The sequence below is a fragment of the Callithrix jacchus genome, chromosome 1 (genome assembly GCF_049354715.1).
Source record: "Callithrix jacchus isolate 240 chromosome 1, calJac240_pri, whole genome shotgun sequence".
NCBI lineage: Eukaryota > Metazoa > Chordata > Mammalia > Primates > Cebidae > Callithrix > Callithrix jacchus.
In genome coordinates, this window is record NC_133502.1 from 210,001,094 (window position 1) to 210,072,429 (window position 71,336).

At 52.3% G+C, this 71,336-nt stretch overlaps 1 protein-coding gene across 4 annotated transcripts; it reads right to left on the reverse strand.

Moving 5' to 3' along the window:
• Positions 1–24,815: 24,815 nt before the first annotated feature.
• PDGFB (platelet derived growth factor subunit B) lies at positions 24,816–46,366 on the reverse strand. Of its 4 annotated transcripts, none has more exons than XM_035271997.3 (7): positions 45,307–46,366; positions 36,784–36,880; positions 34,450–34,539; positions 32,654–32,859; positions 31,216–31,360; positions 26,787–26,937; positions 24,816–26,260 (listed from the first exon to the last, which is right to left on the reverse strand). In XM_035271997.3, the coding sequence occupies exons 1-6, from the start codon at positions 45,367–45,369 to the stop codon at positions 26,813–26,815; spliced, it is 726 nt and encodes a 241-aa protein (XP_035127888.3). In that variant the 5' UTR covers positions 45,370–46,366; the 3' UTR covers positions 24,816–26,260; positions 26,787–26,812. The 4 variants fall into 4 exon arrangements, with proteins under 4 accessions (XP_035127888.3, XP_008977678.4, XP_078197293.1 ...); XM_008979430.6 differs by having other exon boundaries at positions 24,816–26,410; XM_078341167.1 differs by lacking the exon at positions 45,307–46,366 and adding an exon at positions 44,660–44,716 and having other exon boundaries at positions 24,816–26,410.
• Between the last annotated feature and the right edge of the window lie 24,970 nt (positions 46,367–71,336).

Sequence of the window (71,336 nt, forward strand, 5' to 3'; positions counted from 1 at the left end):
CTAGCCTGGGCAGCATAACTAAACCCTCTCTCTACAAAAAAACACGAAGGAATTAGCCACGTGTGGTGGCACCAGCCTGTGATCCCAGCCAGCTACTTGGGAGGCTGAGGTGGGAGGATCACCTGAGCCTGGGAGGCAGAAGTTGTAGTGAGCCAAGATTGCCCCACTGCACTCCAGCCTGGGCAACAGTGAGACCCATTTAAAAAAGAAAATAAAAGAGAGAGAGAGAGAGAGAGAAAGACAAAAGAAAGGAAGGAAAGAAAAAAGGGAGGGAGGGAAGGAGGGAAAGAAAGAAAATAAAAGAAAAAACAAAGATTATTGCTTGAGCTCAGAAGTTCGAGACCAGCCTGGGCAATATAGTGAGACTCGTCTCTACAAAAAATTTAAAAATATACCTGCCCAGCAGCTCTGAACGAAACAATGAAGCTCCCAGCACAGCACCTGAGCTCTGTTAAAGGACAGACTGTCTCCTCAAGCAGCTCCCTGACCCCCGTAGATCCAAAGAGGCACGTCATAAAGGAGAGCTCTGATTGACATCTGGCGGGTGCTCTTCTGGGACAAAGATAACAGAAGAAGAAACTGGCAACAACCCTTGCTGTTCTGCAGTCTCTGAGGGTGATTCCCAAGCAAGCAGGGTCTGGAGTGAACCTCCAGCAGCCCTGCAGCAAGGGCCCTGACAGAAGGAAAACTAAAAAACAGACAGAAACGGCTTCAATGTCAACAAAAAGGACGTCCACTCAGAGACCCCATCTGAAAGTCACCAATTACAAAGACCACAGGTAGAAAATTCCATGAAGATGGGAAGAAACCAGTGCAAAAAAGATGAAAACACCAAAAACCAGAACACCTCTCCTCCTCCAAGGGATCACAACTCCTCATCAGCAAGGGAACAAAGCTGGATGGAGAATGAGTCTGATGAATTGACAGAAGCAGGCTTCAGAAGGTGGGTAATAACAAACTTCTCTGAGCTAAAAGAACACATTCTAACCCAATGCAAAGAAACTAAGAAAAAAGGTTAGACGAAATGCTAACTAGAATAAACAGCTTAGAGAAGAATATAAATGACTTGATGAGCTGAAGAACACAATATGAGAATTTCACGAAGCATACACAAGTTTCAGTAGCTGAATCAACCAAGTGGAAGAGAGGATAACTGAGATTGAAGGTCAACTCAATGAAATAAAACAAGAAGGTAAGATTAGAGAAAAAAAAGTGAAAAGAAATGAAGAAATCCTCCAAGAAATATGGGATTATGTGAAAAGACCTAATCTACATTTGATAGGTGTACCAGAATGTGACAGAGAGAACGAATCCAAGCTGTAAAACACTCTTCAGGATATTATCCAGGAGAACTTCCCCAACCCAGCAAGGCAGGCAACATTCAAGTCCAGGAAATACAGAGAACATCACAAAGATATTCCTCAAGAAGAGCAACCCCAAGGCACATAATCGTCAGATTCACCAGTGTTGAAATGACAGAAAAAAATGCTAAGGGAAGCCAGAGAGAAAGGTCAGGTTATCCACAAAGGGAAGCCCATCAGACTTAGAGCAGATCTCTCTGCAGAAACTCTACAAGCCAGAAGAGAGTGGGAGCCAATTTCAACATCCTTAAAGAAAAGAACTTTCAACCTAGATTTTCATATCCAGCCAAACTAAGCTTCATAATCAAAGGAGAAATAAAATTCTTTATGGACAAGCAAATGCTGAGAGATTTTGTCATCACCAGGCCTGGCTTACAAGAGCTCCTGAAAGAACCTCTAAACATGCAAAGGAACAGTCAGTCTTAGCCACTCCAAAAACGTACCAAATGGTAAAGACCATCAATACAATGAAGAAACTGCATCAACTAACAGGCAAAACAATCAGCTAGCATCAAAATGGCAGGATCAAATTCACACATAACAATATTAACCTTAAATGTAAATGGACTGAATGCCTTAATCAAAAGACACAGGCTGGCAAATTGGATTAAAAGTCAAGACCCATCAGCGTGCTGTATTCAGGAAACCCATCTCATGTACAAGGACACACATACGCTCAAAATAAAGGGATGGAGGAAGATTTACAAAGCAAATGGAGAGCAAAAAAAATCAGGAGTTGCAATCCCAGTCTCTGATAAAGTGGACTTAAAACCAACAAAGCTCAAAAGAGACAAAGAAGGGCATTACATAATGGTTAAAGGATCAATGCAACAAGAAGAGCTAACAATCCTAAATATATATGCACCCAATACAGGAGCACCCAGGTACATAAAGCAAGTTCTTAATGGCCTACAAAGAGACTTAGACTCCCACACAATAATAGTGGGAGACTTTAACACTCCACTGTCAATATTAGATCAACAAGAGAGAAAATTAACAAGGATATCCAGGACTTGAACTCAGATCTGGACCAGGTGGACCTAATAGACATCTACAGAACTCTCTACCCAAAATCCTCATAATATATGTTCTTCTCAGCACCACATCGCACTTACTCTAAAATTGACCACATAATTGGAAGTAAGTCACTCCTCAGCAAATGCAAAAGAACAGAAATCATAACAAACAGTCTCTCAGACCATAGTGCAATCAAATTAGAACTCAGGATTAAGAAACTCAGAACCACACAACTTCATGGAAACTGAGCAACTGGCTCCTGAATGTTGACTGGATAAACAATGAAATGAAGGTAGAAATAAAGATGTTCTTCAAAACCAATGAGAATAAAGACACAACATACCAGAATCTCTGGGACACATTTAAAGCAGTGTCTAGAGGAAAATGTATAGCAATAAATACCCACACGAGAAGCAAGGGAAGATCTAAAATCAACACTCTATAGTCAAAATTGAAAGAGCTAGAGGAACAAGATTTAAAAAACTCAGAAGCTAGCAGAAGGCAAGAAATAACTAAGATCAGGGCAGAACTGAAGGAGATAGACACAAAAAATTCTTCAAAAAATCAATAAATCCAGGAGCTGGTTTTTTGAAAAAATCAACAAAATAGACAGACCGCTAGCCAGTTTAATAAAAAAGGAAAGAAAATAATCAAATAGATGCAATAAAAAACGATAAAGGGGATATTATCCCAGATTCCACAGAAATTCAAACCATCATCAGAGACTACTACAAACAACTCTACAGCCATAAACCAGTAAACCTGGAAGAAATGGATAAATTCCTGGGCACTTGCACCCTCCCAAGACTAAACCAGGAAGAAGTTGAAACCAACTCTGAATAGACCAATAACAAGGGCTGAAGTTGAGGCAGCAATGAATAGCCTACCAACCAAAAAAAGCCCAGGTCCAGAATGGGTTCACAGCCGAATTCTACCAGACATACAAAGAGGAGCTGGTACCATTCCTTCTGAAACGATTCCAAACAATACAAAAAGAGGGAATCCTTCCCAGATCATTTTATGAGACCAACATCATCCTGATACCAAAACCCGGCAGAGACTCAACAAAAAAAGAAAACTTCAGACCAATATCCATGATGAACATAGATGCAAAAATCTTCAATAAAATACTGGCAAACTGATTGCAACAGCACATCAAAAAGCTTATCCATCACCATCAAGTTGGCTTCATCCTGGGGATGTAAGTCTGGTTGAACATACGCAAGTTTATAAACATAATCCACTACATAAACAGAACCAAAGACAAAAACCACATGATTATCTCAATAGATGCAGAGAAGAATTTTGCCTTCAACAAAATTCAATACCCCTTTATGCTAAAAACTCTCAATAAACAAGGTATTGATGGAATGTATCTCAGAATAATAAAAGCTGTTTACAACAAACCCACAGCCAATATCATACTGAATGGGCAAAAACTGGAAGCATTCTCTTTGAAATCTGGCACCAGGCAAGGATGCCCTCTCTCACCACTCCTATTCAATATAGTATTGGAAGTTCTAGCCAGAGCAATCAGGTAAGAAAAAAAAAAATAAAGGGTATTCGATTAGGAAAGGAGGAAGTCAAATTGTCTCTATTTGCAGATGACATGATTGTATATTTAGAAGATCCCATCATCTCAGCCCAAAATCTCCTTAAGCTGATAAGCAACTTCAGCAAAGTCTCAGGATACAAAATCAATGTGCAGAAATCACAAGCATTCCTATACACCAATAACAGACTGAAAGAGAGCCAAATCAAGAATGAACTGCCACTCACAATTGCTACAAAGAGAATAAAATACCTCGGAATATAACTAACAAGGGATGTAAAGGACCTCTTCAAGGAGAAAACCACTGCTCAAGGAAATAAGAGAGGACACAAACAGATGGAGAAACATTCCATGCTTACGGTTGGGAAGAATCAATATTGTGAAAATGGCCATACTGCCCAAAGTAATTTATAGATTCAACACTATCCCCATCAAGCTACCAATGACTTTCTTCGCAGAGCTGGAAAAAGCCACCTTAAACTTCATATGGAACCAACAGAGAGCCCACATAGCCAAGACAATCCTAAGCAAAAAGAACAACGCTGGAGGCATCACACTACCTGACTTCAAACTATATAGACGAATGGAACAGAACAGAGGCCTCGAGGTAATGCCACACATCTACAACCATCTGATCTTTGACAAACCTGACAAAAACAAGCAATGAGGATAAGATTCTCTGTTTCATAAATGGTTTTGGGAAAACTGGCTAGCCATGTGCAGAAAGCAGAAACTGGACCCCTTCCTGACACCTTACACTAAAATTAACTCAAGGTATATTAAAGACTTAAACATAAGACCTAACACCATAAAAACCCTAGAAGAAAGCCTAGGCAAAACCATTCAGGACATAGGCGTAGGCAAAGACTTCATGACCAAAACACCAAAAGCATTGGCAACAAAAGCCAAAATAGACAAATGGGTTCTAATCAAACTCCAGAGTTTCTGTACAAAAAAAGAAACAATCATTAGAGTGAACCCGCGACCAACAGAATGGCAAAAAATTTTTGCAGTTTACCCATCTGACAAAGAGCTAATATCAGAATCTACTAAGAACTAAAACACATTTACAAGAAAAAAAAACCCATTCAAAAGCGGGCAAAGGATATGAACAGACACTTTTCAAAAGAAGACATACATGAGGCCAACAAACATATAAAAAAATGCTATCATCACTGGTCATTAGAGAAATGCAAATCAAAACTACATTGAGATACCATCTCACGCCAGTTAGAATGGCGATCATTAAAAAATCTGGAGACAACAGATGCTGGAGAGGATTTGGAGAAGTAGGAACACTTTTACACTGTTGGTGGGAGTGTAAATTAGTTCAACCATTGTGGAAGACAGTGTGGCGATTCCTCAAGGACCTAGAAATAGAAATTCCATTTGACCCAGCAATCCCATTACTGGGTATATACCCAAAGGGTTATAAGTCATTCTATCATAGAGAAACATGCACACGTATGTTCATTGTGGCACAGTTTACAATAGCAAAGACCTGGAACCAACCCAAATGCCCATTAATGATAGACTGGACAAAGAAAATGTGGCACATATACACCATGGAATATGATGCAGCCATAAAAAATGATGAGTTTGTGTCCTTTGTAGGGACATGGATGAATCTGGAAACCATCATTCTCAGCAAACTGACACAAGAACAGAAAATCAAACACCGCATGTTCTCACTCATAGGCGGGTGTTGAACAATGAGAACACATGGACACAGGGAGGGGAGCATCACACACTGGGGTCTGTTGTGGGGGTTGGGGAGAGGCAGCAGGGGGTGGGGAGGTTGGGGAGGGATAACATGGGGAGAAATGCCAGATATAGGTGACGGGGGGATGAAGGCAGCAAACCACCTTGCCGTGTAAGTACCTATGCAACAACCCTGTATGATCTGCACATGTGCCCCAGAACCTAAAGTGCAATTAAAAGAAAAAATGAGGTGGGAGGATCTCTTGAGTCCAGGAGGTCAAGACTGCAGTGAGCTGGGATCGTAATGCTGCACTCCTACCTGGGTGACAGAGCAAGACCCTGCCTCAAAAAAAAAAAAAAAGAAGAAGAAGATATATCATGCAAATATTAATCAAAAGAAACCATAAGTTACTATATTAATATCAGATAAAGTAGACTTCAAAGCAAAGAGAATTACCAGTGGCAGAGAGAAAGAAACATGATATAATGATATAAAGTCAAACCACCAAGAAGACAGTAATAGTCACATATGCACCAAACAATAGGACTGAAAAATATGTGAAGCAACAACTGACAGACCTAAAAAGAGAAATCGACAAATCCTCAATTACAGTTGATGGCTTCATCAGCCTCTCTTAAAGGGAGGTGTACAAATCTTAACCTCCCTCTAAGTCATTTTACTCTCTCTACTCTCCATTTACAACACAATTGTCTTCAACATTGCCTCTACATATATTTGAGAGCCATGTCAGAGTTATAGTGTTTTGTTGTTGTTGTTTGTTTGTTTGTTTTTTGAGATGGAGTTTTGCTCTGTTGCCCAGGCTGGAGTGCAGTGACCTCAGCTCACTGCAACCTCCACCTCCTGGGTTCAAGAGATTTTTCTGTCTCAGCCTCCCGAGTAGCTGGGATTACAGGCACCTACCACCACGCCCAGCTAATTTTTGTGTTTTCAGTAGAGATGGGGTTTCACTATGTTGGCCAGGCTGGTCTTAAACTCCTGACCTCAGGTGATCCCGCCCACCTCGGCCTCCCAAAGTGCTAGCTAGGATTACAGGCATGAGCCACTGTGCCCGGCCAGAGAGTGTTGTAATTTTTGCTTGAAGTAGCAATCATGAGAAGAAAAGTCTCCTTTATTTACCCAAACTTTTCATGTCCTTTCTTCCATATGTTCCAAGATTACTTCTTTTGTCATTTACTTCCTGTTTAGAGAACGCCTTCCTTTAGTTTCTTTAGAGTCAATTTACTGATGACAAATTCTCTTAGTTTTTCTTTATCCAGCAATGTCTTGATCTTCCCCTTATTGTTGAACAATGAGACATAAAATCAGCAAGAACATAGTACAGCTCATCAACCAACAGGAGCTGATCAACGTTTATAGAACACTCCACCCAACAATGGGAGAATATGCATTGTTTTCAAATGTCTTTGGAATGCATATCAAGATAGACTTGGACCATAAAACTCAGTAAATTTCAAATAATTGACATCACACAGACTGTGTCCTTTAGCCACAATGAAATTAAGGAATCGGCAACAAAAAGATAACAGAAAAATCTCCTAACACCTGGAAATTAAACAAAACAGTTCTAAATAATCCACAGATCAAAGAGGAATTTTCAAAGGAAATCCAAAAATACATGGAACTGAATGAAACTGAAAATACAACATGGCAAAATGTTTAGAACACAACTAAAGCAGTGCCGATAGGAAAATATGACACTAAATGCATTTATTATAAACGAGGAACAGTATTCCATTTTAAAATCCTAGAAGAAGAACAAAATAACTCAAAACAAGTGAAGAAAGGAACTGAGATAAGAACAGAAATTAAAGCAGAAAAATAATAGAGAAAATAAGTGAAACGGAGGGTTTGTTCTTTGAAAAGATTAATAAGATTCACAAGCCTCTAGCAACATTGACAAAGAAAAAGAGAAAGAAGACACAGATTACCAATATTAGGAATGAAACACGGAATATCCCTATAGATCCTCATCAAGAGGATAACAAAAATACTATGAACAGCTGGGAACAGTAACTCACGCCTGTAAGCCCAGGACTTTGGGAGGCTGAGGCCGCAGATCACGAGGCGAGGAGTTTAAGACCAGCCTGACCAATATGGTGAAATCCCAACCCTACTAAAATTACAAAAATTAGCCAGGCGTGCTGGCACGAGCCTGTAATCCCAGCTGCTTGGGAGGCTGAGGCAGGAGAATTGCTTGAACCCCGGAGGCAGCGGTTGCAATGAGCCGAGATAGTACCACTGCACTTCAGCCTAGGTGACAAAGCAAGATTCCATCTCAAAAAAAAAAAAAAAGAAGGAAAGAAAGAAAGAAAATACTATGACTAACTCTACATACATAAATTTGACAACTTAGATGAAATGTACCACCTTTTTAGACAGATACAATTACAATTCACCCAATATGAAACAGATAATTTAAATAGCCCTATACTAGGAAGGAATTTGAGTTTGTAATATTTTATTTTATATTATACTATTTTTTAAAGACAGTGTCCTCTTTATGTTGCCCAGGCTGGAGTACAGTGGTTATCTGCAAGTGCCATCACAGCACAGTGCAGTCTTGAACTCTTGGCCTCAAACCATCCTCTCACTTCAGCTCCCCAAGTAGCTGCGACTATAGGCCTATGCCACCATGTCCAGCTACTTTGAATTTTAAAACTCCCAAAAGAAGTCTCCAGGTGGTCAGGCATGGTGGCTAACACTTGTAATCCCAGCACTTTGGGAGGCTGAGGTGGGTGGATCACCTGAGGCCAGGAGTTCAAGACCAGCCTGGCCAACATGGCAAAATCCCATCTCTACTAAAAATAGAAAGCATTAACCAGGCGTAGTAGCAGGCACCTGTTATCCCAGCTACTTGTGAGGCTAAGGCAAGAGAATTGCTTGAACCCGGGAGGCGGAGGTTGCAGTGAGCCAAGATTGCACTATTGCACTCCAGCCTGGGTAACAACAGTGAAACTCTGTCTCAAAAAAAAAAAAATCTCCAGGCTCAGATGGTTTGATCAGAGAACACTGCCAAACATTTAATGAAACAATGAAACAATTAATACCAATTCCACACAAAATTGAACACTCATGATTAAAAAAAAAAAAAAACTCTTGAAAAAAAATAGGAATAGAAAGGGAACCTCCCTGGCTAACTTGATGAAGAGTATAAGACACCTACAGCTAACATTAAACTCAGTGATGAAAGACTAAATAAATGCTTCTCACACTTTTATTCAATATACTGCTGGAAGTTCTAGTCTGTGCAATATGGCAAGAAAAAGAAATGAGAGACATGCAGACCAAAAAGGCAGAAATAAAACTGTCCTTATTTATAAAAGACATGACTGTATACATAGAAAATCCCAGGGAGTCTACAAACAAGTTCCTAAGTCTAATGAGTAAGTTCAGCAAGGTAGCAGGATATAAGATAAATATACAAAAACCAACTATATTTGTATATATTACTAGCAATGAACACGTGGTCACCAAAATTACGAATACCATTTACAGTGGCTCGAAAAGATGAACTGCTTAGGTAGAAATCTTATCAAAAACGTAGACCAGTTTTGCATACTGAAAACTACGCAGTACTGATGAAAGAAATCCAAGACAAATAAATGGAGAGACACACCACATTAACACATTTTCCAAAACACAGTAAAGACGTTAATTCTTCCCAAGTTGCCATACAGATTTAATGTGCTTCCTATAAAAATTCCAGCAAGAAGTTTTTGTAGATATAGACAAGCATATTTCAAGATTTATATGGAAAAACAAAGGAACAAGAATCATTGGAACAAATTTAAAAAAGAAGAACAAAGTGGGAGGAATCAGCCTTTTGATTTATTATATATGATATAGATAAGACTGATTATGTAATATATTTACAATAATCATGCTGTGGTATTGGCAGAGGGAGAAACACATAGGTCTCAGAATAGACGACTCAGAAAAGACACCGCAAAAATATGCCTGGCTGATTTTTTGTTTTTACAATAGTATAAATCAATTCAATGGCGGAAAGACAGAGGTTTTAACCAAGAGTGTTGAAGCAACTGGACATCCATAGGCCAAAAAAAAAAAAAGAACCTCAAACTAAGTCTTACACCTTACACAAAACAAACTCAAAATGGATCATGATCTTAAATGTAAAATGTAAAAATATAAAACTTTTAGGAGGAAATATTTGAAACCTGGGGCTAGGCATACTGTTATCACACTTGACATCAAAACTATGATCCATAAAAAGAAAGACTGATAAAATGACTTCATCAAAATTTTTAACCTTCTCTCTGTGAAAGACCCTGCTAAAAGTATGAAAAGACAAAATACAGACTGGGAGAAAATATTTACAAGCCACTGTCTGACAGAGAACTTAGAACATATAAAGAACTCTCAGACCTGACAGTAAGAAAAAGAAAAAAAATCCAGTTAGAAAATGGAAAAAAGACATGAAGAGACATTTCACCAAAGTGAGCACACAGATGCCAGATGAGCTCATGAAAATATGTTCAACATCATTACCCATTAGTGAAATGCAAATTAAAACCACAATGAGATATCATTACGAACCTATCAGAATGGCTGAAATAAAAAACAGAGACGTCACCAAATGTTGGCAAACCAGATCACTTATACATTGCTGGTGGGAGTGTAAAATGCCACTCTGGAAAACAGTTTGGCAATTTCTTTGAAAACTGAACATGCAGGAATCATGCATACAACCCAGCAATTGCTCTCCTGGGCATTTATCCCGGGGAAATGAAAACTTATGTTCACACAAAAACCTGTACGGGAATGCTTAAAGCAGCTTTAGTCATAATCGCTGAAAACTGGAAGCAACCCAGATGTCCTTCAACAAATGAAGAGTTAAACAAACCGGAACGTTCACGCGATGGAAAACTACTCAGCAATAAAAAGGAATGGACTGTTGATACATGCGACACCCGGATGACCCTCCAGAGAACTACGCTGAGTGAGAAAAGCCAATCCCAAAACGTTACATGCTGTATGCTTCCATTTACGTAACATTCTTTTTATTTTATTTTATTTATTTTGAGACAGTCTCGCTCTGTCACCCAGGCTGGAGTGCAGTGGCGCAATCTCGGCTTGCTGCAACTTCTGCCTCCCGGGAGCAAGTGGTTCTCCTGCCTCAGCCTCCTGAGTAGCTGGGATTACAGGCACCCACCGCCACGCCAGCTGGGATTACAGGCACCCACCGCCACGCCAGCTGGGATTACAGGCACCCACCGCCACGCCAGCTGGGATTACAGGCACCCACCGCCACGCCAGCTGGGATTACAGGCACCCACCGCCACGCCAGCTGGGATTACAGGCACCCACCGCCACGCCAGCTGGGATTACAGGCACCCACCGCCACGCCAGCTGGGATTACAGGCACCCACCGCCACGCCAGCTGGGATTACAGGCACCCACCGCCACGCCAGCTGGGATTACAGGCACCCACCGCCACGCCAGCTGGGATTACAGGCACCCACCGCCATGCCAGCTGGGATTACAGGCACCCATCGCCACGCCAGCTGGGATTACAGGCACCCACCGCCACGCCAGCTGGGATTACAGGCACCCACCGCCACGCCAGGCTAGTTTTTGTATTTTTAGGAGAGACAGAGTTTCGCCACGTTGGCCAGACTGGTCTCAAACTCCCGACCTCAAGTGATCTGCCCACCTTGGCCTCCCAAAGTGCTGGGATTACAGGTGTGAGCCACCACGCCTGGCCTATATAACATTCTTGAAATGACACAATTACAGAAATGGAGGACAGAGCGGTGGGTTTTGAGATGCTGAGGTGGGGCAAAGATTGGAGAGAAGTGAAGTGGGCGTGGCCATAAAAGGGTGACTGGAGGGATCCTCGTGGTGATGGAAATATTCCGGATCTTGACTGTATCGATGTTAATCTGGTTGTGACATTTTATGATACGTTTGCAAGATGTTATTTACCATTGCAGGAAACTGGGTGAAGGATACACAAGATCACTCTGTGTTATTTCCTACAACTGCATGTGAATCCACAATTATCTCAAAATAAAAATTTAATTTTTAAAAATTTCCTAAGTCCGGGCATGGTGGCTCATGCCTGTAACCCCAGCACTTTGGGAGGCCAAGGTGGGTGGATCACGAGGTCAGGAGTTCGAGACCAGCCTGGCCAATCTGGTGAAACCTCATCTCTATTAAAAATAAATAAATAAATAAATAAATAATAAAAATGTATTGATGACAATAAAAGATCTGATATTCTGTATCCACAACTACAATTTAAATTGAAATCTGGCCAGGCACGGTGGCTCACGCCTGTAATCCCAGACTTTGGGAGGCCAAGGCGGGTGGATCAACTGGGGTCAGGAGTTCGAAACCAGCCTGGCCAACATGATGAAACCCTGCCTTTACTAAAAATACAAAATTTAGCTGGGCATGGTGGTGGCTAAATTTTGTATTTTTGTAAAATCCCAGCTTCTTGGGAGGCTGAGGCAGGAGAATCATTTGAACCCGGAAGATGGAGGTTGCAGTGAGCCAAGATCTTGCCATTGCATTCCAGCCTAGACAACAAGAGTGAGATTCGTCTCAAAAATAATAATTAATTAAAAATAAATAAATAAATAAATTGAAATCTAAATCCTGGGCGTGGTGGCTCACACCTGTAATTCCAGCACTTTGGGAGGTGAGGAGGATGAATTGAGGCCAGGAGTTCGAGACCAGCCGTAACCAACATGGTGAAATGCTGTCTCTACTAAAAATACAAATATTATCCTGTAGTCCCAGCTACTTGGGAGGCTGAGGCAGGAGAATCGCTTGAACACAGGAGGCAGAGGTTATAGTCAGTTGAGATTATGGTACTGCACTACAGCCTGGGTGACAGAGTGAGACTCTGTCTCAAAAAAAAAAAAATTGAAATACGGAAATGTGGTTAAAAGAGTATCTCTCTTTTTTTGAGGCAGCGTCTCCCTCTGTCACCCAGGCTGGAGTGCAGCGGCTCCAATCACAGCTCACTGCAGCCTTGAACTCCTGTGCTCAGGCATTCCCTTGAGCTTCCCAGCGTCCCGGCAGTCTTTGCTGTAGGCAGCTTGAAGGATACTCATGGCACAGAAGATTAAACAATGCCTTTCCATTTTAACAAACATCTGCAGTCAAAATAAACAATCTTCAACCAGAATCACCTTCTTCCCCTCCCTTCAGGCTCTACTCCATGAAAGCCATGAGGATGCCCAGCCTCCAGGGACTGAGCTACTGCCGAGAGCGTCCAGATGCAGCCACGGAGCCAGGAATCACTGCCATCATATTGGAGGAAACTCAGAAAATGGGAACTGGAGCCAGATGCTAAAGGCAGTCAAATGTTTGAAATGCTGAAAAGGGGCCAGGTGTGGTGGCTCATGCCTGTAATCCCAGCACTTTGGGAGGCTGAGGTGGGCAGATCACTTGAGGTCAGGAGTTCGAGACCAGCCTGGCCAACATGGTGAAACTCGTCTCTACTAAAAATACAAAAATTAGCCTGGCATGGTGGTGCACGCATGCCTGTAATCCCAGATACTCGGTAGGCTGAGGCAGCAGAATGGCTTGAACCCGGGGAGTGGAGGTTGCAGTGAGCCAAGATCGTGCCATTGCATCCAGCCTGGGTGACAGAATGAGACTCTGTCTCAAAAAAAAAAAAAAGAAAGAAAAAAGAAAAAAGAAATGCTGAAAGGAAGAACTGTTGATAACAGAAAATATAAACTGGTTAGTCTGACATCAAGTCCTGGCCAACTTCCAGGATGGAGGAGGAAACAGATGGTCTGAGAGGACCAGGGTGGGTACCTAAGTCACTAGGAGCTCACATGGGTTCTCTAAGACACAGTCGTGGGGGCTGAACATTAGGGTCTGTACAGGGCCGCCTGGCTGGGAGATACAGGGAAAAGCCAGGAACCCTGGGTGTCAATGTTGCTACAGCGTTTGAACATCACTCTAGGACATTCTTGTGCTCAGAAAAAAAAATTAGGGCTTACCAGCAGCCTAGCTTGGTGGAGGGAGGTGTAACTGATTGAATACACAAGACCAAATTGTGCAGTTGGTTTGAAAACCATTAGGATGCGCCACGTGTTGATCCAGGTGGGACCGCACAGATGCTCTCCGTGGGCTCTTACTGTAAAACCCCTGCCCAATGTCCCCGCTTCCTCAAAGCCCCCTCCTCATGGGAGTCCTCCTCTGTTCCGAACCCTAGACTCCATTCTCCTTACCTGTTCTGAGGGGCTGGGAGGGAGGTGGACTGGGCCTGACCCGAGACTCCTGCGGAGATGGGGCTTGGAGAGTGCAGTCAGTCTGGGAACTGGAAGCTTCTCCCTAGCGGTGCCCAGCTGCTTCCCAGGCCATAGACAGGTGGCCCGGAGCAGCACTGGGACAGGCCACAGGCGGCCCCCACGCCCCTGTTTCCGCCTTGAATAGCAGAAGCATTCCTACATCTGTCATGGGAAGACAGCCAGCTCCGCCTTCACCCAGGAAACCAAACATCCCCCTGCACCCAGCCTTCTGCCCACAGAGTAACAGGGCGCATGGGGCATCCCAACCCACCCCAGGGCCAAAGGGCAGGTGTGTGGGAGAAGCCCCCCAAGACCTCAGACCTCAGCTTCTGCTGCAGACACCTGCTCCCTTCCTACACACACACACACACACACACACACACACACGAAATACTGCCAGCAAAACACAGACACACTCACAGGTCCAGAAGCTCCCAGCCACACCCACACAGTTGTGCACACACGGACACACACACCCACCACTTGCTACAGACCCACAGAGAAGGGGGTGCAAAAGTGCACACACACAGTGTTCTTCCCCCAAAGCTGAGTTCCCAGAGAACAGAGATCCTGGCTCACTAGTGCCAGCCAACAGGTCTATAGCAAGTGCCCTTTGGCACCCACCACCTTTGGACCTCCGTATGAGGGGTGTATCCTCCATCCACTTCCGTTGCCCTCTTCCACTGCTAGGCTGTGAGTTTCCATGGACAGGGTCCTTGCCTAGGGCACAGCCGCATCCCCAGCACAAACACTAGTCCTCTGCCAAAGCCTTCACAGCCCACAGAGTAATTTCACACTCCGTGGCTCCTTTTTAATCCTCACGACAGTCTTTGGGGACAGGTGTATCTGCTTTTTTTTTTTTTTTTTTTTTTGAGGGAGTCTCGCTCTGTTGCCCAGATCTGGAGTTCAGTGGTACAATCTATGCTCCCTGCAACCTCCGCCTCTTGGGTTCAAGTGATTCTCCTGCCTCAGCCTCCCAAGTAGCTGGGATTACAAGCATAAGCCATCACACCTGGCTAATTTTCGTATTTTTAATAGCGACAGGGTTTTACCATGTTGACCAGGCTGGTCTTGAACTCCTGGCCTCAAATGATCCACCCACCTCAGAAAGTGCTGGGATTACAGGCATGTGCCACCGCACCTAGCCTGGCTCATGGTGAATTTGTTTGCATTAATTTTGATTTCTCAAAATATTACACGAGGCCAGGCGCGGTGGCTCACGCCTGTAATCCCAGCAATTTGGAAGGCCGAGGTGGGTGGATTGCTTGAGGTTGGGAGTCCCAGACCAGTATGGCCAACATGGCAAAACTTCATTTCTCCTAAAAATACAAAAGTTAGCCGGGCGCGGTGGTGTGTACCTGTGGTCCCAGCTACTCAGGTGGCTGAGGCAGGAGAATCACTTGAACCTGGGAGTCGAAGGTTCCAGTGAGCTGAGATTGCACTCCAGCCTGGGTGACACAGCGAGACTCTGCCTCAAAAAGTACATCCATATTGCATGAAATGATGATTTATTTTGGTCACCAAGAATTTTTGGTGTCCCTTTAACATTAGCCCTGTCCCCACAAGACATGCTCCATCACCCAACATGTACTGAGTGTCCATGGCGTGCCCGCAACTGAGCAAGGGTCTGGGAATCCAATCATAGGTAAAACAGCTACACATGTCCTCATCCTTAAATTTACCAAAGAGATCATAAGTGAGAAGGGACAGCTATCTGGGCAGGCAGCCCCATCCTGTGCTCTTCCAGAATAGGTGGAAGAAACACGATACAGAATGAAATAGACATTCCACTTCTGTTTCGTTGTTTTGACCACACACCGTCTGAACCGTACCTCATAGACCGTGGACCCAGGGACCACCTTCGTGCATAGAAACTAAAAATCTCCACTACGCCGTTTCTCAGACACAGCTGAAGTCTGTGAGGCTCGCCAAAGAGGCGTGCCAACTCGAGACTGAACAACAAAATCGTGCTGCGAAAAAGCAGAGCATGTCTCTGGCTGAGCCATGGAACAATGGTGCCCAGTGCTGGGTATGCGGCTGGGAGGGTCCAGTCACAGGGGCTGCGGTGTCGAACAGGTGTTCAGAGGACTGACCTCAGGCTGTATCAGGGAGGATTGATCCTGTTCGCATACCACAAACCCAGGTCTCCAGCCCGCTCAGCAAGGCGTGAGTCACCCGGGATTCTTTGAATATCCCTTTCAATATCCATTCTTTGAACATCCTTTTCTTCTTAAGTTAACAGGAGCTGGTTTCTGTTGCCTGCAACTAAGAACCTTGCCTTATATAGAAGTTGGTGTCAGGAGTGGTTACGGGCGGTGGATGTCGGAGGAAGCTCAGAGAAGCTGGAATGGGTTATCTGGACTGCTTGGGGCGGAAGTCAGTAAAAACTCGGCGCATTATAAGGGCTCAGATCTGGAAACCGCGGCATGCAGGGGAAGCAGGATGTCAGATTTGCCACCTGGAGTCACCTGGAAAGAAGACCCCGTTGAAAACAAAGCTTCATTGAGAATTCATTGCCTCAGAAAAGAATGAAAGGAATGAGGAATTAGACTGAATGGGCTGTGACAGCACTGGACTGTTAGAGGTGCAGAAGCCTGTCTCCTAAATTCCTGAATTCTTGGCTCAAGACCCAGATCAAACACTGAGGACTTCTGGGCCAGGTGCAGTACCTCATGCCTGTAATCCCAGCACTTTGGGAGGCCGAGGCAGGAGGATCAGTTTTGCTCAGGAGTTTGAGACCAGCCTGGGCAGCATAGCGAGACCCCGTTTCTACCAAGTAAAGACCCCGTTTGTACTTTTTTCTACTAAAAGAAAAATCAGCCGGGCATGATGTGTGCATCTGTAGTCCTAGCTACTTGGGAGGCTGATGCAGGAGAATGGTTGAGCCCAGGAAATTGAGGCTGCAGTGAGCAGTGATCACACCACGGCACTCCAGCCTGGGTGACAGAGCAAGACCCTGTTTTAAAAAAAATAAAATAAAATAAAAATAATAAGGGTAGAGAGAAAGCAAAGGACTTCTATGACCACAGTAAAAATGTTTCCCAATTCTTGCTGTCATAAGGTTGAGGTGGCGGAAACTGAAACTCGAAACTAGCCCACAGAATGGCGAATTACATCATGAGTGATGTCTCAGCTTCACCAGCTCTAGGGAGGATCCTTGCTGATTGGAACACCCTGAAACCCCACTCCCCACTGAGTCCCCTTGCCAGCTGAGCAGCCCCTCCTCACTGCCTGATGCGGTTGGTCCTGCCAGAGCAGGGACCTTGTAATGACTCTCATGTGGCCCCCATCCTCAGTGTCTTCAGCTGAAGTCAGGTGGCAGGAGGCCCTGAGGGGCAGGATTAAAGAGCAATCTCAGCCAAAACCTGTGCAGATTCTCATCTTGAGACATCTGGGCAAGACGTGTGAGTGGATTCTGAGGACGCACACCCAGGAGGAGAGAATGCAACTTTGGATGGGGCTGAATTCATCCACACGGCTCCACCAACAGGGGGTCCTGCATGCAGGTGCCAACTTCATCAGCTGGGGGGCGGCCCTGATTGTTTCTACAGCCGGCTTGTCAGTGGGCAGATGAGGTAACGGCCAATGCAGAGGTGACACCCCTACCTGGAGATGACAGAGACGCCAAGGCATGACAGAGCCAGAGGGGTGGATTGAGAATGGATGGCCTTTCGTCCTTAACCATGATGCCTGAGAGCCCAATGTACTGGCCCTATACCCATTCATCAAACCACATTGAAGAGGGCCCAATGCCCATTGAAATGTCTTAGTTTCCAGGGAAGGTGTCTGGCCAGTGGCTCACCTCTGGATTCTTGGAGTGGAAACCAAGACCTAGGATGGCTTCTGCCCAGAGGTGGCAGTGACTGCCAGGGATGGTGGGGCACATCACTGTAACAGGCACAGGGCCAGGCACGGTGGCTCATGCCTGTAATCCCAGAACTTTGGGAGGCCAAGGTGGGTGGCCTTGAACTCCACCTGAGGTCAGGAGTTCAAGACCGGCCTGACCAACATGGTGAAACCTGTCTCAACTAAAAATACAAAACATTAGCTGGGTGTGGTGCCGGGCACCTGTAATCCCAGCTACTTCAGGAGGCTGAGGCAGGCGATCGCTTGAACCCAGGAGGCTGAGGTTGCAGTGAGCTAAGATCTCATCATTGCACTCCAGCCTGGGAAACAAAAGCAAAACTATGTCTTAAAAAAATCAAACAGGCACAGGACCAAGTTGCTGCCCCAACAGCCTGACCAACAGGGATGGGTGGAGCTAAAAGATCACAAGTTCCCCAGGACAAAAATGGATCAGAACCCACAAGGACCTGTGGCTTTTACAACCAGAAAAGTCTGGGTTTGGTACACAGGGGTTTGACTTGAGACCCCCTCCCGCAGTGTCCCCTGGGCAGGGTCACGCAGTTCCTCCCCCAGTCCCAGACCTCAATGAAGGAGGGCCTGACATTACATCTGGAATCCATGCTGTGAACCTCCCCACAAGGGCACTGTGGACTTGGTCGTTTACCACATTTACAGGAGAAATAACTGTACCGAAGTCAGTGGAGGGGGTGAACCTCCCTGTCTCTTCATCTGTAACAGGAGGGCTGTAAGTGAACCAGGAGGTAGGACTCAACTCCAGAGGCAGATCTCAGATGCCAGACCCGATTGAGGACTAGCTACAGGGAAGAGGCAAAAGCGCCTCTCCGTAAGACATGCCCACCAGTGTGCCTTGTCACTTTACCATTGCCATGGCAACAGCCAGACATTACCACCCCTTCCATGGCAACGACCCATGACCTGGAAGTTACTGCCCTTTTTCTAGAAATGACTGCATAATTTGCCCTTAATTTGCCTATGATTAAAAAGAGGTATAAATACGACTGCATAACTGCCCCCGAACTGCTACCCCCAGCACACTGATTGTGGGGCAGCCCTGCTCTGCAGGAGCAGACATGGAGCTGTAACACTGCCACTTCAATAGAGATGTTTTCTTCCCCCACCAGCTCACTCTCGAATTCTTTCCTGAGCAAAGGCAAGAACCTTCCTGGTGTGAGCCCTAATCTGGGGCTCATTTGCCCCGCATCACAAGTATCAGCAGGTTAATTGAGTAGAACAATGGGACAGCGCCTATGGACAGGTAGACAGATGTATGTATCTATGTATGTATGGATGGATGAATGAATGGATGGATGGACAGGTAGACCGATGTATGTATGTATGGATGGATGGATAAATGTATGGATGGGTGAATGGGCAGATGGATGGATGGATGGATGGACAGGTATATGGATGTATGGACAGGTAGACAGATGTATGTATCTATGTATGTATGGATGTATGGATGGATGGATGGATGGATGAATGGATGGATGGATGGACAGGTAGATGGATGTATGGACAGGTAGACAGATGTATGTATCTATGTATGTATGGATGGATGGATGAATGAATGGATGGATAGACAGATGTATGTATGTATATATGTATGTATAGATGGATGGATGGATGAATGAATGGATGGATGGACAGATATATGTATGTATGTATGTATGTATAGATGGATGGATGGATGGACAGGTAGACCGATGTATGTATGTATGGATGGATGGATAAATGTATGGATGGGTGAATGGGCAGATGGATGGATGGATGGATGGACAGGTATATGGATGTATGGACAGGTAGACAGATGTATGTATCTATGTATGTATGTATGTATGGATGGATGGATGGATGGATGGATGAATGGATGGATGGATGGACAGGTAGATGGATGTATGGACAGGTAGACAGATGTATGTATCTATGTATGTATGTATGTATGTATGGATGGATGGATGGATGAATGGATGGATGGATGGACAGGTAGATGGATGTATGGACAGGTAGACAGATGTATGTATCTATGTATGTATGGATGGATGGATGAATGAATGGATGGATAGACAGATGTATGTATGTATATATGTATGTATAGATGGATGGATGGATGAATGAATGGATGGATGGACAGATATATGTATGTATGTATGTATGTATGTATAGATGGATGGATGGATGAATGAATGGATGGATGGACAGGTAGACCGATGTATGTATGTATGTATGGATGGATAAATGTATGGATGGGTGAATGGGCAGATGGATGGATGGATGGATGGATGGACAGGTATATGGATGTATGGACAGGTAGACAGATGTATGTATGTATGTATGTATGTATGTATGGATGGATGGATGGATGAATGGATGGATGGATGGACAGGTAGATGGATGTATGGACAGGTAGACAGATGTATGTATCTATGTATGTATGGATGGATGGATGAATGAATGGATGGATAGACAGATGCATGTATGTATATATGTATGTATAGATGGATGGATGGATGAATGAATGGATGGATGGACAGGTGTATGTATGTATGTATGTATGGATGGATGGATAAATGTATGGATGGGTGAATGGGCAGATGGATTAATGGATGGATGGATGGATGGACAGGTAGATGGATGTATGGACAGGTAGACAGATGTATGTATCTATGTATGTATGGATGGATGGATGAATGAATGGATGGATGGAGAGATGTATGTATGTATGTATGTATAGATGGATGGATGGATGAATGAATGGATGGATGGATGAATGAATGGATGGATGGATGAATGAATGGATGGATGGACAGGTAGACGGATGTATATATGTATGTATGGATAAATGTATGGATGGGTGAATGGGCAGATGGATGAATGGATGGATGGATGGACAGGTAGATGGATGGATGGACAGGTAGACAGATGTATGTATGGATGGATGGATGAATGGATGGATGGGTGAATGGGCAGATGGATTAATGGATGGATGGATGGATGGATGGACAGGTAGATGGATGTATGGACAGGTAGACAGATGTATGTATCTATGTATGTATGGATGGATGGATGAATGAATGGATGGATGGACAGATGTATGTATGTATGTATGTATGTATGTATGTATATATGTATATATAGATGGATGGATGAATGAATGGATGGATGGACAGGTAGACGGATGTATATATGTATGTATGGATAAATGTATGGATGGGTGAATGGGCAGATGGATGAATGGACGGATGGATGGACAGGTAGATGGATGGATGGACAGGTAGACAGATGTATGTATGGATGGATGGATGGATGAATGGATGGATATATGGACAGGTAGACGGATGTATGGACAGGTAGACAGATGTATGTATCTATGTATGTATGGATGGATGAATGAATGGATGGATGGATGGACAGATGTATGTATGTATGTATATATGTATGTATAGATGGATGGATGGATGAATGAATGGATGGATGGATGGACAGGTAGACAGATGTATGTATGTATGGATGGATGGATGGATAAATGTATGGATGGGTGAATGGGCAGATGGGTGGGTGAGTGGGCAGGTGGGGGAATGGACAGGTGGGTAGATGAAGAAGTATAGACATGGAGAGAGATGATGGCTAGATAGACTTAGAAGGTGAATTAAACATGACCCCAACCCTCCACGATTTTCCAATCAAGGAAGAGGCTGTGCTAAGTGTGGCCTAGAAGTTGAAATATCTTATCTGTAGTTAGTAACACATTCAGAGTCTGCATTTTCCAGCCACACCATAGTGTGTGTGATGAAGACCAGCCACGCAGGCTGTGACTTGGGGCCAACATGCTTGATTGTTCCAATAACAGATTTGTATACTCCTTCATTGTATGTTCCTTCCTAGCAGGCTTGTTGAGTGCCTGCTAGGTATCAGGCACTGTTCTAGACCCTGGGGACTGAGTAGTGAACAAGGAAACTCCATGTGGACTTTCCGTGGGGAGTGGAGAGGAGATATGAGGAGAGGTGTACGTGTGGAGTGAGCCAGATGAGACCAGATGCTACATAGATCAACAGAGCAGAGTGAGAAAGGGGGCTTGGGGCAGAGGCAGGTTGGACAGAGTGGGTGTCACTTGCATGGACACCTGAAGGCAGCATGGGGTGAGTCAGGGACTTCCCCACGATCATGCAGTAACAATGTGGCTGTGTCAAGGCTGTCACCCAGGTTCATGGACAGGGGTTGGAGTTCTGGGGTTCCTGGGCTGACACCTTAAAATAGTGGAAACACACCAAACATAGTTGTCAGCAGAGGAGGAGAAGATGGTGCTTGGACCCAGCCACTGCCCCCAGCAGCTGCTATCCCTAGGCCTGCGTGCTCTCACTGTCCTGTCTGCTATCTCCATCCCTCATAAACAGTCTTATATGTACTAAGAGTTCATGGATAGTTTATGAGCAGTGAATGTTTCATATTTTATTATTTTATAAAAGCAGCAAATGCTGTCCAAAGAAAGCTACAGCTCCACGCTCCAGTTGAGGGCTGCAGGCTGGAGCGAAGAAGGCACTTTGAGGAAATGAGGATCTGAGTGAACAGAGAGAGTTCCTAAGAGTTTGCAAGGTGAGGCTGAGTGCCTAAGGAGGGCAGGAGAGAAAAGGACCGGCCGGGCAGCCATGTTCTCTCTCCCCCACAGTATACCAGGCTATCTATTAGGATCAGGTTCAGTTGCAAGGGACAGAAAACCCAAAACCAGAGTAGCTTAAACAGAAAGAAGTTTCTTCCTTCCTTCCATGAAAGCTCCCAACCGAAGCAGCCCAGGAGTTGGGGACCCTGCCTTCCATCTTGATCCACAATCCTCAGCATTTGGCTTTTACCACATGGCTCAACATGGCTGCCTGAGCACCCAGACATCACATCTGTATTACAGCCAACAGTGCAGTGGAAAGGCTTGAAGAAAAGAATCCTCTTCTGCAGCAAAGGGGTTTCTGGAAGAATGCCATTTTAGCCTGACAATTTAAAGACCTTGAGGAGTCTCACTGGGTCCCTGGAAGGCTCACATACTCTGCTGGGCTGCTACATGGGATGGATGGATGGATGGATGGATTGATGGATGGATGGATGGATGAATGGATAGATGGATGGATGCAGATGGATGGATGGGCAGGTGGATGAATGGATGGATGGATAGGCGGGTGGATAAATGGATGGGTGGGTGGATGGATGGTTGGATGGGATGGATGGATGGATGGATGGATGGATGGATGGATGGATGGATGGATGGATGGGCAGACGGTTGGATGGATAGGCGGGTGGATGAATAGATGGATGGGCAGATGAATGGATGGATGCATGAAGGATGGATGGATAGGTGGGTGGGTGGGTGGGTGGATGGATGGATGGATGGGTGAATGGGAAAATGGGTGAATGGGCAAATGTATGGATGGGATGGGTGAATGGGGCAGATGCAAATGCCGAGGAAAGGGGAAAGATTCAGGCAGCTCTGCCTGGGAAGTGCCTGCAGCAATCATGGCACAGCCCAGCTGTTGGTAGCTGCCAGGATGCCATGTGCACTGGGTGCTCCAGCTGACCTCTGCCTCCTGATGGAGCTGTCTCTTCCTCCTCCCGGCCAGATCCTTCTCTTGTCCCCAGGGAACTGAGAACCCTGGGGATTAAGGGGAGAAGGGAGGGCCTCAGTCAGGATTGGACAGACAGGGGCGGGAGCTGCCAGGTAAACAGATCCCTCTGATCTGCATGGCCCACTACCACCACGGGGGACTCTACTTCCTCAAAGGCTAGGAACCCCAGGATGAATTCAAATCAAATTACCTATGAAACCTCCTGGCTGTGACAGGCACAGGGCAGAGGTTCAAGAAGGCGAGTGAAGAAACAAATCAGTCAATCTTTCAATCAATTGCAGGGAGCCCAAATGTTATTCAGTCTAACCTCAGCCACATTGTTACCCAGTTTTCTCTTACACACTTCCAGTGACGGGGAGCTCACTACTTCAGGGGGCAAAATGGTTTTTGTTTTAGATTGTACTTATGAGCCAGATCTTTCACTCCTGGGTTCCTCTCGGCCCCAGTCTACACTGCAGGTGGGACCTAGAACACATTTAGCCTCTTTTTTTTTTTTTGAGACAGAGTCTTGCACTGTTGCGTGGGCTGGAATGCAGTGGCGCGATCTTAGCTTGCTGCAACCTCCACCTCCCAGGTTCAAGCAATTCTCCTTTCCTCAGGCTTGAAAGTAGCTGGGATTACAGGAACTTGCCACCACACCTGGCTAATCTTTTAGTATTTTTAGTAGAGATGGGGTTTCACTATGTTGGCCAGGCTGGTGTCGAACTTCTGACTTCATGATCCACCCGCTTCGGCCTCCCAAAGTGCTGGAATTACAGGCGTGAGCCACCGTGCCAGCACATTTAGCCTCTTTTTTGTGGGCTGGTACCCAAGTCTTCATCAGAAAGAGAAATGGAAGAACACAGGAGCTTGGAAGCCATGCATCTCTCCTCATCCTCTCCGGCCGGAGTAGGTCTGGGACTCACCCAAGGCCACACAGCTGGCTAAGGGCTAAGCAGAGACTAGACCCCAGACCCTGCTTTCCGCTGTTTCCTTCCAAATCCCACCTCCCACTCTGGGACTTTTCCAGTGTTCCCTGAAGTGGGCACCCCCTCCCCACAACCAACCCACCCCACGATCCTGAGGATCCACTTCCTCTATGGAGACCCTTAGGCTGTGGAAACCCATCTCTCATCAACTGCCAGGGACAGGCACAGGTCCATGTGTCACGAGCTGTGCCCTAAGTGAATGGGGTAATCTATTAGGACCAAGACTGACAGAGTGACCTGTGTGTCTCTTCCTCCCACTAGACAGAGGCCTCCCGCAAGCTGCAGGCCTGCGTGTATGTGCATGCGTGTGTGAGCGTGTGTGTGCGCGCGATAGCGCCTGAGGCTCCCAGAGCGAGAGGAACACACGGCAAGCCATCGGCACATCCGGGCAAGGCAGAAAGGTTCATTGTCACGCCCGACGCCAACAGAGAGACCTCCAGGAGATTCATTTAGTTTGGTTTTGTGGTTATTTTTTTTTTACAACTTTAAATACGGAATATAAATAAATTTTACATTTAAAAAATAAAAGGAAAGCCCCCAAAAATATAATCACCAACTTTACAAACTGAAGGAAGCAGGTTTTGGAGGAGAGGAAGGGGGAAAGTGCAGTAGGTGGGAAGGGAGATGGGAGCTCGGACCCCATCCCTAGGGGGCCTTGGGGATCGTTTCCCTTTTCTCCCCCACTCCCAGCTGGTTTCCTGGGAGGAGCCACCAGAGGTGGAGCTTGGAAGGATCGAAGATGGGGAAGTGTGCAAGCAGGGAGGGGTGTGAGCAAGAGGGGCTGCACCCTCCCTTAGAGACCTTCTCCGGGTGTCCCACACCCACCTGGAAGGGCAGTTGCTGGAGCAGAGGACTCTGGGAAATGGAGGTCATATGGACAGTAGTGTTGCCTCCCTGCCCCCACCACAGTCTCCCTCCTATCTGACCACTCCAAGCCACAGGCTGCATCAGCGGCACAGCCAGTCCGCAAGGAGGCTTTGTGTGAATTAGGAAAAGGATCCTTTTCCTCTTTACCTACATCTGCCAGAGATTGTCATAATAAATATACAAATCAGCTTTATCTATGGTATGAACAGTGCTCCCTGCATACAATGTCCTTGTGCAGTCCACACCCTGCACAACCTTACATGGCAGTCTTGGCTGGGTTGGAAAATGATAGGCAGGTCCCCTGCTGCCCTGGCCTCTGGATCATCTGGGGCCTTAATAAAGGGTTCAAGAGCCCCTTGGTGGAGCAGACTGAAGGGCTAGGACAAGAGGAAGATGCAGGATGGAGGTAGAGAGATAAAAGGAACCAGAGCAGGAGGTGAATCAGAGTGAAGTGTGGGAAGCAGGGGGTGGCAGGAGGCAGGGGACACCCAGGTTACCATCTACAGTCACCTCAACAGCAAACTCCATCTCTAACCCCATCTGAGAGGGCACCCAGCCACCTGGCACACTGGCCACACCCACCCAGAGGAGTCCACGTCTTCAAAGTGAAAACAAAACGAAGCCACTGTTAACAGAGGTGCCAGGGAGACGAGGTGACTGGGATTTGGGCACAGCGGAAAGGGTTTTCTCCAGTCTGTGTGTCCATCTGTGGTCTTAGCCACGGAGTCCGAGGTAGCCTGGCCTGCCTGGAGGTGCCTCCCCTCAGAGCTGGCCAGGGGTCCAGGGACCAGGCAGGCTATGCTGAGAGGTTCTCGGGGCCACATGCAGGGCCCCTCGGGTCAGTCCACAGCGCTTGGGTGTGGCCCAGGCCAGGTGCAGAGGAAGGAGCCGGTTTTCCCCCATCAGCCTCTCTCACACTCCTATCCCAAGTTCTTGGAGTCAAGGGAAGAAGATGGTGGTGGAGTTCAGTCCTTTCTCTTCTTGAGCTGCTGAGCAAGATGCTGGAGGCCGCTGGGAGGAGACCCGCTGGTGGAAGGGTGGACGGAATACGTGGAGGGGTGGGGGAAGCACCATTGGCCGTCCGAATCAGGCATCGAGACAGACGGACGAGGGAAACAATATTATCACTCCAAGGACCCCATGGGGGCAATACAGCAAACACTATTTTAAATAACCCTGCAGGCCAAGCAGAGAGATGCGGGGGTCAGAGACAGCCTAGAGGGTCCACCTCATATTCATATGTCCCCCATGCCAGGGGCAGAGAGCTGGGGTCAACTAGTCACCCCTGATTTCCAGCCTGCTCAGGGCTGGGGGCTTTGAGGGGCTGGGAAGTAAGATTTAGACCTCCCATTCTCTTAGGGCATGTGGGGACACAGCTGGGCTGGGGTCTCCAAAGCCCACCACCCACCCGGCCCCAGCTGATAACTAGGCAGAGAGGGCCAAGGCTCAGAGGCTGGATTTTATATGGAAACATTCTTTCCCCTGACCCCATCCACAGGCCAGGGAGAAGGAAACACAGGGTTCTGGGCCTCAGCTCCCCGCCGGCCCTCACCTGCCCACACTCTCCTGCCAATGCCCCTAGGCTCCGAGGGTCTCCTTCAGTGCCGCCTTGTCATGCGTGTGCTTGAATTTCCGGTGCTTGCCCTTGGGGGGCCGGCGGACTCTCACCGTCCGGATGGTCACCCGAGTTTGGGGCGTTTTGGCTACACAAGAAAAAGAAAGACCTCATCAGCATGTGGACCACTGGGATGGTCTCTCCCCCGACCCAGGCCTACCACAGACCTCCCCTGGTCTTCCGGGCTTGGGAAAGGGACAGGAGGGGAATCTGGACCAGGGTCCAGGATCCCACCTCCACTGCCCACCAGCCCTGTATGGGCCTTGGGGACAATGACTGAACCTCTGAGCCTCGGCACTTCCATCCGTGGAATGGGGGCAATAAGACTGCCCGCCTCATAGAACTGGCGGGAGGAATCAATGACAGCATGCTGGCAAAGCTCTTTGCACACTGCCAGACACAGAGCCTGGTGGACTAAACATGGATTCAAGTCCTCGTCTTTTCCCACTGAGCAGTAGGGTTTATTCCCCTGCCCCTTGAATCTGGCCTGGAGCTGGATCTGTTTAACCGACAAGAGGCAGAAGTGGTGCCGTGCCAGTTCCAGGCAGAGGCCTTAAGAAGGTCTGGCAGCTCTCACCTTCATGCTCTGGGGGCCCTGGGCTGCCACATGTCGGGTCTGGCTACCCTGCTGGAGAGGCCACATGGGAGGCCATGTGGGGACTGGCTCTCCCCATAAAGCCAGAGGCCCTGGACTACAGGGAGAGTAAACAAGGCCCAGCTGTCCCAGTTGAGCCTCCAGGTGACCACAGCCCAGGCCCCCAGCTGACTGCAACCAGTACAGGGGCCCACAGAACCGCCCGGCTGAGCCCAGCCAACCCCCAGACCTGGGAGAGATAATAAAAAGCTCAGAGGAAGAAGCAGACTCACTTTTTTCTTATGTTCCTTAGCTTGACCTACTATGGAGGTTTCCTCCCAACCTCTCGGCCCCATCCAGTCACATGGTGAGAAGGCCACTGGGCTCTGGGCCAGAATCACACTCCCGCCATGGAGCTGGGCCTTCGGGTCAGTTGTGCCTGTCACCTGCCGCCTGCCCCGTGCCACTCTGAGAAGCGGTACCTTGGGATGGGCCACAACTCAGGGTGTGGATCTGACCCTCCTGGGCTCAGATCTGGGCTCTCCCACACACTTTGGAGCACGTCACTTAAATGTCCTGTGCCTCGATGTCCACTTATTCATTTATTTAGACAGAGTCTCACTCTGTTGCCCAGGCTGGAGTGCAGCGGCACAATTTTGGTTCACTGCAACCTCCATCTCCCAGGTTCAAGCGATTCTTCTGCCTCAGCCTCCTGAGTAGCTGGGAGGAACTACTATGCACTATGACGCCTGGCTAATTTTTCGATTTTTAGTAGAGATGAGGTTTTATCATGTTGGCCAGGCTGGTCTTGAACCCCTGACCTCAAGTGATCCACCCGCCTCAGCCTCCTAAAGTGCTGGGATTACAGAAGTAAGCCACCGCACCCCGCTGATTTCCACATCTTTAAAGTAGAGAAGACAGCAGTGCTGGCCTCCTAGCATTAAGAGACAATACACAGAAATGGCCAGAAACCCCCAGCTAGTGTTCACTGTGCACCTGGAGCTGCTCTACGCTCATTTCCTTTTCACAGCAGGTGCTGTTACCCACACCTAACAGGTGAGGAAACTGAAGCCGAAAGACTGGGATTTGAACTCAGGGATCTGCCGCTAGAGCGCACACTTCCAACCACTCAGCGCAACAACGATGCCTGTGAACCTCGGTCACGGGGAGCTCTTACGCTTCTTTCCCCCCTGGGGTCCCAGGTGGCCACCCTGGCAGGGACAGCTGAGCTCAAGGCCAGTTTCTTCCTGGGAGCCTTTTGAGCTCTCCCAACCTGCCGGGCTCTGACACCTGACCTCCCACCTTACAGATGCCAGCTCCCATGAGGCAGCTAGCCCATCTCTGCAAACGGGCAGAATTTCTAGCAGTTCAGGGACTTGGGTGGGCTTCAGCTCTCCTCAGATAAAGACACCAGGAGGGTCACTGAAGGTCACAGGGTGTTTCTGCCCCAGAGCTTGGGCCATCAGCAGGACACTGGGCTAGGCAAAGCCCAGGCAAGCACAAGGTCACCACACTGCTCTAGTGACAGTGTGCAGATCTGAGCCCAGGAGGTCTCACACCGACCACAGTATGACAGAGGCCATACCACCAATGAGCCTGGCCCATGGATAGGTGACAGAAACACTGTCATACTCAGCCATAATACTAGAACTAAAATGATGGGACTTTAGTGTCATCTACGTTTCACTGGTATAATGTGCCTCCCAAGAAACTGGTTTAGAAAATCACGTGAAACAAATACATAAAGTAACTCATTCTAAACATAGAGAAGGCCAGGTGTGGTGGCTCCATGCTTATAATTCCAGCACATTAGGAGGCTGAGGTGGGGGGATCACCTGAACCCAGCCGTTTGAGACCAGCCTGAGCAACGAATCGAGACCCCGTCTCTACGAAAATTTAAAATAGTAGCTGGGCATGGTGGTACTTGGGAGGCTGAGGAGGGAGGATTGCTTGAGCCCACAAAGGAGTTCAAGGCTGCAGTGAGCTGTGATCATGCCATTGCACTTCAGCCTGGGTGCAAAAAAGAAAGAGGTTGGGTGTGATGGCACACCCCTGTAATCCCAGCACTTTGGGAAGCCAAGGCAGGTGGATCACTTGATGTCAGGAGTTCAAGACCAGCCTGGCCAACATGGTGAAACCCCATCTCTACTAAAAATACAAAAATTAGCTGGGCATAGTGGCAAGTGCCCATAATTCCAGCTACTCAGGAGGTTGAGGCAGGAGAATCGCTTGAACCCAGGAGGTGGAGGTTGCAGTGAGCCGAGATCGTGCCACTGCACTCCAGCCTCGGTAACAGGGCGAGATGGTCTCAAAAGAAAATGCAAAAATATATAATTTTCCCTTAATAGAGAAATCATCCTCTATGTTAACTCAATAATTTACAACACATCAATTTGAAGCTGTCAAACGATCAGTCTTTCCATGGCATCTAGCAACTCAGCTCAGCTCTGGGAATAAGGCAGAGGCCAAGAAACAGCCTCGTCTTCAGGGGCGTGTTAATAAAAAATAAGAATGAAGAGATTGTCCTGTCTCTAATAATAGAAAGTTACTGAAAAAGAACTATCACGTATGTGATCTTTTAAATGCTCATCTAATCATATTAATCTTTTTTCTTTTTTTTTCCTGAGGCAAAGTCTTGCTCTGTCGCCCAGGCTGGAGTGCAGTGGCGTCATCACGGCTCACTGTAGCCTCGACATCCCAGCCTCAAGCGATCCTCCCACCCCAGCCTCCTAAGTAGCTGGGACTACAGGCGTGTGCCACCACGCCTGGCTGATTTTTGCCTTTCTTTTTGTAGAGATGGGGTTTCACTCCCACCCAATGCTGTCCATTCCACCTTGAACCCCCGACTGATCACCAGCTAGCTGTTCACCACAGGCCCTAGCTCAACCCGGAAATGCCTTTCTGGCTCTCCATCTCTGGGAGTTTTGAGCTCTCATCCCCAGGACAAGCTGCCCTGTATCTGAAGGCAATGTACAAGGAGCTTTCTCTCATCCAGGCCCAGGTTCCTTCCACTGTCCCATGCCCACATCTAACAAAGCAGGAGGCTGTGGTGGAAAGACTGGAAATGGGCTGCTCTGGGTGGGGTGGCCAGGACAGACTTCCAAGAGGAGGAGAATTCTGAGCCGAGACTCCAGTGAAGAGAAGGAGCTAGGCTTGTGGAGAGCTGGGAGAAGTGTGTTTCAGCCACAGCAGTGTGTGCTAAGGCCCTGGGGCAGAAACTCATTTGGCCACTGAAAGACGCCTACCCGGTGGGGGTGGCATAGGTGAAGGGCACTGCTTGGCAGAAACCAGAGGGCCAGCCAGGGGCTAATTCTCATGCAGGGCTCCCAAGCCAGGGAGGAATCTGGCTTGTTCTCAGCAAGATGGAAAGAAAGCCTCCAGTGAATTTCACTGGGGGCAGCCTCATCCCCTCTCCATTTTTTCTTTTTTTTTTTTTGAGACAATCAGTGCAATGGGGTGATCTTGGCTCATTGCAACCTCTGCCTCCCAGGTTCAAGTGATTTTTCTGCCTCAGCCTCCCTAGTAGCTGGGATTACAGGCACCCATCCTACACCCGGCTAATTTTTGTATTTTTAGTAGGGGCGGGGTTCCACCATGTTGATAAGGCTGGCCTCGAACTCCTGACCTCAGGTGATCCACCTGCCTTGGCCTCCCAAAGTGCTGAGATTACAGGCGTGAGCCACTGCGCCCGGCCCATCTCCATTTTTAAGACTGGCTTCTTCCCCCAGGGGAAGGGAAAGGGAGCTTCTGCAGGGGAAAGGAGCTGAGGACTGAGCCTGGAGAGGTGGTTACCTCGCTGCTCCTGGGAACTCCCCGGGCTTCGGGTCACAGGCCGTGCAGCCGCCACTGTCTCACACTTGCATGCCAGGTGGTCCTCCAGCGTCACCGTGGCCTTTTTAAAGATTGGCTTCTTCCGCACAATCTCGATCTTTCTCACCTGGAGGACAGAGCCACAAAATGCCTCCGTGAGGCTACACAGCCAGGAGCCCAGGGAGCCCGAGCGGCCCGCTCTTCCCAGCCTGGTGTCCCCTGTGTCGATCTTTCCTCGAAAGCCTGGAGAGCAGGCTGTGGGGCAAACGCTTTGGCCCAAACAATAGCAGGACCTTGCCCTCTGCCCTCCTTGTAGCTTTTCCATCAAAACAAGCCCTCCCGACCTGGGGCCCCCCTCGGTGCCCCCAGAGATGGAGAGCCAGAAAGGCATTTCCGGGTTGAGCTAGGGCCTGTGGTGTCCTCATTCCTGGAGCGCCAGCCAAGGTCAGCGCTGCGGCAGAGGCGGGAGATGGTTGTCTGGAAGGAAGTTGGGGGAGACTTCATCTCGGAGGGAGGTGGGAACGGGGAGGTCAGATGTCAGGTGTCCATCCATAGAGCTGGCAGCTTTGAGAGCAGGCGATACCACAAGAGTGGGTGGTGAGGTGGAGTGACATTCGTAGTCCTGGGCGCAGGGCCCAAGCCAGGGAGGGAAGGTGGGCAGGAAGACCATGGGCTGGTGGCAGGAGAAGGGGGTGCGGCCGAGCAGGCAGAACATCGAGCAGGGGCCGGGACTGAGCTAGAGGAGTGCCCACTGCCCAGCCTGTGGGCGAGGCTGGCCTGGCGCGTGCAGGAACCTTTCCACAAGAAGCAGAAATAGCTCTGGCTTCTCTGACCCTGCCTCATCCAGGCTGAGACCAGTGTGCTCCCTGTGACAGCCTCTACTCTAGAATTTTCCGAGACCAGTATATGTATCCCCCATCCCTACGAAGAGAGGCAGAGTCAACATTCCACTGTGGTCAGGGGACCTGCCCCAGCTCCATGGTGTCGGTCACCTGGTGGGCCTCTCTGCACCCTCCTTGTTAAAGACACAGCTTGTTGACACACGCTGGTGTGAAATATGCAGGGGCACCCACCCGAGCCTTTCTCAAGACAGCCCTGAATAGAAAGAGTTTTGGGGGAACCTGAGCAGCTGCCCAGAACATTCTGAGTGCCAGACAAATGTCTGCAAATATGTCTCTTCAAGGGCTTTTGGCTACTGTGGCCTGGGCCACCTCAGAGGACTCATGTCGGCCTCAGTCCACCAGCCCAGAAAAAGCTTCCCAAGAGTGGTTGTCTCTGAACAGAGCCCAGGAACAAATCAGGAATGTCCTTCGACACACCACTCCGCCCAGTCAAGGAAGCCTGGCCAGGTACCAGCCCCAGAAGGGCGGCCCTGACCCATCACCCGGGCCAGCCTCGGGAGGCTGCGGGGCCTTCGTACCTGGACTGGTCGCAGCTGCACCTGGGTGGGCCGGCATTGCACGTTGCGGTTGTTGCAACAGCCAGAGCAGCGCTGCACCTCCACGCAGGGAGGCCACACCAGGAAGTTGGCATTGGTGCGGTCAATGAGGCGCCGGGAGATCTCGAACACCTCAGTGCGCGTCTTGCACTCGGCGATCATGGCTGGCTCGGCAACGCTCAGGGAACCTGGGAGAAGAGGGAACCTGAGTCAGGAGCGTGCAGCTGCCCAGAGTCCTCCCCTGCCTGGCAGGAGAACTCAGCGGGTGCCCCAGGGACTGCTCTTTCTCACGTCTTCAACCCCAGGGTTCCAGTTTCAAGTTGTGGCTGTTATCAGCCATGGGACTTGGGCAGGTGGCTGAGCTGGGCTAAGCCTCCATTTCCACATCTACAAAATGGGACAATGACATCTATACCCAAGAAGCACTGTAGGTTTCAAGTGAGAAAATTCAGAGCGTGGGGCATGTTGTCAATGCTTGGAAAATGTCTGTTTCCCTCTGCTGGCACATAACTAGTTCATTATTCTCTTTTTTTTTTTTTTTTTTTTTGAAATGGAGTCTTGCTCTGTTGCTCAGGCTGGAGTGCAGTGGCACCATCTCAGCTCACCGCAACCTCCACCTCCTGGGTTCAAGCGATTCTCCTACCTCAGCCTCCAAAGTAGCTGGTATTATAGGCATGCTCCACCATGCCCAGCCAATTTTTGTATTTTTAATAGAGATGGGGTTTCACTGTGTTGGCCAGGCTGGTCTCGAACTCCTGACCTTGTGATCCACCCACCTCTGCCTGCCAAAGTGCTGGGATTACAAGTGTGAGCCACTGCGCCCGGCCTGATTATTCTTTATGATCTCACACATGTATGGGCCGTTATGCATGTACAGTATTAGCTGGAAACCACGCGTGCACTGCTGTCTTACAGTGCCGTGGATTCTTGCATCCCTGCTGTTTTCAAAGCCTCAGTTTCCTCCTCTCTGAAGTGGGATAATAACAGTGCCTCCCTCCCCTGTGGATCTGAGGTGTGAAGTGAGGTGAGCCTGGCCTACAGCAGGCACTGAGGCTACCGCTGCCATCCACGCACAGAGGGCGGGAGGCTCTGAGAGCTAAGTATCCCACCCACATGCACAGATTGGGGGTGGAACTTGGCCACCTGATTCATCCATAGGTTCCTCCAGCCACTAACTGCTGTGTTTTGGGGACTCCAGGTCAAAGAGGAGGAGGGGTTTGAGGGGGCACTTGCCTAACCTGGGAGGGTTTCTCTGGGACCTAGTGATCTACTGTCTCCTTTGGTCTCTGCAAGGGACCAGGAGGCAGTTCTGGGCTTTGCTCTAGTTCCACCAGCCCAGACCGCAGTCCTTAGCCGCAGAAGAGACCTGCCACCCGCCAGGGACCATGCTGGGTTCAAGCGAGGGGAGTGGGTTGGGATCCCAGCCCTACTGCTTTCTAGCGGTGTGACCTCACCTACTTCTTTCCCCTCTCTGGGCCCCAGTTTCCACTTCTGCGAAATGGGGTTAATACTATCTACCTCCAGGGTTGAAATAAGGAACAAATGAGCTTCGCAGCACTATATTTAGAAAACAGATAGTGTGGGGGCGAGGGGCCGTGATGACTCAGCACCGGCGTTTAGGGATGCTTTTGCTTTCTCAGAGCGCTCAGTCCTGAATGTGGGGGGAAAGTGAGTTGTAAGGGGACCCTTGGAACCCTCCGACGAGCTGCCACCCCCCATTCTCTTTCCCTGACCCCCCACCTAATTTGAGGGACCCTTGTTGGGAGCCTCAGTCTTACCCAGGCTCCTTCTCCCACGAGCCAAGCTCTCCAGCTCGCCTCCAGAATGTGAGCGGGTCATGTTCAGGTCCAGCTCAGCCCCATCTTCCTCTGCAGGAGAAGGCACAGTCAGACACAAGGCAGACCCACCGTGGGCAGGGGCTCCCTCCGCCGAGGTCTCTGGGCAGGCAGCAGGCTAGCCTCCCCACCTCCAGAAAACAGTCCCTCCTTCCACCCCCATAGATGCACGGGTCCTGGCCCTGAGCAGGGACCCTCGAAGCAGCCCCCAGGACAGCCACAGGCCAAGGGGGTGGTGGACCCTTACCCCATCCCTGGCTCTTTAGCCACATTTTTTGGCCAGAACCCATGTCAGTGGAGTTAAAAATAACCCTTCCCCTTTGCTACTGTAAGCGAACCCTCCTTGGCCTCCAGGGCGGGGCTAGGACCTGGGGCACTGAAGGCCGGTTTCCAGTGCCCCTCCACCCAGCGTTCCCATAGGAAGTGCTGAATGGAGAAATTCCCAGAAGCCCCAGGGGGACCAGCATGCCCTGAAACACAGCCCCTCTGGAGCCCTGGACAATGGCCACACTGGGCGGGAGTAAAGGAGGGAGGGAGGGGGAGGGACGAGGATGGGAGCTGAAGGCAGAGAAGACTGGTGGGAGCTGGGCCTTCTGGGGGTGGAGAGCTCCCGCCACACACCCTTCGAGGGCCTGGTCTCTCTAGCTCCTGGCCCCCCACCCTGTTTCTGCGTTTGTCTCCCTCCCCTTCTCTAGCCTGTTGCCCCATATCTGCCCCCAGCTGTCTATTGATTCCTCTGGTCGCAAATTTCAGCTCCCTTCTCTAGCCTGGGCACCATCTCAGTGCCAGCAGCACTCCTCGGAGACATGAGTCCTTTCTAGAGCCCATGGCCAGAGGCTGGCTGCTGGGAAGCGAGGGCTGAGGGAGGCCTGCCTCTGAGCTAGATGTTGAAGCCTGGACAGACCCTTCTGTCTCTCTCATGGGTGAAGAGCCACAAATGAATGAAGGGGCATTGGGAACATGCTCCTGCCACGTCCACACAGCACCCCGTGGCTCCAACTCTGGCCCCGACCCACTGGCCCCATCCAAGACAAAGGCTTCTGCCGCCTGTCCGTCCGGGCACTTCGTGCGGGGAATCTGATGACTGGTCTGCTTCCGTCCAGCCTGACAGCCCCTACGTCAGCAAGCCTATCTGTCCCTCTGGCTCCCTTCCTTTCTCCTGGCCATCTCTGGAATGTCCCTGTTGGGGAGGAGATGGGGAAAAGATGGGCTTTGTGGAAATGTTAAGTTGATTAGGAAAAAATAGCCACATGGTTGCCTTGAAACAGGCTTGCTATTGAAAGCCTCATCTCCAAGATCCCGACCCTCACCAGGGGTGTGGAGGGGCCGTTGGAGGGTGGGGCATAAAGGCTTGGAAAGAAATGGTAGAAAAGCTAAATTTGGAAGTTGCCCCATTGTGTGTAGCCAGGGGCAGCCAGTCGGGCATAGGGTGGGGGTTGTGGGAGACATCGGGTGGGGGCCCTGGTGAACAATAGGTGGGCCCAGCTGGGGCCCCCTCCTGCCTGCCTCACCGGCCCCCAGCACAGGCGAGATTGAAAGGGCCCGGGAATGCTTTTGAGAGGGAGCCAGGGGCCCAACGGGGAGAGGAAACAAAGGCAGGAAATGCTGTTCCCCCGTAGATAGCGTCTGGGCAAGGATTACAAAGTGACAAAGAGACAGAACCCCAGAGGGAAGGGGACCTGGGGGTGCAGGGGGGCCGCTGACCAGGGCTCCAGGGAACAGGCCAGAGGTTAGAATAGAATGGAATTTGCTCTGAAGACAGCGTTTATAAATACATTGTCAATCCAGCCCGCCAGCCCCGCCACGTGTGTGCCACCGAGCACGTGCCCATTCGCTGAGTGAGCTCTGGGGCACGGGCAGGGCTGCCTGCTGGTCGGGACCAGGTGTCCCCAGGAGGCCTCACAGACCGGGCCCCCGGCCAGGGGGGCGGGGAGATGGCTCCTCCAGTGCCACCCTCCCTGGCCGGGCCCACAGGGAGGCTCCCTGGAGCCATACCCAGCAGATGCCCTGGGCTACTTCTCCCCACCCACCCACCCTCCTCCCGGCACCCCACCCTCAGCACCGAGCCGGGGCTACACGTGGGTGCTTCTCCTGCCACACCCCAAGCCCCAGGTACCAACCCGTCTGCTGACTTGGCCCTGCCCTGGATGGGTGTGGCCAGGCTCTCTCTGGGCTGCCTCTCGTTCCCCAGACTTCGAGGAGGAGGGATGCCTCCTGTCCTGCCCCTCCCAGCTCCCTTAAAGTCTCCCTGAAGAGTGGGTCAAGGATTCCATTTACCTCCGGAGTCTCCCTGCAGCAGGCGCTGGAGGTCGTCAAAGGATCGGATGGAGCGGCCACTCAGCATCTCATAGAGCTCCTCAGGAATGGGGTCCCCCTGCCGGGCAGACGCCAGAGACAGAGTGAGCTGGGAGTGGGGGCTTTCTGGAGTGGTCATCTCCCCCACCACACACTGTCTGCTGCAGAAAGCTCTGAGGTCACAGGGAGATAATGGACAGGCAGGATCCAGGCACACAAAGGCCAGGCACACAAAGACCTGGGGGCCTTGGACCTGCTGAAGCCTCTGAGACCCAGCTCAGATCCTGCACTTTCAACCCCCAGCAGGAACCCCAGCTTGCTTTGGGTCGCACTTGTCTACATCTGTCTCCCCCACCAAACTATACCTACTGGGAAGGCACCAAAATCTGATTTCTCTCTGAGTCTCACTTCACACCTGATGGCGAAGACAACCAGTGTTTCCAAAGGCCAATCTCACCCCCATTTTACAGAAGGGAAAACGAAGACTTAAAGAGAGGCTCAATTACTGGCAGATGCTGCATTCAACCCCATGTCTTTGTGACAACAGAGCCTGTACTCCCAGGCTCCTGGGTACAAGAGGTGCTTAATAAATGCACGCAGAGTGCGATGACCTCAGGAGGCCCCAGTTCCTAGTGGTAACTGTGAGGTCTCTCACTCTAAGGAGGGGAAAAGGGAATCCTCAGACACAGCCGGGAAACCTGAAAGTGTACCCATGCCCTGTGCCCAACCAAACCCTATTTTTAGAGCCTTTGGCCGTTTGCCAGACACACTCGAAACTTGATAAGCACTTTAACACGCATCATTCGGAGCCGGGCTTCCTCCAGGGAAACCACAGGTCCCACAATGACACGAGAGCAGCGCGTAGGAAGGTCACAGCCACGTCCCCCACCATCCCGCAAGACCTAAGGGGCTGGTGACAGAGATCCCAGGAAAGAGGCGAGGGCAGGTAGGAGACTGAGAAGCACAATCCAGACCACTAGCCGTGGAGAAGCAAAGAAAATTTCTAAGATGTCATTGCACACTCGAAGGCTCGGACCGGACTTACATGTGACTTACATGTGTGCAGACACACACACGTGACTTACACATGTACAAACACACACGTGACTTGCATGTGTTCAAACACACATGAGACTTACACGTGTACAAACACACGCATGACTTACACACATACAAACACACATGTGACTTGCATGTGTACAAACACACATGAGACTTACACGTGTACAAGCACACACATGACTTACACACATACAAACACACATGTGACTTGCATGTGTACAAACACACATGTGACTTGCGTGCATACAAACACACGTGACTTGCACACACGTGCACGTGTGACTTACACATGTACAAACACACATGTCACTTACATGCATGCAAACACGTGACTTGATGCATGCAAGCAATACACATGTGACACACATGCAAGCAACACACGATTTACACACGTGCAACACACTTGTGACTTGCACACGTACAAACACACATTACTTACACGTGTGCAAACAACACACATGTGACACATGCAAACAATACACATGTGCAAGCAACACACATGTGACTTACACACTTGCAAACACACACCCATGTAGGCACAAGCACTCAGGCTGCACAGTTTGGACAGAAAGTGCTGGAGAGAGCCTCGATAGGCTTGGCATACTACTGTAGAACCTCGGGTTAAATCATTTTGCCTCAGTTTCCCTGGATTAAGAAGGGAGGACTTCTCGTCCTTTTTGATTCACTCCACACTCCCCGAGCCGAAAGTCAGAGGGGCTCAGAGGGGCTGCGGCAGTCACCTTCACAAAAGGGTCTGCTGCCTTCTCACTGCCTGATGGCGGAGGGGGAGCAAGGTACGAAGGAGAAGAGGATGTCTCAGCCCTGTAGCCAGCCTCAAGGGGCTCTCCCCAAAAGCTCTGTTTCCTCCAGCTTATCATGAAGTCTAGGAACACCTCCAGGGATTCAGCCATGACCAACTCTGGCCACTCACACGGACCCAGGAGCTAGAAGACTCAGGGTGGAAGGTGGGGTGACCACTTTTAAAGCTACATCACTCCCTGAAACCCCTGAGTCTCCAAGTCTTTGTTTGAACATGGAGCTTACAACCCTGCCCAATGTCTAAGAGCTCCTGAGCGACTCGAGGGAAAAAAGGTCACAGGGCTTGGCTGAGAAGTAGGGTCATTCCTTTAGTATCCGGCTAGCCAGGGGCTGCACGTGCGAGACAGAGGAGGCTATGGGCCCTGCTGCCCCTCACTTTTGTCCCCATCTCCCACTTGCCTGCCTCCTCCCACCCTCAAGCAAGTTCAAGTTCATTCCTTCCACCTTAGAAGAGAGACCACGCCTTTGGTGTTCTCCAAATGTTGATCAAGTATCCAACCCACAGAACGGAGGGCTTGGTCTCCAGTGCACACCAGCGAAAGCCGCTTCCCCTGAGAGTTCTGTCAAACCCAGAACTGGCAGGCCAGAGGGCCGGATCCCACGCCTTCAGACCAACTGCCATGTGACCTCGGCTGGTCACTGCCCCGATGCTCCTGCCTCTCATCTGTGAATCGAGGGCCTTGAAAAAACATTCGATTCAATTCTAATTCTGCCAGGAGGTGTTAGAAGGAGCAGAGAAAATGCCAAAGCCGGGTGCCCAGCCAGGCCTCCCTGGATCACTGGCAGGAGGAGAACAACAAGTGTTTGTGGAGCATAAGATTCAATGAACCCCCCAGGGGAGGGGCCCAAAGGCCTAGCAGCAAATGGCACATACTGCTTGTGCCAAGATCTCCTGCCCACTGGAGAAACAGCTGCCAGCCATGGCAGAGGAGCAGACCCCCAGAACAGGCCAAGTGGACACCCCGGACCCAGGCCCCTAACACAAAGATGACATTTTTACAGAAACAAACTCAGACCCTCCAAGGCTGACTGCGACAGAGCCCAGGATAGGGTCTGAGGAGGTGGGAGAGGCACACAGTCGGTATTCAATAAATACTGGTCAAATGCATGAAGGAGTCTATCCTTCTCCAGGTTCTGTTCAGGATGATTCTTCCACCTCCTCCACCAGGAGGGCCACCTGGGATATTCTTCCTCAATCTCTAGGCAAATGAGCTGCTAGAGTCCCTTTAATCTGAGCAGGGAGGCCATCCCTGCAGAGGCTTCTGGTAATTTGGCCACTAGATGCCCAGAACTGGATTTGATAATAATACCACAACTAACATTTCTTAAGTGCCAGCTACAAGCCACACACTGAGAAAAACACCATATAAACTACCAATCCTAAGAGGCTGGCAGTATTTGTATCCCCATCCTCCAGATGAGAACACTGAGGCTTAGAAAAATATTATACAAACAGCTACAGGTCCAGACAGTCAGGAAGTGGCAGAGTCGGGTCATTCCCAGGCTCCAGAACGCCCACCTCTTCCAGCCCACAATGGGGCGCCTCAGCCTCCCTCTCTGGAGATCCGAGGCCACTGGCCCTCAGCATCACACAAGGTGCGTGTTGGCTTTTCACCCTGAAGCATGTCTCACATCAAAGGTTCTCAACCGGGGCCAACTGGGCCCTCAGGGAACAGTGACAATGTTGGTGGCCACAGCTTGGGCATGCCCTGCATGTAAGTGGGTGGAGGCCGGGATGCCACTCACCACCCTGTGGGGCACGGGATGGCCTTCCTGAACGTTAGTAGTGCAGAGGCTGAGAAATCCTATAGCAGACAAAAGAGCAAGGGCTCCAAATGCCAGCACAACATGGATTCTTGGAATCTTGTCACCATCTACAACCTCGCTTTCTTCATCTTTTAAATGGGGCTAACAGTACCTCGCCCGAGGTTACTGGGAGGCATAATTGCACAGAGCCGAGACACCAGCAGATAATGGGTGTTTAATAAGTTGTCACTGCCATCATCATTAATTCTTTCCGGATGGCTCCTTTGTGGGCAGCAGCGAGTGGCACACAGGACATCTTTTGAGGATGACAGGGAGTGGGTGGAGAGCTGCTCGCCCATGGAAGGGTGTGTGACTTTGTGTTATCCCCTGTGCTGGGCTCCAGGAAATGGTACCCTACCTCCACACTGGCAGAGCCTGGGGCCTCGTGGGCTGGCAGGGCCCTTCCGGGGCTAAGGCTGGGTGAGGGTGGGGGGGACACTCAGCCTGTGCTCAGCTCCAGGATCCTCTGTGGATGATGAGCACGAGCACCTGTTGGGAGTCGGAGGCTCCTCTTGGTATGGGAAGGTGAGCTGCCAGGAGCCTGGTTTTCCTGGGCACAGATTCCCCAGGTCTCCAGGTGGGCAGCTCCTTTCAAAGATGAGAAAGGAGGCCTGGCACCCTGAAGAAGCTGTCCCAGATCTCAGGCCCAGGGTTTCTGGCAGGGCAAGGGCGTGGCAAGGCAGCAGCTGGGGCAAAGCCAGCCATGGGAGCCAAGGCAAACAGCCTCCTCTGACCCCGCCCCAGCACCAGCTGCAGCAGATAGGAAGGGCACGAGCAAGCGTGAGGCCAGGTGAGTGATCTGCTCCCAACCAGGCTGGCAGATCAAAGGGGCTGGAACCCCACCCTCCACCTAGGCCCAGCACACACACACTGATACACACTCCCCAGCCCGCCTGCTGTTCCCACCGAGGGAGACACAGGCCAAAGCAACCAGGGGCGTTGTCTGGCAGAGGAAGAAGCTGATGAGGCCTCCCAGAGCCTGCCTGCTTGAGAGTTGCAGGCCTTATTTAGATCAGATGCCAAAGCCAACCAACTCCTTCAAAGAAGCCCTCTCGGGGGAAACCACATAAGCCATTAGAACCAGTGTTTCCAAACTGTATTGCCCTTCCTTATTGCTCCTGGGACCCTCGTGCTCAGCCTCCACTCCTTCACATGGGCCCAGCACCCTGGCCTCCCCACCTCTTGCAGGAGCAGAGGGAAATTAAAGCAGGAAGAGAGGAACCAGTCCAGCCATTTATAATACTGGCAGCCACAGCAGTCACTGCCTATGCCCATCCCAGCTCGAGGCCAGGGGATTCTACCGTAGTTTGGAAACTCTGAGCTAATCCAGTCTTCTCTCTCTCTTTTTTTTTTTTTAGGTGGCAGAAACTTAGCCCCAGCTAAAGATACACAGAACCTTTGCAGTCTGATTTTCTTTCTGTTTCTTCTCTGTCCTGTCTAATCCTGGCAGCCCAAGTCCCAAGACAGAGAAGAGAAAGACATGCTTCTCTCTAAAGATGGGGGACCTTGAAAGACTGATGCCCACCAGAGGGCCGAGAAGCGGGGGCTGCCCTTGGAGCAGAGGAGTCACTCGGGCCTTGGAGCACCTAGGAGGCCTGGGCCTGTCCTCCCCCGCAACCCAGCACTCACTGTTCTTTGCACAAATAGTTGCTGATTGTCCACAGTGCTCTGGGCACTGTTCTAACAGTGGGGACCAGGAGGAAAGCTCTCCAATGGGGTTGACATTCCAGTGGGGAAAGCAGGTAATAAGCAATGAAATAAAGCAGAACATGGGAAGAGTTGCCACAGAAGAGGCTCCTCAATGCTGGGAGGGGAAGACAAGATTGGAGAGGTACTTATGAGGCCATTGTAAACATCTCAGCGTTCCTGCTCAATCAGTCTGTCTCTCTGTCACACACACACACACACACACACACACACACTTCCTGGCTCTTGCACCAGACCCTCCAAATTCTGTTTGACCTGCTCTTGCACACCTCCAGGGCTCTGGGATTCCAGCAGTCGGTCTCCTGCACCCTAGGGCCATTAGCAAACCCAGAGGAAGCTGGGTGGCGAAGCGCTGTGGAGCCCTTCACTCTTTTCCAGAGAAGGGTGCTGAGGCCAGACGTGTCATGACAGCGGGACTCGCCCTCCTGGAAACCAGCTCAGCGGGTGGCGATGGCACCTCACAGGCCTCAGCAGACCCTCCGCCCAGCCCTGCCTCAGGGCTGCCTGCCCTCCGCTGAAAGCTTGGTCCAAGCATGACCAGGAGGTGGCCAAGGCCTCCTCCACCAGCAGGCCTGCCTCGACTCTCCCAGCACTGGCCATCACAGCTCCTTCCCAGACTGGCCCCCAAATGCTGTGATCCCCATGCAGGTCTCCTCCCCTAGGGCTAGCCTGCGGCTTACTCGGGCTTAGCAGCAAAGTGCTTCATAAACCGCAAAGCACCACATACACAGTGCCTGTGGCCATGTGTTCAAGAATGCTGTGACAAAAGTGAGGAGAAAGGCAGTTTCTGTGCGGCAGCCTCCACCCCAGATACACGAGCCTGCAGAGCTGTGGGAAAGGAGGAGGAGGTGCTGGACAGAGCTGGAAATGGTAAGGGGAGGCTGGGGAAACATCCAGCTGTCAGCAGCAGCCTCCCAGGGGCACGCTGGGATCAGCCAAGAGAATGAAGCAGACAGGGGTGGGAGCCTTCTCCGCAGCTGCCCAGGCCAGGTCCCTCCAGCCTTGCACGTTGAAATGGCTTATGCGAGGCGGGAATCGGTCTGGACACCTCAGTGCCCCTCAGAGTCACATCACCACCATTTTCCGCCACGAGGAGGTGGTTGAAAAAAAAGCAGTTGTACATGGGTAAGGTTTGAGGGGCTGACCTGACAAGGCAAAAAACAGTGGGTGCCGTGGAGCTGGGGCCTCATGGGAGGTTCTTCCTCCCTCACAGGACGCCAGGAAGGAAATGGAGCTACTACAGAGGTGGTGAGGTGCCGGTGCCCACGGGGGACCCACCTGTTGCTCGGGGGCGAGCACCAGGCGCTGGGTGCACGGGGGTCCATGCGTGCCTGTGTACGTGCGTGGGTGTACGCGCACGTGTGTTTAGACAGCGCGTGCAGGGGCCGTGCGTGCGTTTGTGTGCGGTGCGCGCGCGTGTGTCCCGCGTGTGCACGGGCGTGGCGGCGGCGGGCGCGCGACCTGGCCGCGGTAGTGCGTGCCCGTCGCTCTGCGCGCCCGCCCGCCGGAGCGCAGCATCGCCTCCGGCCAGGAGTGTGCATGCGTGGGGTGAGTGAGCGAGTCGGGGGCCCGGGCGGGGTGGGCTGCGGAGAGCAGCCGCGGGGCGCCGCCGTTCCCAGGACGCCCTGGCACCGGGCCCAGCCCCCAGGTCCCACGGCGAGGCGAGGCGGCAGCTGGGGCCGGCCGGCCACCCCCTCCCCAACAGCTGGCCGCGGCCCGGGGGGCTGCGGGAGAGGAGGGGAGGGGGTGTCGGGAGGGGCCTACAGGCGGCCAGGCCGAGACCCGCGTCCTCCCTCCCGGGTGCCGGCCGCTGAGGACCGCCGCGGAAGGGCGGGGCCCCCGGGCGGGCAGCCTGCGGCCCTCGAGGAGCCCCGAGAACAAAAGGAGACGGCGACGGCTCCTCCGTGGTCAAAACAACCTGCGCTGGCGGCGGCCCAACGGCGGGCCGCGGACTCCGAGCCCTCTGCTTTAACCCCTTCGCCGCCGCTGCCTCCTTCCTGCTCCTGGCAGGAGGCTGCAGGGGCCGACCCCCCGGGAGCCGGAGAGGTGCGGGCGAGGTGGGGACTCCTGGCCGCGGCCGGGCGGGGGTGGGACGGGACCCAGGCACGCCGCGCTCCCGGCTGCCCTCTCCTCCCCTTCACTGCGCGCGTCCTCCCGCCCCGCCCCCTTTCCCACCTGGATTCCGGGGAGACTTGCCAACTCACCGCTACGTGAGGCTGGGAGGGGTGGGGACGGCTCCGACCCCAGCGCTCCCGCAGATGTTTTTATACCCTATCTCCTGTGCAGCTAGGCTTTTGCAGGCGGCGCGCTCCGCACCCTGCATGCGGGGGAGAGAGGTGCTTCCTCTCGCAGGGCGCGGGCACAGGTACGGCGAGGCCTCAGGCACACAGCGCCCCGGGGGCTGGATTCCTTCAGAGCCCCTTATTCCTTCAGCTCTTCCCCTACCCGAGTGCCCGAAACCTACCTGCGCCTCTGTCCCTCCGTCTCGCCCTCTAGCTCTCTCTCTCCCGGTTACCCACCCCCCAGTCCCCGCGCTCGAGACACAAGCTGCTTCTAGACAGTGCTTTGGGGCCGGGCATGCCCTGCGCGTGCCGGAGGGCGCCCACCCGGACCCCCACCGGGAGCCAGGGTGGGACCTGAACCCCGCCAGAGATCGGCGTGGATGGCACTTGTGCGCAAGCTTGCACCTCCTGGGCAAGCCGGTGGCAGGACAGAGCCTAAGCCGAGGCTGGCGCCGAAGTGGGTTCGGGAGGACGCGCTGTCTTCTGCACCCGGGGCGCCACCCCACCCCCTCTTCCCCGGCCGGGAACGGGCTTGTTCTCGGGTTCCCGAGGGGTGGGGGGCAGGGCCACACACACCCTCCCCCGACGCGGAATGGCTTAGGGAGCCAGGTTCGCCCGCCGGTTGGAAAGAAAACCACCGCTGTTGCCTTCCCTTAGAGCCTGTCACCCGCGGACCTCGCTCCCAGCCCGAGGAGGTCACCCAGAGCCCGGCGTCAGGCTCGCGGGCTGCAAGGGTCCAAAGTTCACTGCAGGGAGAGGAGGGGGCGGTGAGAAGGTGGGGGCGAAGGTAATGAATGAAGAACTAGCCCCAGCCGCCGTGGCAACTCACCTCGGCGCTGACCAGACGCAGGTAGCAGCAGAGAGACAGGAAGAGCGCCCAGCAGCGATTCATGCCGACTCCGGGCCCGGCCCCGCGGGGCCCCGGACGCGTAAACCGAGCGCGCCGCCCCCGCGGCCAGGGTGGGGGGCTGGGGAGGGGGGTGGGCTCGGCTCGGGTCCGCGGCGATCAGGCGCTCAGGCCGCTGCAGCCGCGGCTCACCCGCATGGCCCCCGGGCGCCGCTGCCCCCGGCCCCGGCTCCGTTGCTGGAGGGCAGGGGAGGACCTGGGCACAGGACCTGGGTCCGAGGCCGCTACCTGGGCGGATCCCGAGCCCGAGTGAGCATCCACGGCCGGGGGGCTGCGTCGCGAACCAGCCGAGGCGTCTAGCCGTGTGGGGGCGCCCAGGGGACTCCAACCTCCAAGAGGAAAAGGAACACGGCAGTCGATGGTTCGTCTTCACTCGCAGGCTAAAGGCGTTTTCCTCTGCCCGCCGGCTTAGCTTTTTTGCAACATTTTCTGGAAAGGCCCCAAAAATAGGAAAGCGCAGGGCTGGGCACCTCAAGGCCCAAGTCTCCCCAAAAAAACTTTTTCCAAAGTTGGCTTTGCAAGGGCGGCTCGAGCACCCGGGCAGGGAGAGGTGCAAACTCCCGCCCGGGCCGGGTGGGGGGGCGGGAGCGTGTGCGCCCTGGCGCGGGGCCCGGGCGGCGGGCACGGCTGCTCCGCGCGCGCGGCGTGCCCGCTCTGCGCTCGGCCGGGTTCGGCCGACAGGTGGACGCGGCGCGAGTCCGTCGGTCCGTCTGCCTGCCTGCTCGCTCGCCGCTCTGGGCGTCCTCTGCGGGCTGCGGGCTGCGGCTGCTCCGGTTTTCTCTTTGCAAGGAGGCTGGAGGGTGGGCTTTTTTTTTTTTCTTTTTGCGCGTGTATGTATGTGTGTGCGCGCAAAATATCTCTATCTCGGGAATCAAAAATGGGCGCTGGCGGCCAGAGGGGAGCCCTAGGGAGGCAGCGGGGGAGGCTGCGGGCGCGCTGGGAGGCAGGCGGGCCGCTCCCGGCTGCAGGAGGAGAAGTTGCCACCCTTTCAGCTGTTCCGGCCTTTATAAAGAGAAGGAGAGTGCGAGAGGTGGGTGGAGACAGCCTTTCCTCTTCTGGCCCGGAGTCAGAGCCAGGAGAGGGGGGCGGGAGCTGGGGGAGGGCTTGAGGCCAGGGCGGGGCGCTTAGGGGGTCTCTGAGAGCCGAGCAGCCCCTTCGTCCATGAATCTGGCCCCAGGGAAAGAAGAACTAGGGGCGACCCACCGTCCCGCCCCTCAGCACAGTGACCATGGATAGGTTAGGAGCCCACGTGGTCCAGGGGGATGTCTCCAGAGCCAAGGCCAGGAGTCCAAGCTCCCCTCCAGGACCAGACGTTTCCACCCTGGCACAGGCGTGGCGGGGAGGGACTCAGGCTTTGCAGCCTGGGAGCCTGAATTCAGGTCCTGCCCTGGCACTTGGGTGACCTTGGGCTAGTCACTTTCCTCCGTTTCCCTCCATCTAGCCTCAACGCGAGGATGGGGCTATTTTGAGGACTAAATGCCAGCAAGGGCAAAAGGCACCACAAGGTGAACCCACAAAACCAGGCAGCCAGCGCCCTTCAGCTGCAAGCTGGGTCCGAGTCTCCTCCTCCTCGCCGGTTGCCTGGCACAACAGGCCCTGCCAGCATTGGCTGAATTTGAATGTGTTGAACTGCAAAGTCACACAATCTCCCACAGCCTTGCGGCATCTTCCCAGGGCAACCAACAGGATCCTCCCGCCAGTCACCCTGCTGTTCACTATCTCCCTCAGCCCCGGGTTCGAGGCCCAGAGCCCACCCACCCACAACCAGCCTTCACACAGTTACCGCCTTCCGCCCCCAGTCAGGGAGCTGCTATGTCCCTGCCTTCAGCAGTCACACTGTCTCAGTCACAGTCACACGTACTCACGCTGGGCCCAGCACCCTCCTCGGGACATGCAGGCTCCTGCATCACCCAGCCTCCGGGCTTTCCGGCCCCCTTACCTCCTCTGCTTACACAGTCTCTGTCTGTCATCCATCCTTCCTTTTGGGGTGCCAGCCTGCTTCTCATACAGGAGCACACTGAGAGTCACACCTGCAGTCTCTTCCTAAACTGTCTTCATGGACCTGGACATGGTGGAACAGAGGAGGGAGGACATCTCAGGTGGTCTTTACAGACCACTACAGGCACCCGCCCACTGCTGACTGCTACTCAGCGGCATGGCACAGTGGCAGAGAGGCAGCCTGAGGACACATCACCTTGGTTCAAATCCTGGAGTGGCCACTCGCTGGACAAGTGTCTCTGGGAAGGTTTTTTAACCTCTCAGCACCTCAGTGTCCTCCTTTATAAACTGGAGCTGGGTGTGGTGACACACACCTGTAGTCCTAGCTACTTGGGAGGCTTTGAGCCCAGGAGTTTGAGGCTGCAGTGAGCCGTGATTGTGCCACTGCACTCCAGCCTAGGCAACAGAGCAAGACCCTATCTCTAAAAAAATAAATAAATCTAGAATTGGAAGGGGCGAGGGATATCAGAGAGGCATGGCAAAATTTTAGGGGTAATGGAAATGTTTGTCATTTTTGATGGTGGTGATGGGATTGTGGGTGGATACGTACATCAGAACAAAATGTGTGCACTTTATTGTACCTCAGGACATACGTAGAGAATTTTCACCCACCTCGTAGAGTGGTCTGGAGGCGCCCATGAGATCCTCCATGTGGTGCTCAGCAGAACACCTCAGCAGGAAGCTAGTGTGTGGCTTCTTCCATGCGGCCTTGGAGTTGACTGGTGGCCCCACACTGCTCCAGGCCCTGGGGAGACAGGAGTGAACCAACCTAATTCAGGCCCCTATCTTTGAAGAGCCCCGTTGAGAAGGACAACCAGATGTATAAACAGATAAATTAGGAGACAAGGTGACAAGGGAGGTGGGGCAAGGGGAGGAGGAGATTATCCCTAAACACTGTATTTGAAATCTAAGGTCTAACAACTCAGAGATAAAAACCCTGTTCCACCAGATAGCTGGGTCATCTTGACCTTGAACTTCTGTGTCCTGCTCTATAAATAGAATGGTAGCAGCTACCATGAGTAGTGAGCTAAGGCGGTAGGTAGTGTTTTCCTTACTCTACCTGCAGCCTCTCCATACTCCTGTGAGATGTGTCATTCCTATCTTACAGATGGGGAAACGGAAGCACAGAGAGGCCAAGAAACTTTTGTTCAAGGTCACACAGCCCATAAGTGGTAGGGCCAGGTCTTGAATCTGAGCAGACCAGCTACAGAGCCCACATGCTGAAACCACCGTGCTGTGCTGTTTTCTGGTGGGTGATGCTGATGACAACGATGACACTTTTGACACTGGGCTTGCTTCGGTGCACACTACATGCATTCATGTATGGGAACATGCTCTGCCGGCTAAAAAGTAAATGCTGGACCTGTATGAACTCTGACTTAGGTACAAGTTGGGGGAGAGGGAAGGCTGCTAGGAGCAGCAGCGTGGAACACCTACTGTGTGCGGCCCCTGGGTGAAGCCCTGAGAAATGGAATAGGAAGGAGACCCAGCCTTGGCACTCAGGGACTTCCCAGGCTCTGAGCAAGACAGACGCAAACCATGGCAATGCAGGTGCCAGTACATGGGTTAGAAGTGGCAGCAGAGGGCACAGCAGAGGTGGCAGGGACTGCACGCCAGCCGGGCCTGAGTGCTGTGCTAAAATCCTCTTTTTTGTACCCTCTCCTTGCAGGGGAGCAGACTCTAAAGAACACCGCATCGGGGCCGTGGCTCACGCCTGCATTCCCAGCAATTTGGGAGGCTGAGGCCAGAGAATCACTTGCAGCCATAAGTCCGAGACCAGCCAGAGCAACATAGCAAGACCTCATCTCTTTAAAAAAAGTACCAAAAAAAAAAAAAAAAAAAAAGTTGAATGTGGCCCCAGCTACTCAGGATGCTGAGGCAGGAGGGAGAACCCCTTTAGCCCAGGAGTTCAAGACTTCAGTGAGCCGAGATCGCACCACTGCCCTCCAGCCTGGGTGACAGAGTGAGACTCCATCTCTAAAAACGTTGGGTTTTTTTTTTTGAGATGAAGTCCTGCTGGACTGCAGTGACACCATCTTGGCTCACTGCAACCTCTGCCTCCCAGGTTCAAATGATTCTCCTGCCTCAGCCTCCTGAGTAGCTGGGACTACAGGCACACCCAGCTAATTTTTATATTTTTAGTAGAGACAGGTTCACCATGTTGGCCAGGCTGGTCTTGAACTCCTGACCTCGAGTGATCTGCCCCCACCCTCAGCCTCCCAAAGTGCTGGGATTACAGGCGTGAGCCACCATGCCCAGCCTAAAAATATTCTTTTAATAAATAAAGAACACCTGCTCCTCTTCCTCCTGCCAGGCTGGGCATAGCAGGCACCTCCTCCAGAAGGCCCGCCAGTCTTGGCACTTGTCCCAGGCTCCCGCAGCGTGCACCCCAGGCCTCATCATGGCCCGATCGTCAGTCTAGCACTAGACTGAGCCCAGCGTGCTCCAGCCTCCCGCCAGCTCCCAGCATACAGTGGCTGTTCAAGAGGGGCCTGCTTGCTGAAGGAATGAATAAATTATTAAGACCCTGTCTGTTTCTCTCTCTGAGTCCTGACCAGTTATTGCAGAGATGCCAGGCCCTTCCTAAAGGGTGGAAAGAGTTGGGGGCTTGTAGCATGAGCCTCCAAACTTGGCAGCACGAGGCTCCTGAGGGGCTCCGCTTCCTGAGGTGTCAGAACTGGGGAGGGTCTGCAGTTCTGGGGAGGCCACCCTGAATGCACGTGGTCTCATCAACCTCAGGAGCACTTGAATGGGAGAACCAGGAAGGCTCCCGCCCATCTTCACATTCGGGCCACTGAGGAATCAGTTTCTCCAGCAGAGCAAGGGGTGGGGGGCCCCACACCCCCATAACTCTCCACTCTAAGACAGGTCAGAGCCAAGGAAAAAAAGTGGCCACAGCCCTGGGGGATGGGGGCACTGCCCAAGGTTAGACTGTGTGCTCGGTGCTCCAAGCCCTCGTCCATGAAGAGCATCTTACTCCCTGTGTGTGGGGGCCCAGGACGCTGGCTGGGGTGAAGAAATAGCAAGGAAGGAGTTGTGTTCCATCCCAGGGGCAAACTCATGCCCCCAAGTCCAGAAGGCTGAGAGTGACTAGCACTGGGGGCCTGCCCTCCACCGAGAGGGGCCAGCCACACCTGGGCCAAGCAGCTCTGCCTCTCTGTACTTGATGGAGAGGAAGTGGGGCTGTAAGCTGCGGACCATCCAAGGCCGTGCCACAAATGGTCCGAGATGCCACGCCCTATCCCACTCTGCATGGCCCTCACCAGCTCCCCCACGCCCCTTGCTGCTCTATCCCCTGCCTCCCTATCTACAGGGCCTTTGGCTGGCCACAAGGCACTTCCTTCCCCTCTGCCTGTCTCACCCTCACAGTCACCCAGGGAGAAGCCACTGCTATCTTATGTGCCCATTGCACAGATGAGGAAAGTGAGGCTGAGAGAGGGCAGGGGACTAGGCTTCCCATCAAAGACCATCTTGTTCAAAGCTTTGCTTTTTCATCTAATAGTTCTGTGACCTTTATTTTTTGTTTTTATTTTTATTTTTTGAGACGGAGACTCGCTCTGTCGCCAGGCTGTAGTGCAATGGCGCAATCTTGGCTCACTGAAACCTCTGCCTCCCGGGTTCCTCCTGCCTCAGCCTCCCGAATAGCTGGGGTTACAGGCATCCGCCACCATGCCCATCTACTTTTTGCATTTTTAGTAGAGACGGGGTTTCACCATGTTGGTCAGGATGGTCTCAATCTCCTGACCTTGTGATTCGACCACCTCGGCCTCCCAAAGTGCTGGGATTACAGGCATGAGCCTCCTCGCCCGGACAAATTTCTTAACCTTCCGGAGCCTCAGTTTCCTCATCTGTAGCATGTGTGTAACAGTAGTCCCTACCTCTCTGTGTTAATGCTCCTGCAGTGATAAAGCCTGGAGTGAGCACCCCACAACTGTCGGCCACCACAGTGAATGGTATTATTACTACAGGCTGTGCATGTACACACACACGTGCACACGTACACGCACACACACATGCACACACGCACACGTACACGCACACGCCCATGCAAATCTGCCTCTGAGCTCCAGGGCCAGGGCTAGGAGAGGGGCCACAGGCCTTCACCTGGAGAAGGTGGAGGTTGTCCTTCTATAGGACCCCCACCACTTCTGTCAGACCTTCTCACCCTAAAGAGGCTGTGGCCACTGGGTGGTGAGTGACAGGGAGGCAGGAGGGGAGACCCGCAGGATGGCAGGCAGATGGACCCCAGACCTAAGCCAGCCTGGAGGAGCCCAACCTGTGGCCTTGGGCCTTGTCCTGTACACAAAGGCAAGGGAAGCGCAGTGTTTGTTTTCCTGGGGCTGAGCCGATGCATTTTTAGCTCCTCCAGGCTCCAGACGAGGAAGAGGATGTTTGGACGGGGCAGCTCGGACCTACCTACCTGCCTGGAAGCTGGCTGGAATCGGTGTGAAACCATCCTGGGGTGAGGGGAGCTGGGCCAGATGGGCTGGAAGACGACCCCAACAGGGGTCTGGGCCACCCCCTACCTTGATGCTTCTCCCTCCCCAGAGAAGGTCCATCTTGACAGTGTCCTTTGCTGTCCGCCTCCTGGGCCTGGAGTGAGCCGGTCATCAGGACAGCCTCCCTTGCAGAGCGTTCGGCCTGGGCCACGTATGCTCTTGAACTGACAGCCTGAGGAGGAGGGCAGGACAGTGATGACCATTTCACCAGCAAGGAAGGGGAGGCTGGCTGAGCCCTGACCCCCTCCGGGTGTTCTGATCTGTTCATTGTCGGGAGGAGAGGAGACTAAGGCTCAGAGAAGCATTCTGGCTTCCCCAGCACACCCAGCAAGGAAGCAGCAGGGTCAGGATTTGATCCGAGGCTGTGATGCTGAGGCTCACGCCTTTGCCACCTACCAGCCACACGATGCCTCCCGGGGTGCCTGCATGGGAGCTGCCCAGCCTTCATGTCACCATCAAAACTATACAGACTACATGGAGAGGGTATGCAGGGCTGGAAGCAGTGAGCCCATGGAATCACGGGGGTGCCCGGGTCCACCCCCACCCCAGGGACAGAAGCCGTTTGCTTGTGGTGGGTCCATAGGTGGGACACTATGGGATGGGCGTGGTTTAGCCAGCCTTTCCAAATCAGGGTGTCCTTTCCGTCACTTTCTCAGGGCTTGCCTGGGGAGTCTGGAACAGATGGAGGTGGGAGGGAGAGCAGGATGGGCAGTAAGCAGGCAGCTCCTCTCGGTGGGGATCCCAGCATGCTAGAGGAGACTGCTTGTAACTGCGGGAAGCATGGTGGGCCCATCAAAAGAATGGGAAGCCAGACATGGGATAAAAGTCACAGACTTAGGCAGGAGTGGTGGCTCACACCTGTAGTCCCGGCACTTTGGGGAACCAAAGCAGGCGGATCACTTGAGCTCAGGAGTTGGAGTCCAGCATGAGCAACATGGCAAACCCCATGTCTATCAAAAAATGATAATCATACCCAAATCAGCCTGGTGTGGTAGTGTGCACCTGTAGTCCCAGCTATTCGGGAGGCTGATGCAGGAGGATCGCCTGAGCCAAGGAGGTCGAGGATGCAGTGAGCCATGATCACACCACTGCACTCCAGCCTGGGCGAGGGAGGGAGACCTAGCCTCAAAAATTAATTAATTAATTAATTAAAGTCAGCCGGGCACAGTGGCTCACGCCTGTAAACCCAGCACTTTGGGAGGCCAAAGCAGGCAGATCACCTGAGGTCAGGAGTTCAAAACCATCCTGACTAACATGGTGAAACCCCATCTCTACTAAAAATATAAAACTCAGCTGGGCATGGTGGCAGGTGCCTGTAATCCCAGCTACTCAGGAGGCTGAGGCAAGAAAATCACTTGAACCTGGGAGATGGAGGTTTCAGTGAGCCGAGATTGTGCCATTGCATTCCAGCCTGGGCAACAGAGTGAGACTCTGTCTCAAAAAATAAAAATTAAAAAATAAAAGTCACAAACTTTCTACCAGTTTTTATAAGAGCAAACTGCATGTGACCCTGGCTGCAGAGCTGGGCAGCCAGCTGCACCGCCTTTAGATGCAATAACTCACTTGAGCTGCACGACATGCGGGCTCGAGAGGAGCTCTCACCACCTCCATTTCACAAATGGGGAAACCAAGGTCCACAACAGTTCTGCCAAAGTCAGGGATGGCTGAGGGCAGAGCCGGGACTTGAACCCAGGCAGCTTGGTGCCAACACCACTGTCCTGCACTTCTCTACCCATCTGCCAGGTGGGCAAAGAGGAAAACACAGCTGCCTAGTTCCCCAGGGCCTCAACCTCACTGACCCACAGATTCCCACGGGATATCTCTGTGCCTTCCTCTCACCATTGCTGTGAACCGAAAACTGCACTAAAAAAAAGAGTACCTTTTAAAAAGTGAAACACTGTGATTTTATATGGTTCAAACTCATACATCAACACACAGAACCACCCAACAAACCAGGGAGAGGAACATACATTATCCCCATTTTACAGGCATGAAAACTGAGTCCCGGGCCTGGAGGGACAAAGTCCGCAGCCTCGGTGTCCTCATCGGCAGAATGGGTGTCCAGACACAATCTGATTGTGGGGAGTGTGTGTGGACGTGGCCCACACACCCCTGGAGGTTATCCTCAGGAAGAATTGGGCATTCCACCACCAGCTCACCTCTCTGGAGACCCCTGCCCTAAGGGGGCTTACAGGCCAAAGCAGGCAGGCAGGAAGACAGACAGAAAGACCCAGACGGCTGTACAAACACCCTGGGGCCGTGGTTATAAGTCAATAAGCAAACAGAGGGCTGTCAGGAGTGACTAAGAGTCTTCACAGGAGCCACCGCAGTCACGGGCATAGTGCGTGCTCCCTGGGCACAGATGTGCTCTGGCCACGGGGCACGTCCCTGCTGAAGCCACAGAGTTATCATCAATGGTCCCAGGTGGGAGGGATGGCCCAGGGAAGATGGGCCTCCCTCTGCCCCTTCCCCCTTGGGGTGCCATGGAACCACCCTGCTCTTCCTTGGAGGACAGCCGTGCTCACCTCGCCCCCTCTGTGGGACCCTGGGTGAGTCTGATTCTGGTACCTGCCCCATGTGGTGACGGGGTTAATCTAGCGAATGAATGAAGGGACTTGGCACAAACGGAGCCGTCCATACATGGGAGCTGTGGTTACCTTTCCTCCCTCCTGGCTGAGGAAGAGACAAACCTCATTCAGTCACACACTTTGCCACAGAGGGAAGCAAGCGGCATGGGAACGATCATACCCCTCTTTCAGATGAGCAAACTGAGGCTCAGAGGGGGAAAGTGACTTCTGTTGGTTAGAGGTGGAGCTGTGTTTGAACTTAAGTCACAGGACTGCTGGGAAAGTGCTCAGAGGGAGGGAAGAATGAATGAAGTTGGAAAGACAGATCCCCCCATCCCACCCACTGGTGTGAGTGAGATATTTTCCCATGTAGGATCTGGCGGGGTGTGCAGGGAGGGTGAGCATGCCTGTGTGACGTCGTGTGAAGTGTGACTGGGGGGCCTGCGAGCACACAAGCATTGTGGGTGTAAACCAACGTACGCAGGCCCGGGAGGAAGGGAGGACGCAAACACCCCCTGGCAGCCAGCAGTGTCCCACATGGGAGACACCCAGAGCGCCAGCCCCAGCCAAGCAGGCCAGAGACCCCGAGTGCAGGCACTGGGGCTTCCCTTCCCTGAAGACCACCAATGGGTGAGGGGGGAGGATGCATCTCAGCCTCCACACCTCATCTCCCTGTCCATCCCCCTCCCCAGCTCCTTCCTGTTTTGATGGAAGGAAAATTTTTCAGCTTTTTCCTTCTTTATTTTTCCAGACGGGTGACTCGCTCGGGAAAGGAATTCCCCCCTCCCCAGACCATCATAACACCTATAGATCCATGCCATCAAGGCAGGCCCATCCTGTTATGCTGGAATAGGCACAGTTATTTTGGGGTGCCTTACGGGGGTGGCGTCCCAGGGGAGGGGACGTGGGGGTGCTCAGCTGCCTTCTTCCAGTCCACATCCCCCTCCCAGGTTCCTCCCCACCCCCACCCCGTCCTCCCTGCCCGAGTTCTGGGAGGAGGGAAGGAAGCCTGCCAAGCCAGGGTATAAATAACCCAGGTGGTTACTCAGCTCCTGAGAACATGATAACATGAGTCATGACGCGAAATCAACAGGAGCAGCAAGCGTCCGGGCCCCACCCGGAAGGGCAGGGGGCTGCAGGGAGCAACCGACCGACCCAGAGGAGACCGGGACTGCAGCGGGCAGGGCCCAGGCAGACGGGTGAAGCTGCTGCCCTGTGCCTGGTCCCAGACAGGCCTCTTCCCAGTTCAGACCCTCGGTTTCCTCATCTAGCACATGTCGGGGGACTGCCTTCCTTCCCCAGGTCCTCCTGCAGTTGGAGAGAGGAAAGGAGGGTGGGGATGAGCTTTGAACATCCCCAGGGCCTCTCCCTGTGCCTGATACACAGTGGTAGACAGAGCCAGCCCCCTGGACCTCCCAGTCCCCTCTGCCCATTTCCAGAGCAGAGGGCCCAAGGGGTTGCCTGAGCTTCAGTGGGACTTGTGAGAACAAAGGAACGGGGCTTAGACAGGAGGACGGTCCTGAGCACAGGGACTGCAGAGCCTGCACCCACCAGGGTGGCCCTGAATCCAGGACAATCCCCAGCCTCCTCTGGCGCCTGCTGCAATGTGGCCTGAGGCTTCGGCACAGAAACAGGACACCCTGGAAGACCTCCGGCCAAGCCAGTGTGATCAGCCCCAGGCAGCTTAGCCAGGCTGCTGGCCCATCCCTGGTGCTCACAGGCCAGCAGGCAGAAGCCAGCGCCCCTGCCTCCTTGCTCATGTCCTCGGCTCCGGGCCCACCTCCAGAGCATCAAGCCTGGACCTCAGGTTGCCATGGCAGTGGGTTCTGGAGTCTATGCAGGCCAAGTCACCCTCTCCTGTCCACCCGCACTGCTAGGTCTGGTGAGGGGTATGGGGGCGATGTGTGGCGGCAGGACCTGTCCTGGTCAGAGGGCAAAGGGTGGGGGGCACAGCTGGTGCTGCTGACCTGGGCTGGGAGCTGGGGCATTGTCCTCTAAGTGGCCTTCAGCAACTTAGTCCCCAGCTGAGCCTCAGAACCCTGCCCGGGCAATGGCAGAGGAGGGGGAGGATAGCTGTCCTGGCTATTATGAGGGGTGCCCCTCGGAGGGCGTGGTGTCAGGAGAGCCAAGACCCCTCCTCCTCTGTGAGGCACCCCCTTTCCACCTTTAGCCTTATCGGAAGGGCAGCACCCTTAGAGCTGGTATCCCACCTGATCTGCCCTGACCCTTGGCCCAGCTTTCTCTCCAGATGGGGGGTTCACCGCACCCACCGCCCCCAACCCCTGCATGCCCAGACAGCTTGGCATGGCTCGGACCCATTCAACGGGCAGCCTGCCCTCTTGCCCCTTACAAACAATGGGGACTCCAGGAATATTGTCCCGCCCGGGCTGAATCAAATGCTCTAAATTTAGTTCCTCTGATGCGTCCTCCATTTCCTGCCCTTACTGCCCTCCTTTCAAGGCGATGAGGTCACCCCGGAACTGCCTGCCCCAGCGGCCAGACCCAGGGGGTTTCCAGGCCCAGGACTGCTCTCCTGCTCTTGGGGAACTGGGTTTCATGGGGATTGGGGGACACGGCCTTCCCTCCTTCCCACCCTGCCCTGCCTTGCCAGGCCCCTGGGCTGCTGGGTGCCATAGCCAGGACCTGAGGCACTGTCCCAGAGCTGAGGACCCAGGAACATCGCCACCAGCCTGGGGTGGGGGAGACCATGGAGGGAGGGGACAGTGACCCCCAGGGAGGAAGCTCGAGCTGAAAAACCAGGAGCTCCGGCTTGTTCAGAGAAACACACGGTCTCAGAGTCACTCATTCAAGGAGACAGAGCCTGCTGAGCACCGGGGCTGGCCCCGGGGAAAAAGCAACGGACCAGAGACACATCCCTGCCCATTCAGAATTGACACTCCCAAGGCGAGAAGTAAACAGTAAATGAACAAGATCTCAATCGTGAGAAAATATTATAAAGGAAATAAATCAGAGGAATGTGATCGCAAACCCTGAAGGGGTGGAGGGCACAGGTTTAAGAAACGGGTCAGGGAAGGCCTCGCTGACATTTGAGCTGAGCCTTGGATGACCAGAAAGAACTATTCAAAGATCTGGGTGGGGCCAGGGGACAGGGCAGGCACAGGGGCGGGGGACCAAGCCAGCGACACTCTGTCCTCCAGGGTGCTAAGCAGAGGAGCCCCCTGACTCCGTTTTACAAGGATCCATTGCTGCTGTGTAGCGATGGGACAGGGGAGGCCAGGGAGGAGGCTAAAGTCACAACATCTTGGAGCAATCAAAACCAAATGTCCTGAGTCTTTTGCTAGAAGGCGCCTTTAAGATTTGCCTGTTTAAGACCTTTCATGAGTCTCTGAGGCCCAGAGAGGGCATATGTGTTACCCAAGCTCACACAGTGAGTCAGAGCTCTGCCTGGAAAGCCTTCGATAGCAGGGAGTGAGGGCTACCTGGCCTCCTTAAGAAGGACGTGTCTTTTTAGGAACACCACACCTAAGATGCTGTCCTCAGCCTAGCTCCCCCCAGTCTGGAGGCTGTGCCGTCACCTCATCCATCACCCGCTTCTGTTGGGGTGGGGGTGAAGCAGTCCAGAGATGCCTAGTTCCTGGGAGGTGGTAGTGGGGGTCTGCCCTGTCCCCTCCCTGGTCCCTCCCATGTCTCATGGACAGGTGTGTCCACTCTGGTCTCACCCACAATCCTCCCCAGCAGCAACCCTCTCACACATTCCTGCCCCGAGCATCTCCCAGATACCCCTGCTTTCCTGCTTTGCCAAGAATCCAGGGTTGGCAGGGAGTTGGGGGGGCTCTGGAATGTCGCTTTCCGGTGCCAGCATGAGCGTGCCAGCCTCAGCAGAGGTCCTGGGGGCGGACGGGGATCACCAGATCTTGTCTGGAAGGGAAGGCTAGCAGCCGTGTGCCACCAGAGGAAAGCAGGGCCCTGCCTGCTGAGTTGTTGGGGGACGTCCTGGTGTCAGAGCTGCTGGGCTCCCTAGCTCCTGGCCTGCTCTATCAGCTGTCCGTCCTGTGCCCAAGCATCAGTGCCCCCAGCCCACCCTTTGGCGCCTGTTGGTTCACACATGAACCCTGCAGAGGGTGGGTAGTGTTCTGTGTTGGGGATTCCTATTAGCCCTTCAGACACTGAGTATGAGGAAAGGCTTTGGAGGTTCAAATCCATCTCAACAATGTCTGCCTCTCTGGGCCTCAGGCTACTGCAAAACAGAGGCAGCGCCCCCGTGTGAGGGCTCAGTGTGGGAATTTAATCAGGTGACACCGATACCCCTCTGCAAGCCCTTCTCTGTTGGCTCCCTTTCTCCCCCATTACCCTACATGGTATCCCCAAGCCCCGGCCACTCAGGGGAAGCAGAAAGCTGCTTTGCTCTGCCCACCAGAGGGAGGGCCTGGAAGGGAGCCCAGGTGAGGTGGCATGTCGGGAAGGCAAGGGGTGGTGGGTATGTCTTAGGCTCTGACTCAGGAGCCAGGCAGACTGCTGCTCAACCAATGATTCCTCTGCCGGCCAGCTGTGTGGCCTTGGGCAAGTTACTCAGCCTCTCTGAGCCTTGGTTTCCTCATTTGTCTAACAGTAACAATAGCCGTGCCTACCCCACTGGGGTAATGGGGAGATCGTTACTGTTATCTGCTGGTAGGTGAAAGGAGGCATGGGGGGAGCACGTGTACCCCACAAGCCCCAGATTGTTGGAACCTTCTGATGGGGGAGGGGCAGCTTGAGCAGCTGGAGGAGGAGAAGGCCCCAGACCCAGACTCACCTGATCACACCCGTTTTGGCAGCAGAAGCCAGGGTTCCAGGACCCTCCGAGGACCCCCACGCTCCCAGCCGTGCTGGAGGTGGAGCTGAGTGGGATCTCCCTCTCCAGCCAGAGCTGCCCCCTCCCCTGTGCCAGCAGGGCCAGGCCAAAAAGCCTTTATTTTCAGACCCTCAAACAATGCCTGGCCGGGCACAGCCTCTCCACAGAGCAGAGGATGGAGAGCCGGGAGGCGAGGGGGCCACACTGCCTGGACCAGCATTCCTTTCCCCAGACACCTTGGCCGAGGTGCACTTTTAATCCCACCTACTTGGAAGCTGAGGTGGGAGGATCCCTTGAGCCCCAGCTTTCAAGGCTGCAGTGAGCTATGATTGCACCACTGCACTCCAGCCTGGGCAACAGAGCAAGACCTTGTCTCAAAAAAATAAATAAAAATAAAAAATAAAATACATAGAGTAAGCACTCAATAAACATCGGCTCTTACTATGTGCACAAGTATGCATGTGTGTGCACCAGCATGTGTGTGTCTGTGCCCAGAGGCGGTGCTCCCAGGGCGTGGAGGTCATCGGATATGCATGGAAGGGACGGATCAGGCACCAACTCAGCAGCTTGGATTTGCTCGTGGGCTGGCCCAGGTGTTGGTGTGTGAGCACCAGTGTCCGAGGGAGGCCTGTGTGCCAGGCCTCGTAATGTACATACCACTGACCTCGGGTGAGTGCCCAGGAGATGCACACAGGACCCGAGGCAGCTTGTCCCCTCGCCCCTGCCATTGCGGGGGGAGCAGGAAAATGTGTTTTTTGTCATCAATTTTTTTTTGTTTGCTTGGTTGATTTTTTTTTTTTTTTGAGATGGAGTCTCACTCTGTCGCCAAGGCTGGAGTGCAGTGGTACGATCTCAGTTCACTGAAACCTCCGCCTCTGAGATTCAAGCGATTCTCCTGCCTCAGCTTCCTGAGCAGCTGGGATTACAGGCATACACCACCATGCCTGGCTAATTTTTGTATTTTTAGTAGAGATGGGATTTTGGCATGTTAGCCAGGCTGGTCTTGAACTCCTGACCCCAGATGATCCACCCACCTCAGGCTCCCAAAGTGCTAGGATTACAGGTGTGAGCCACTGCACCCGGCAGGGGCATGTCCTTGTGTCTCTTCCTGGATGACATCTCCTGCTGGATGGTGAGCACAGGTCACCAGTGCCCCTCTCTCCCAGAGCCTGGCTCACCCCAGACCACTGTGGGACTCACCCCGCACCTCAAAGGGAGACTTCAGCGTGAGTGAGGGTGCATAAAGAGGCTCCCGGTGACCAAAGGCCTCAGGACTTGGTCTCATCTGCCTCCTGGGATGCTCTAATTGTCCCCTTGGCATCCTCAGCATCCCTGCTGTAATGTCCAATGTCGTTATATTCTTGGCTGACTCCCCGGCCTGTGAAAACAGAGGTTCTATCTGTTTTGTGTACACTGCACCCCGGAGCCTGGAACAAGGCCAGGAGCACAGGAGACATTTAACAGGCCCTGTAACAAATGAGCCTGGGACAGGTTTGTTGTCAGCTTTTCAAGGTGTGATTTCCACACAATACAACTCACCGATTGTCCAAACTCTGGGACACAGTCGAGCAGCCACCACCTCAGTCAGATGGAGAACTTTTAGAGCACCTGACCACCACTCCAGGTCCCCTGTGCCCCTTCCCAGCCAGGATCTTCCCTTCCCCATTGCCCTGGGCACCACTGACCTGCCTTCCAGCACTAGAATTCTGACTTTTTTTGTTGTTGTTGTTTTTGAGATGGAGTCTCGCTCTGTCGCCCAGGCTGGAGTGCAGAGGCACGATCTCAGCTCACTGCAAACTCCACCTCCCGGTTCAAGCAATTCTCCCACTTCAGCCTCCCGAGTAGCTGGGATTACAAGGGCACGCCACTGTATTAGTTGGGTCCCAGAGCAGAGGACCCAGCTAATTTTTGTATTTTTAATAGAGATGGGGTTTCACCATGTTGGTCAGGCTGGTCTCAGACTCCTGGCCTCAAGTGATCCACCTCCCACCTTGGCCTCCCAAAGTGCTGGGATTACAGGCATAAGCCACTGAACCTGGCCTGAATTCTGCCTTTTCTAGAATTTCATATAAGCAGAAGAGTGATGCACTCACACCTGCATCTGCAGAGGCTGTTCTGGCTCCCAACTGGGCCTCCAATTGGGCACTGGTGGGGAGGGCCAAGGAGGAGTGAGGGACCTTCAGGGTGAGGTCACGGGGGACAGTTGACCATGGTGAGCCTGGCCAAAGAAGGGAAAGGAGGGGCCGCATCAAAAATGATCTGGGAGGAGCTCTCAAGCCCAGGCGAGGATGAAGGGGTCTGCCTGCCAGGGTTGCTGTCCAGAGCCTAAGGTATGCCTCCCAGAGCAGAGGACTGGAGAAGCTTCTGGTGTGGGCAAGAGAGAGATGTGCTCATAGGTTCATGAGTGTATGAGTGTGCGTGCACACGTGCACACACACCCACCCACACACACACATGCACGCACACACACCTACACACACACACACACAGGCACACACAAAGATTCATGGAGCAAGCAGTCCAGACCCAGGAAGATGGTGCAGAGTCATGGCGCCACAAGGCACAGCCACTCCATGCTGGTTTGTTTCCACCTTCCCTGTGGAGGACCTTCTCCAGGCTGCACAGAGTGGAGCAGGTGTGGATGGCAGGAAGTGGGGAAGGGAAGTTTTCCACAAGAATCGTTGGATCACTTCTCAGTTTCTGTGGGCCAGGAATTTGGGAAGGGCTTAGCTGGGTGGGCTGGCGTGGGGTCTCCATGCAGTTGCAATTGCAGTCGCAGTTGGTAGCTACAGCAGGTGCAGTGGGCACTGGACAGGCCTCTGTCTCATTCCCTTGTACTCTCTGAGCCCCTGTGTTGGGTCTCTCTGTGTGGGCGGGTTGAGCTTCCTCACAGCATGGCAGCTCAGGGCTGAGCCTAAATGAGCTCATGCCCATGAGAAGCATGACCTATATGGAATCCCAACCTGAAATGCAGCTGGTCTCTGCCACCTTTTATAAATGAGGAAACAGAGGTGTCAGGGGCTTAGCAGCTTGCCCGTGAGCAGACAGTGACAGGATAAAAATTCAGCTTTGTCAATCTCTGGCAGGCTGCATTTTCCAGGAGTGACCACAACAATGCCTCACATTCCACACGGTCCTCTTGCAATGCCACGTTGATGTTTCTCCTGTGGAGAGGTGGGGTCTGCACTCCCTCTCCTTGAATCTGGATAAACTAGAATCCACAGAAGCAAAGCTGTGTGGCCTCTGAAACTGGATCATCAAAAGCAATGTTGTTTCTGCTTGGTTTTCCTGGGACACTTGCCTCGGGAGCCATGAGCTGCCATGCTGTGAGGAAGCTCAACCAGCCCACACAGAGAGACCCAACACAGGGGCTCAGAGAGTACAAGGGAATGAGACAGAGGCCTGTCCAGTGCCCACTGCACCCAGTCCAGACAGCAACTACAATGTCAACTAAGCCAGCCCACCCAGCTAAGCCCTTCCCAAATTCCTGACCCACAGAAACTATAAGAAATTATCCTACGATTCTTGTTGTCTTAAGCTACTACATTCGGGGTTGGTTTGTTACGCAACAGGAGCTAGTTAGCTGATGACCCATGGCAAATCCTGTTGGACTGAAGTTCAGAATAACCCAGAAGCCAACCTGCCCCACATCTCCACCCACCATTCAAATCCAAGCCACCGTCATCTCCTGCCTGGATGGCTGTGGTGGCCTCCTGACTTCTGCCCCAACCCTGTAGTCTGTCCCCTGCAAAGCAGCCTAAGTGGGCCTGCGGGACAGATGACCCTGCCCAGAGCCCTCCAGTGGTTCCCATGGCACTTAAGTCCTGACAATGACCCACAGAACCAAGACCTTCCCCACAACCTCACTGACCTCAGTTTGCCCCACTGGCCCCACTCCTCTCTGTTGTAGCCCTTCAGGGCTCTTGGCTGTGTCCCCAAACTCACCAAGCACTTCCCTTCCTCAGAGCCATTGCCAGCACTGTTCCCTCTACCCAGTTCTTTTCCCCCAGGTGTCTGGCTGGCTATGTCTCCCAGCCCTTCTGTTCCCAGCTAAAGTAGCACCTCCCTGGAATGCCTCCCCATCCCTGCTTTCCCTCCACCAAACTCCTCGGTCTCCTCTGCTTGATTTCTCTCGGTCGAATGCCCCGCCTCCTCATGGCGGTGATAAGTTGGATCTCAATTGTCTGTTGTCTACCTCCTTCCATCATTATATGAGCCCTTGCCAAACAGGGACTTTGTTTTTGCTGCTTTATTCTCAGTGCCTAGAGCAGAGCCCACACAGAATAGACCTGCAAATGTCTGTTGCCTATAACAGAATACCTGAAACTGGATACTTCATAAAGAAAAGGAATTGCTGGGCACGGTGACTCACACCTGTAATCCCAACACTTAGGGAGGCCAAGGTGGGAGGATCACAAGGTCAGGAGTTCAAGACCACCCTGGCCAATAAGGTGAAACCTCGTCTCTACTAAAAATACAAAAATTAGCCAGGCATGGTGGTACGCACCTGTAGTCCTGGCTACTCGGGAGGCTGAGGCAGGAGAATCCCTTGAACCTGGGAAGCAGAGGTTGCAGTGAGCCAAGTTTGCACCATTGCACTCCAGCCTGGGTGACAGAGCGAGACTCTGGTGAGGGAGCTGAGTGGGTTAACATGCTCATGCCTCCCTTCCTCTTCTTTTTTCTTTTTTGAGATGGAGTTTCACCCTGTTGCCTAGGCTGGAGTGCAGTGGTGCAATCTCCGCTCACTACAACCTCTGCCTCTTGGGTTCAAGCAATTCGCCTGCCTCAGCCTCCTGAGTAGTTGAGATTACAGGTGCCTGCCACCACACCTGACCAATTTTTTGTATTTTTAGTAGAAATGGGGTTTCACTATGTTGGCCAGGCTGGTCTTGAACTTCTGACCTTGTGATCTGCCTGCCTTAGCCTCCCAAAGTGCTGGGATTACAGGCGTAAGCCACCATGCCCAGCCTCTTCCTAGAAGAGTTCCTCTCCCATGATAACCCATTATCCTATTAGCCCAGGAATGGATTAATCTATTCACGAGCACAGAGCCCTCCTCACCCAATCATCTCTTAAAGGGCCCACCTCTCAATATTGCCACATTGGGGATTAAGTTTCAACATGAGTTTTGGATGGAACAAATATTCAAACCATAGCACCCAGTGGGTGAGAGAGTAAGAAAAGAGGCATTGATCCTCTCAAGATGGGTTGCCCTCCAGCCTGTTGAAGGTGCATCCCAGGCTTCCGATGCAAACATTGAGGCTTGGAGGGGATCGATCGTTTGTCAAAGCCTAAGCAGTCACTCACAGATTTAACACATATGGATTGAGTTAATGCTATATATAGCACCCAAATCTCCTGGAGTCTGAACCCACACCTCCTGGGTTCAAATCCTGGGGCCGCCACTTGCAAGCCAAAGGGGCAACTTACTTAAATCTCTCTGGGCCTCAGTTTCCTCACATCTACCATGGGGCTACCCCCCACCCCAGAGGCAGGGGCAGATTTGCCCTTCGGCTGCTGAATCCTAAGCCCTGGCAACCCTCACATGCACGGCCCCTCCCAAGGCACCCTGCCTCTCTCATAGCCATAATCACGTGTCTTCCTGGAAGATCTTGAAACTGACTCAGCTTCAGGCTCCTAGTCCCCTGCCCAGAGGGTTGTTTTGAGAATTAAATGAGTTAGTGCTCACAGTGGGGTGCCTGGCACATAGCGAGTGCTCAGTGCTATGTTGTTGAGGCCCCACTGTGTGCTGACTGGGTGCTTGGAGCCAGGAGTCAGTGGTGAAGACAGACCAAGGCTGCCCTCATGGAGCCCATGTCCCGAAAGGGGAAGGGAAAATGAACAAATGGGCAAATTGGCAAGACCACGGCAGGCAGCGATGGGCCCTTATGACCCATAAAGCGGTATCTGGGAGGGCAAGAGGTGCGTGGAAAGGGGTGGTGCCCAGAGGGGTACTCTGGGGAAGGGAGTAGCTGAAAGGAGAGAGCCGTTTCAGGCAGGAGGGACAGCAGGTGCAAAGGTCCTGTGGTGGGGACAAGCTTGTCGCTTTGGGGAAGCAAGTGAGGAGGCGCCACAGGAGCTGTGGTCAGAGAACCCGGATGCTGGGTCTGCTTCCCTCTCCCCTCCCTGCCTCTGAGGGACCAGCTGGGGTGCTGCTCTACCCCCACCCTGCACCCCCTTGTGACCTCAGACCCTGTGCCCAGCCCCAACTTCCCCTTCCAGCTGTGACCCAGAAGTTGGGGGCACGTCCTTTCCTAGACCACATCTCCCACCCCAGGGAGGGTCTGAAACTTCCAGAGCCTCAGCTGACTCACCAGCTGTCCCCACTCTCTGACCCACCCTCGGGCCCCTAGCAGCATCAGACCCTTGAAATCTCCCCTCCTTCATGTTCCCCAACCTTCCCAAAAACTGTGGGGGTTCCCAAAATGCATCAGACATTCCCCAGGCCCGGAACGCCCTATCTGCCCCCCTCCATCTGACCATATCTCAACACCACCTCCTGCTGGAAATCCCTGGGTTATGAGCAGAAAATTAGTCTTACATGTCTTTGAACCCAGGGCCTGGCGCAGGGCTTGGCACCAAGGATCTTAGTGAATAGATAAATGGATAAATGAGTGAGCAGGGAAGCTATTCAGGTCCAATCGACGCATCCTCCACTGGCCTGCGTGCCTGGGCCTGTGCTGGGCACAGAACCCAGGACAACTCAGGCCAGGCATGGTGATTCACGCCTGTAATCCCAGCACTTTGGGAGGCTGAGGTGAGCAAATCATGAGGTCAGGAGTTCGAGACCAGCCTAACCAATATAGTGAAATCCCATCTCTACTAAAAATACAAAATAAACTTGCCAGGCATAGCGGCAGGTGCCTATAATCCCAGCTACCTGGGAGGCTGAGGTGGAAGAATCACTTGAACCCGGGTGGTGAAGATTGCAGTGAGCAGATATGGTGTCACTGCACTCCAGCCCCGGTGACAGTGAGACTCCATCTCAAAAGAAAAAAGAAGAAGAAGAAGAAGCCCAAACAGCTCGAGTTCGAGACCAGCTTAATGTGGTGGAACCCCGTCTCCACTAAAAGTACAAATGGGTCGTCCCACGTTCATGGGCAAAGACAGATGGGTTGTCTCACATTCACAGGCAAAGAACCCACGCCCAAATCCAGGGGCCTGGAGTGGGTCTGGGCTCTACACTAATCTTCAACGCCTCTGCTGGGCTTCTCCTCATCTGCCAGCACAGCAGCTGGAAGAGTCTAAGCGTGAGCCACAGTGTGGGCCTGATGCAGAATCCTTCAATCCTGCCCTGCTCCTGTCTGGCCTGATCCAGACAGCCTGGGTTCGAATCCTGCCCTGCCGCTTTGCTAGCTGTGCAACCTTGGGTGAGTTTCTTAACTTCTCTGAGCCTTTCCCCATCAGTAAATGCTAAAGAGAATCAGTGCCTGTCTCACCGAATCGTTCTGAAGATTCAGGGCGCTGGTTCTGTGAAAAGCCAGGCCTGTAGAAAGACAGACTGTGCGTGCACCATGATGAGGCCTTGATCTCCATCTACAAGGATGCGATGTGCTTGTTGCACACATGGGCCCAGGACTGAGGTTCTGAGGTTCCTCATGACACCAAGGACAAAGGCAGCCGGAAACCCCCCGGGCCCCGTCCCAGTTCCCCGCTCGCCCAGGCTGGGGATGTGTGTGCACAGCACACGGACAGGCATGCAGTCCATCTCTGGCACTCTCTTCCTGGAAACATCACCTGTCCCGAGGCAGCCACCATCCTCCCCACCACTGAGACCTCCGAGCAGTGGAATGTGATCGAGGAGGTCCCAGGAAACAGGGCGATCCCATCATGGTGAACTGAGTTTTCACAGACCCTCCCCCCCCACAGACCCTTACATACACACATACTTCCCTAGGGAAGGGTGGCTGGAAATGAGGTCATAGGACACACAAGAAGGTTCTGGGGACCACAGCCAATAAGGGGCTCACTCTCAGACTCCTGTGTTCCTGCCCCTTAGGGCTTGGGGGAGAAGGTCTCATTTAAACAGAGAGAGTTGGCTGGTCACAGTGGCTCACTCCAGTAATCCCAGCACTTTGGGAGGCTCAGCCCAATGGATCGTCTTAGGTCAGTAGTTCGAGACCAGCCTGACCAACTTGGAGAAACCCTGTCTCTACTAAAAATACAAAAAATTAGTTGGGACACGCCTGTAATCCCAGCTACTTGGGAGGTTGAGGCAGGAGAATCACTTGAACCTGGGAAGTGGAGGTTGCAATGAGCCAAGATTGCACTTCAGCCTGGGTGACAAGAGCAAAACTCCGTATCAAAACAAAAAACAGAGTTTAGTCATCTTAGTGATCTCTGTGTCCAGAGTTCATTGCACAGAGGAAGCCGAGGCCCAGGAAGGCTGAGTGACTCATCTAAGATCACACAGCAATGTGGGAAGAGACAGCCCTAGAACCCAGCACTCTGACTTCCTGGCCATGCCCCTCCCCCACCAAATGATGCGTGTCTAGAAATCACCCCAGTGATTTCTTTCCAAAACGAGTCAGGAACATCTGTACCTCTGGGACCAAAAATACGCCCAGGGACACCCTAGTAAGAACGCTGACATCTTTCTGGGGTGTCTGAAAACAGAACTGGCTTTCCCAAGAACCAACAATACTGGTCTCAGCACATTCCCCTCCTGTTCTTGCTACACGCTCTGTCAAGCAGGTGACCAGAGGCCCGGGTGCGGTGGCTCACCCCAGTAACCCCAGAACTCTGGGAGGCTGGTGGGCGGATCACTTGAGGCCAGGAGTTTAAGACCAGCTTGGGCAACACAGCAAAACCCTGTCTCTACTAAAAATACAAAAAAATTAGCTGGGCATGGTGGCGCAAACCTGTAGTCCAAGCTACTCAGGAGGCTGAGGTGGGAGGATCACCTGAGCCTGGGAAGTCAAGGCTGCAGTGAGCCATAGTGGCACACCACTGTACACCAATCTGAGCAACAGGAATGAGACCCTGTCTCAAAAACAAACAAACAAAAAGGTAGGCCGGGCATGCTGGCTCATGCCTGTAATCCTAGCACTTTGGGAGGCCAAGGCGGGTGGATCACCTGAGGTCAGGAGTTCGAGACCAGCTTAACATGGTAAAACCCCATCTCTACTAAAAATTAAAAATTAGCCGGGTGTGGTGGCTCATGCCTGCAATCCCAGCTACATGGGAGGCTAAGGCAGGAGAATCGCTTGAACTGGGGAGGCGGAGGCTGCAGTGAGCCAAGATCACACCATTGCACTCCAGCCTGAGCAACAAGAGTAAAACTCCTTCTCAAAAAACAAAAAGCAGATGACCAGGTCCCATTTAACAGGACATGCCCCAGAGGCCTAAAGGGATGTACCCTGAATCACACGGGCAGCCCCTGACACCGGGTTGCCACCTCCAACCCCAGAACCTTCCCTCACGCCAACTTCCTCTCAGAGACTCGAACACCTGGACAGAGCTCAGCCACCCCCACCCACACCCTGAATTCCTTTGATTTTTTTTTTCATTTTTAATGGCTTTACCATTAAAAAAGCAACAATACATATTCATTTATGAAAATCTAAAAATTGCAGAAAAGTCAAAATAAGGAAGAAAAATCGCCACCCACAGCCCCACCACCCAGAGACAATCATTGTTAAGATTTGATGTATTTCCTTCCATAGTTTTTTGTTTGAGGACTTTAAAAAAAATGGGGCTGAGATCATACTGTATATTAAAAGAAAAAAAAAAAAACGGTGGCATCCTGCCTTTTTGACCTGCCATTATTTCACGGGCACCGTTCGGGCTCTTTCGCTCTCTGTAATCTCGTTTCTTTTTCCTCTTCTCTGCACTTCGTTTTTATTGGCTGTGTCCTATTTTGTCCAGTGGAGGTTCCATGGTTTATTTTGCCATTCCCTCATTGCTGGACATCTCAGTTATTTCCAGTTTTTTGAAGCTATAAATAATATATTTCGATCAATATCTTTGTACGGAGAGCTTTCCTTTTTCCGTATTTAGGGGTTGCTCCTTGGCTGGAATGGAATTCCTGGGTCAGCAAGCCATGTGTGATATGCTTCTGACTCAACCCCGTTGCTTTTCCAAGGGCCTGAGCCACGCCCAGTGTATGGAGCCGCAGAGAAGCCCCAGGAGGTGACATAAACTGCCCATGGCCACTCAGCAGGTCATCAGTGCCCATGCTCCTCCCTCTGTCCGTCACCTACTTCCAACATCATGCTTTCCTCTAACCATTCATTCATTCATTCATTAGAATCAACAGAGAAGGTGAACCCACTGTGTGCCAGGTGCAGGTCTGGGCTCCAGAGATCCCGCAGTGAACAGACAGACCAAGCCGGTGCCCTGCAGGAGCAGCCCGGATCCTGAGTCCAGGCTTTTGGCCACACCTGGCTGACAGTCCAGTGGGAAAACTGTCAGGTACTGGGAGACCCTTGCAGGGGTACAGACTGCCCCATTGCAGCCAGGGGCAGCTCAGAGGGTCCCCAGGACAGTGGAGGTCTAAGACACAGCACTGCGGACATGGGTTTGGGAGTCAGAGCTCAACAGTCAGGTTGGAGGTTTCCTATTTAAGGAGCGGCTCCCCCTGCCCAGAACACCCTCTCCTCCTGCCTTTACCTGCTTAATGCTTACTCTTGCTCAGCTGAGATGCCACCTCCTCCAGGGAGCACCCCCCCCAACTTCAGGGAGGGTTCACAGCTGGCTTCAGAGCCCGGTCCAGCCCAGAGGGAGGTGGGGGCCTGAGACTAGAGCACCAGTGACTCGCATGTTCTCAAGTTCTCACTGCCCGCCACGGGAGACCCCTGGCTTGCACTCCAAACCCCAGCCACCTCCCACCCCTCAGCTCCGCGTGGATGAGGAGAGAATGGAAAAAACAGCAGTGACTGCAGGATCGCTGCCGGCCTAGGGTGGCCCAGAAAACCCCAGCTTCAGCCTACACTGGCTCCATGATCTTTGACATTCCTTAACCACCCTGTGCCTCAGTTTCCTCACCTCTAACACAGACTGTAGTGAAGTGCATTCCCCTGGTCACTGTCAGCCTTCACGGGAACAGGCCTGAGTGGACACCCCAGTAAGTGGCCATCTTATTATTAATGAACAGGGGAGGATCCACACCCAGGGCCATTGGCTCACAGAATGCTGGGAGCCTAGAGACCCCAGCCCCACCGTCCCATTTTATAGCTAAGGAAACAGCTCAGAGAGGGAGGAAGCCAGGCCTTCAGCAAGAGCCCCCTGATCCTAACTCCGATTGCTGCCACCAGCTGCCCTTGGCACTGATCCACCCCCTCTAATGGTTTCTGATAAGAAGGTTACCCAGGGCCAGGTGCAGTGGCTCATGCCTGTAATCCCAGCACTTTGGGAGGCTGAGTGGGGGCAGATCACTTGAGGCCAGGAGTTCATGACTGGCCAACATGGTAAGACCCCTCCCACGTCTCTACTAAAAATACAAAAATTAGCCAGGCGTGGTGGCAGGCACCTGTAATCCCAGCTACTCTGGAGGCTGGAGGCAGGAGAATCGCTTTAACCCAGGAGGCTGAGGTTTAAGTGAGCTGAGATGGCGCCACTCCAGCCTGGGCAACATAGCAAGACTGTGTCAAAAAAAAAAAAAAAAAAAAGGGACCCAGTGATGCAGTCCTCACCCCAACCCCTTCCCCGTAAAGGGCCAGCCTGTATCTCTGTCCGGGCCCAGACAGGGCCTGCTCCCTGGGCATTTGCCTCTCTGGGAAGGAAACTTCTCCCCAGAGACTGTCTCTCCTGGCCAAGGAGGGAGGAGGTGGCTTCCTGGCCTGAACAATGGGGCCAAGAGGCATGTAGCCTCCTGTAGCCTCTGGTAGTAGTGTGGGGACGTCGGACAGGGATGCCATTCCCAATCAGGGAGCACAGGGAATGTGGAGATAGGGGCCGGAGAGGGCAGGAGTCCAAAGGAGCTGCAGAGTGGGAACCCCTGCAGGTAACACGAGTCCCTGCCTCCAACCCCTGCAGCATCAGGGAACAGTCTCTGGCCCTGTGACCCTAGGCAAGGGACTCCACCTTCCTGGGCCTCAGTTTCCCACTTGTAAAATGGAGAATGACAGGAACATCTACCCCATAGGACAGTCATGA

Coding starts and splice junctions, on each gene's coding strand:
- PDGFB (XM_035271997.3), bottom strand. CDS start 45,369: ATGAATCGCTGCTGGGCGCTCTTCCTGTCTCTCTGCTGCTACCTGCGT. Junction 36,881..45,306: donor TGCGTCTGGTCAGCGCCGAG/GTGAGTTGCCAC, acceptor TCTGCCCGGCAG/GGGGACCCCATTCCTGAGGA. Junction 32,860..34,449: donor TCGTGGGAGAAGGAGCCTGG/GTAAGACTGAGG, acceptor CTCTTCTCCCAG/GTTCCCTGAGCGTTGCCGAG.